This window comes from Hippocampus bargibanti, linkage group LG14 (assembly GCF_051943395.1).
Source record: "Hippocampus bargibanti isolate YZ-2025 linkage group LG14, ASM5194339v1, whole genome shotgun sequence".
In the NCBI taxonomy this organism is placed as follows: Eukaryota; Metazoa; Chordata; class Actinopteri; order Syngnathiformes; family Syngnathidae; genus Hippocampus; species Hippocampus bargibanti.
Genome location: NC_142747.1, coordinates 19,222,333 through 19,283,280, shown reverse-complemented (window position 1 = coordinate 19,283,280; position 60,948 = coordinate 19,222,333). Strand labels below are relative to the sequence as shown.

At 41.6% G+C, this 60,948-nt stretch overlaps 7 protein-coding genes across 11 annotated transcripts in view; 6 read left to right on the top strand and 1 right to left on the bottom strand.

Annotated features, from left to right (window-relative positions):
- Nucleotides 1-230: 230 nt before the first annotated feature.
- On the bottom strand, nucleotides 231-4,052 carry LOC148888706 (nucleotidyltransferase MB21D2). Its single transcript, XM_089013096.1, has 3 exons — nucleotides 3,800-4,052; nucleotides 2,413-2,795; nucleotides 231-1,349 (listed from the first exon to the last, which is right to left on the bottom strand). The coding sequence occupies exons 1-3, from the start codon at nucleotides 4,050-4,052 to the stop codon at nucleotides 468-470; spliced, it is 1,518 nt and encodes a 505-aa protein (XP_088869222.1). The 3' UTR covers nucleotides 231-467.
- A 1,061-nt stretch (nucleotides 4,053-5,113) lies between these two features.
- On the top strand, nucleotides 5,114-10,638 carry LOC148888705 (presenilin-associated rhomboid-like protein, mitochondrial; the record flags this gene model as incomplete). Its single annotated transcript, XM_089014329.1, has 11 exons — nucleotides 5,114-5,249; nucleotides 6,026-6,159; nucleotides 6,230-6,278; nucleotides 7,040-7,135; nucleotides 7,224-7,373; nucleotides 8,160-8,230; nucleotides 8,332-8,433; nucleotides 8,534-8,631; nucleotides 8,809-8,909; nucleotides 8,981-9,037; nucleotides 10,506-10,638. Coding segments are annotated over 11 exons (1,110 nt in total), but the record flags the coding sequence as incomplete, so codon positions are not given.
- Nucleotides 10,639-11,787: 1,149 nt separating this feature from the next.
- Nucleotides 11,788-15,310, top strand: LOC148888704 (claudin-7-like). The gene is made up of 5 exons (XM_089013107.1): nucleotides 11,788-12,004; nucleotides 12,747-12,911; nucleotides 12,986-13,067; nucleotides 13,947-14,069; nucleotides 15,034-15,310. Exons 1-5 carry the CDS (start codon nucleotides 11,788-11,790, stop codon nucleotides 15,137-15,139), a joined length of 693 nt encoding a protein of 230 aa, XP_088869233.1. The 3' UTR covers nucleotides 15,140-15,310.
- A 695-nt stretch (nucleotides 15,311-16,005) lies between these two features.
- Nucleotides 16,006-39,718, top strand: LOC148888703 (exocyst complex component 3-like protein 2). 2 transcript variants are annotated; one of them, XM_089013093.1, is made up of 15 exons: nucleotides 16,006-17,026; nucleotides 24,611-25,081; nucleotides 26,313-26,551; nucleotides 29,350-29,618; nucleotides 30,216-30,467; nucleotides 31,034-31,152; nucleotides 31,232-31,346; nucleotides 31,494-31,604; nucleotides 32,208-32,308; nucleotides 32,881-32,997; nucleotides 33,676-33,817; nucleotides 34,221-34,343; nucleotides 35,052-35,207; nucleotides 36,529-36,650; nucleotides 38,119-39,718. In XM_089013093.1, exons 2-15 carry the CDS (start codon nucleotides 24,636-24,638, stop codon nucleotides 38,444-38,446), a joined length of 2,640 nt encoding a protein of 879 aa, XP_088869219.1. In that variant the 5' UTR covers nucleotides 16,006-17,026; nucleotides 24,611-24,635; the 3' UTR covers nucleotides 38,447-39,718. The 2 variants fall into 2 exon arrangements, with proteins under 2 accessions (XP_088869219.1, XP_088869218.1); XM_089013092.1 differs by lacking the exon at nucleotides 16,006-17,026 and adding an exon at nucleotides 17,615-18,244.
- Nucleotides 39,719-40,501: 783 nt separating this feature from the next.
- LOC148888702 (uncharacterized) lies at nucleotides 40,502-45,569 on the top strand. 2 transcript variants are annotated; one of them, XM_089013095.1, is made up of 7 exons: nucleotides 40,502-40,809; nucleotides 41,365-41,548; nucleotides 41,963-42,249; nucleotides 42,430-42,499; nucleotides 43,176-43,357; nucleotides 44,013-44,596; nucleotides 44,751-45,569. In XM_089013095.1, exons 1-7 carry the CDS (start codon nucleotides 40,654-40,656, stop codon nucleotides 45,559-45,561), a joined length of 2,274 nt encoding a protein of 757 aa, XP_088869221.1. In that variant the 5' UTR covers nucleotides 40,502-40,653; the 3' UTR covers nucleotides 45,562-45,569. The 2 variants fall into 2 exon arrangements, with proteins under 2 accessions (XP_088869221.1, XP_088869220.1); XM_089013094.1 differs by having other exon boundaries at nucleotides 41,960-42,249.
- A 9-nt stretch (nucleotides 45,570-45,578) lies between these two features.
- Nucleotides 45,579-54,092, top strand: rnf168 (ring finger protein 168). 3 transcript variants are annotated; one of them, XM_089013100.1, is made up of 9 exons: nucleotides 45,579-46,000; nucleotides 47,140-47,291; nucleotides 48,371-48,577; nucleotides 49,308-49,509; nucleotides 49,665-49,729; nucleotides 50,873-51,028; nucleotides 51,385-51,473; nucleotides 52,204-52,276; nucleotides 53,207-54,092. In XM_089013100.1, exons 3-9 carry the CDS (start codon nucleotides 48,398-48,400, stop codon nucleotides 53,762-53,764), a joined length of 1,323 nt encoding a protein of 440 aa, XP_088869226.1. In that variant the 5' UTR covers nucleotides 45,579-46,000; nucleotides 47,140-47,291; nucleotides 48,371-48,397; the 3' UTR covers nucleotides 53,765-54,092. The 3 variants fall into 3 exon arrangements, with proteins under 3 accessions (XP_088869226.1, XP_088869223.1, XP_088869225.1); XM_089013099.1 differs by lacking the exon at nucleotides 45,579-46,000 and adding an exon at nucleotides 46,999-47,040; XM_089013097.1 differs by lacking the exon at nucleotides 45,579-46,000 and having other exon boundaries at nucleotides 46,980-47,291.
- Nucleotides 54,093-55,613: 1,521 nt separating this feature from the next.
- The window catches only part of clns1a (chloride nucleotide-sensitive channel 1A), a 5,851-nt gene continuing 516 nt past the window's right edge, over nucleotides 55,614-60,948 (top strand). The window contains exons 1-7 of the mRNA XM_089013769.1: nucleotides 55,614-56,005; nucleotides 56,429-56,565; nucleotides 57,607-57,759; nucleotides 57,842-57,955; nucleotides 59,212-59,385; nucleotides 60,567-60,630; nucleotides 60,878-60,948. The exon at nucleotides 60,878-60,948 is cut by the window's right edge and continues 516 nt beyond it. Of these exons, the coding sequence (XP_088869895.1) occupies nucleotides 55,887-56,005; nucleotides 56,429-56,565; nucleotides 57,607-57,759; nucleotides 57,842-57,955; nucleotides 59,212-59,385; nucleotides 60,567-60,630; nucleotide 60,878 (762 nt within the window). The 5' untranslated portion in view covers nucleotides 55,614-55,886 and the 3' untranslated portion in view covers nucleotides 60,879-60,948. The remainder of the gene's footprint in view (nucleotides 56,006-56,428; nucleotides 56,566-57,606; nucleotides 57,760-57,841; nucleotides 57,956-59,211; nucleotides 59,386-60,566; nucleotides 60,631-60,877) is intronic.

Here is a 60,948-nt window from a genome sequence, read left to right as displayed (position 1 = left end):
TGGATTTCTTGGAGGATTCTTGAATGTGAATGTCCCCAGGCGAAGTTTTCAAGCTGGATTTCTATGTTTACTTGGGTCTACGTCAGCAGCTCGATGTCTACAATTGTGTCTCTCTGAGACCATGAAGTCTAGGTCAATTTCTACAGGTGAATGACGGCAGAATCTTTGACTCGGGTGGACAACTCCGAGCTGTTTTCTTTGGGTGGATGACTCCTGGACTATTTCTCCAGGTCAAAATATCCCGGTGGATTTCTTTCAGTGGATTTCACCAAGTACATTTGTGAATCTCAGCCTGAAAAGCAGTGCAGACATCCACATGGGAGTTCCTTGGGTGACTTTGTGGATATCATTCTGAAGGCCTCCAGCAGGTAAACATACAGCAAGTGAAGGGGAACTAAGACTAGAAAATAGGCAGATGACTTGATAGTGTGACACAGGAATATAAACAACACGGGGCAAAAATAACATTAGAAGAACTTGTCATCTATGCGGAAGTGTGGCCGCGTGACATCATCTGGATTAATGAACACCGAGATGGACTTCCCAGGGTTCTCCGTGACCAGTTGCTGGAGCTTCTTAGCCAAGCGGTCGTCCGGCTGGTTCTCTCCGCCGGCATCCGACTGCGGCGATGGTAGGTTGCCGGTGCTGCCACGCCACTGTAGCTCCACCGTCAGCCTGTTAGCGGCCTTGGCGTGTTCGATGGTGGTGCGCAGGTGCTCGGCCGGGTCGGAACGCACCGAGGAGAGCTTGCGGGCGTGGAGCACGGCAGTGTCATCTGATAGGTGCTCCAGCATGTTGCATTGCGGGATGAAGTAGTTGGGGCATGTCTTGTTGACCAAACAGTGCTGCAGGTCGTCGATCAGACCGAGCAGGAAGTGGGCGGAAAAGTCGTCCTGCGCCAGGTAGTTAGCGGGAAGCCGGTCGCAGGCCCATAGCATGACGCTTCGCAGGTGGTATGGGCTCACCGCCTTGGGACGTGACAGCAGTTTGACAATGATGGCCTTACACGCCTGGTAAGCCTGCATGAGGCCAGGCGAGATGCACTTCTTCAGTTGCACCTCGCTACGGGCGAACGACAGCCGCCACTCGTTCTCCCGTCTGCCCTTATGCGAGCAGGCTGGTACCAAGTAGAAGCCGCTGATAACCTCCTCCTCTGTGATCTTGCCATCCCAGAAGTGGTTCTCCATCAGCCAGCTCTGGGCCACGGCCGGCCAGCCTTTGAAGGACACCACGGGCACAACGTCGTAGAGCATCCGGCTGCTGCCAACACCGAGGATGACCGATACCACGGTGCCGTTACGCTCCACCTTTTCCACGCGAGGAACGCCCCTCTGAGGCTTCTTCTGTACCTGTATGGGCGGGAGCGTTTTAGGACAATTGGAAGGACAGCTCCAAGGTTAGTACGTGTTTTAGAAGCAATACTGTCAGTAAACAAGATTACATAATTGTTTGCCCCACTACAAAAGCAACATGTTTTCTTTCAAGCAGAAGTCATATTACAAGAAAAAGAGCAAAGCCGCATACTTATCACCATTGTTTTTAACATATAATTTAACTCGTTCACTGCCAATAGCAAAAATGTGTCCACTCCAGTGCCAGGGTTTTTGTCAGTTTCACTCAAATTCCAGGACCGACAGAATATTGAGGTTTAGGACTACATAAACATTCAACGCAGCGTAATAAACCTTGGATTATCTTCTTTCATCAGAAAAAATAGTTTATTCCTAAATTATATGGGTCTGGAGTTATATGATCTTGAAATGGGGGCGGCTGTACAAAATACAATGTTATACATCCATATTGATTAATATAGCGCTTTAAAAACAGCTTAAACTGTAACAAAGCGCCAACATGGACAAAAGGCAAATGCTGCCCTCTCGTGGAAGGGAAAAAACATTTCCAGAGGTCTGACCAGTGCTGTATCTGCACCCCCAGGAAGAAAAAAAAAAAACAGAACAAATACGGGAATGGCGCTCAACAAAACCAAAGGCAAATGCTGCCCCTTCACGGAAGGGAAAAACATTGCCAGAGGTCTGACCAGCGCTTTATCTGCACCCCCAGCAAGAAAAAAACTAAACCCAAACAAATTCGGGAATGGCGCTCCACGTCATATTTTCAATTCCCGAATAAATCCGGGTATGTCAGTGAATGAGTTAATAAATTCTGATATTTTTTTTTAAATACAAGAATAAACGCGCAAACCGTAAATTTGTTTTAGATTAAAGTCCCTCAACAGTTTCTGTTGCACTGTCTAGGTAAGAGAATATAGTATTACCGTATTTCCCAGTATATAAGGTCCACCCAACATCCTTGGTGTCATGTTCTGCTTTTGTTTCAAAGATGTATTTAGTTGTCAGTTACTACAAACTATGTCTCTTTATTTTATTATGTTACAATAAAACAACAACACACCTCCAGAAGCACCAGCGATACAGCCTGATAGAACCAGTCGGCCACCAACGTGGGCGAGAAGAAGTAGTTTGAAGCTCCGCTGATGTGCTCCACAACCGTACAGCAGTCCTTCCACTTGCTGATGGTGCCCTCGTCAAAGAGGCGGAGGCTGAGCCAGGAATGTCCCAACGCTGAGTGTCTCATGTCCAGCGTAACTGGCTGATTGCGGTCATGCAACTTGAGCGCCGGGACAAGTAAGGTGAAGTCCATGTCATAGTCGGCGCCGCGCGCATATACGCTCAGTTCATCCGGGTCCATGTCCACGACACCTTCGCGCACACCACCCGACAACAGCAGGTACTCGTTGGCCACAGGCAGCTTCTGGTCCAACTTTTGGACCATTCCTGAAGAACAAACAATTTAATAATAATAATAATAATAATAATAATCTCTTCTTCTTTTCCTTACGGCTTTTCCCTTCAAGTGGTCGCCACAGCAAATCAGTGTCCTCCTTCATTAGAGGTTTGATTCGCATGTTTGTTTTAGCCAAGCTTTTACGTCGGATGCCCTTCCTGACACAACCCTCTGTATTTATCCGGGCTTGGGACCAGCACAAGAAGACTTATGTCCCTTTGTGGCTATAGAACAAGCAACTCGTTCGGGAAAAGGCTCCCAAACACAAAATGGTCATCGGCACAACAACATTAAAAAAAGCAAAAAATTGTTAGCTGGCTAGCTGTTGGCTATCTGGCTATCTATTCACTATTTATTTATTATCCATTAGCTAGCTAGCTAGCTATTAGCTGACTCGCTGTAAACTATCTAGCTGGCTAGCTGTTGGTTATCTGGCTATCTATTTGCTCTCCATTAGCTAGCTAGCTAGCTTTCTATCTATTTGAGTTACTTCGGGGTTGAGTGAAGGCTAGCACGTGTGGCTGCCGCTGCTCACCCACAGAAAAACTTTATCCTGTTACTGTAAAGTGACCTTGAGAGTTTTGAAAGGCGCTTATAAATGAAATGTATTCAAACAAACAATACGAAAGATTTAAGAAAGGATACACTACAAAAGTGGCATGCCTTCAATGCATACAAAGGATTCTGTGCAGGGATAAACACTATCAGAAGCACAGATCTACATTTACAACTGAATTAAAGTGGTAATCAATTTTTTTAACAATCGTTTTCATTCCGCAGTGTGTGTCTTGGCCAACGGGGTTATTTTTTTTCCAGTCAGGTTTCAGTTGCCATGGACATATTTCATCCAATGCCTTTAGGACCTCTTGCAGGACGTGTATTAAAATGTGTCCGCGTTTATGTTTCTCGTATCTGCGTCTATTTATGTTTGTTTTAAATTTGTGTTAACGTGTTTATGTATGAATACATTTCAACATGTGTGTAGGCTCCTCACCCAGCATGGAGAAGATGAAGTCCTTGGCTGTGTGTATCTCCAGAGCCCGTTGATCGTCGTACTCACGCTGGTCGTGCTTGCTGAACTCCTGGATGAGCCGGTTCAGATCCTCCATGCGGGATGCTGACCTAAAGTCCAACTCGGGGCCGACGCCGCTGCTGCCGTGGGGCAGTCTGCCGGCGGCAGCCATGGTGGGGCTGTTCCCGAGGCTTCCAGCCGAGCCGGCACGACTGGAGAGAGCAGGTGCGGCCATGATTCCTCCTCCACAGCGGTTTCAGTGATGTTTCACACTTTACTGCTGCCCGGGATGGTGAGCCGAAATAGGCGTAAAGGAACAGAATCAACGCCAGCGGAACGCATCAAAAATCACATCCACATCAGCTTAAACAACAACCGGAAATAAGATCTGTACTTCCGCTACTGGGCCTTCACAATTTAGCTGCGTTTTCATCGCGTATCCACTTTGTGAAAACAGTTTAACATGAATTAAAAGACGAAATTGAACCACCTGTCGATATAACGTCACAGTCCAAACACTTTCATTGAGCAGATAAAAAAAATAGGTATATTTTATTGTGAAGGTTTTGTCAGAAGTGGCGAAAAAACTCGCTAAAGTAAAGTCTTTTACTGTACTTAAATTAAAATTATCTCAAATGTAATTACTTAAAAAAATATATATTATTTCAACAATTAATTGTATAGATTTATCCTATGGAACCGGCCTGTTTTGATATAGTAGAAGCTAAAATGTCCAAATAATAGTAATCGGTAAAATAAATACGTAAGTAGAGTAAAGACACGTGTAAAATCTACCAAAGCAAAGCAATAAAATAATATCCTATTTATTGTTTTGTTCTTCCGACTTATTTATTATTGTCCTCTTGGCTTATTCAACCAACCGCCTCCACTTGCTCTTGACAGCGCTCGCCAACCCGGAAGTGAACAGTTGCTCCAACATGGCGGCATGGAGGGGCTTCGGCGTTTTACTTTGTCGGACCAGTGAGGACGTTCTCCGGAGCACGAGGGGAGGCAGGTGGGAGACTTAGCTGCAGGAAGAGCACAAGTGAACCCCCGCTGCTCTTAGTTAGCAATGTCCTGGAATATTCTGTTTGGAAAGGCTTTGAAGAAACCATTCATCGACTCTAACCTGTATTTCGACAACCAACTTCATCATCAAAAATTAAAACACAACAGTCATAAATTAAATCTTGTCATTCCCTTTATGTATAACAGGTGGACTCACAACTTGCAGCAGCGTTCCGGCTTCCGCAAAGTCGCCAAAAAACCCGACAGCAAAAAAATTGAGGATGAACTTGGACACTTGGACTCAGCAGAAGTGGCGTCCCACCGGCGCACGTCCAGTCCTCAGTGGGAATCGCCTCCTCCTTCGTCACCGAGCTCGCCACGTGCATTTGGCCGGCTGGTGCGCCCGTTGCTTTTCACCGTGGGGGTAGGTGGTGTCATAGATACAATAATGGTAGATCGATGAGAAGGTTTCTTCAGGCGTCATCTGAACGTGTCGGTCGTTTCGCTTCTTATCCAAGAGGCTTCGTCAGTGAACTAAAATCTTTTGCTGGTGGTTTTGGCCCTATATATATCCCTACTGTCCAGATGTCATAAAACAGCAAAACCCTTCACTAAATCGCCATGGTGGGGTGAGGTTCAATTTTGATCGTTCCTACAACCGACTTTTTAGGCAACATAGGCTTAGTTATACCGATGAGGTGATACCAGATCAAATGGGGCAATCAGGCCAGTCGTAGGCCCCATACTCCGGCAGGACAATAGAAGTAATCAGTGTAGCCGCAGGGAGTAGTCCTCTGCTCCCCCCAACCTGAGAGCAGGAACCAATCATAGCAGAGTCTTGTACCGCCACGTCTGGACGGTAGGGATATATATATATATATATAGGGCCAAAACTACCAGCAAACGATTTTAGTTTGCTGACGAAGCCTCTTGGATAAGAAGAGGAACGTCCGACACCTTCAAAGAAGTACAGATGACGGCTGAAGAAACCTTGTCATCGATGGACCACTCTTGTACGACTGAGAACTTACACAGACATATAATGGTAGATAATTTTTGGGGGGTTATATGAGCTTCAAAACAAAAGAAAAGAAATGTTGCAAAACAAAGCCATTTAAAAAAATAGCTATTAGCATTAGAGCTAAACATAACATACATTCTTCCACGCAACACATGTGCTGACTTCCTGTCAGTTTACAGGCTGCTCCTTCGGTTCGGCGGCCATCTGGCAGTACGAATCGCTCAAGTCTCGCGTGCAAAGCTACTTTGACGAGCTACGAACCGATTGGCTGGAGAAGGTACGGCCGCAGAAGCGAGGGGACGTCCGCAAGGAGGTTTGTAGATTGATTGACATCTGTTCCCCGCTCGCACATGCTTGGCTCTGATTGGTTGGTTGTATTTCAGGTTAATCAATGGTGGAACAGCTTGAGTGAGGGACAGAGGACGGTCACAGGTGAGGGGATGTCCATTCATTTATCTGTCTCCCCATTCATTTGTGTGCGCCGGACTATAAGGCGCACCTTCAATGAACGACATTGTTTTTTTTCTTGCTTGTGTGTCAATAAAGCGCTGGACAGACCTCTAGCAATGTTTTTTGCATTTCCCTTTTTTGGGGGGTAACCTTGAGAGTTTGGAAAGGCGCTTATAAATGAAATGTATTATTATTATTATTATTATTATTATTATTATTATTATTATCAAATAGATAGAAAGCTAGCTAGCTAGCTAATAAATAGGTAATGGCCAGATAGCCAACAGCTTACAGCCAGCAAACTAGACAGCTAATAGCTAGCCAACTAGCTAATGGATAACTTGAGTGAATGCTGGCGCGTGTGCCTGCCGCTGCTCACCCACAGAAAAACTGATCTTCTGACTGTAAAGCGACCTTGAAAGCTTTGAAAGACGCTAAGAAATGAAATGGATTATTATTATTATTAGCCAATATGTATGTACTGCATTGTATTTTGGACAGCCACCCTCATTTCAAGCTCATATAACTCCAGACTCGTATACCTTAGCCATTAACTTTTTTTTCTGATGAAAGTAGAGTGTCTCAGGTTTCTTACGCTGCATTGAATGTTTATGGTAGTCCTAAAACTCCATTTGTAAAGTGACGTGGAGAGTTTTGAAAGGCGCTTAGAAATGAAATGGATTATTATTATTATTATTATCCTTTGATGTCTTTTTTTTTAAGTTGTCCCTTCTGTTTCTCAGCCATCATAGCCGCCAACGTGGTTGTTTTCTGCTGCTGGCGAGTCCCGCGGTTTCAGCGCTCCATGTTCAAGTACTTCACCGCAGACCCCGTTTCCAGTCAGACAAACATCCTTTTTTGGGCACTTTTATAACGGCAATCAAATTCTTATTTATATTAATATATTGTGCATGTGTTTGACTCCAGAGACGTTGTGTTCCCCGATGCTGCTGTCCACCTTCAGCCACGTGTCCTTCTTCCATATGGCCGCCAACATGTATGTCCTCTGGAGCTTCTCCACCAGCGCCGTCTCCATGTTGGGAAGGGAACAATTTTTGGCTGTCTACATGTCGGCTGGTAAGAATACAACATGCACACACACCTGTGCAAGTCATAAAGTTACATCATTCTTGCATATATTTAACTCATTCACTGGCAGACGATGTGCAATGTCCACTCCAGTGCCAGGGTTTTTGTCATTTTTACTCAAAAACCACAAAATATTGAGTTTTAGGACTACATAAACATTCAATTCAGTGTAAAAAAACATTTGAGTCTCTTCTTTCACCAGAAAAAAAAGTTAATTCCTAAATTATATGGTTCTGGAGTTATCTGAGCCTGAAATGAGTGCGGCTGTACAAAATACAATACATACATATTGAGTCATATCGCGTTTTAACAACAGCTGACGCTGGAACAAAGCGCTAGCATGGAAAAAAAAACGGAAATGCTGCTCCCTCGTGGAAGGGCAAAAAAAAAACCATTGCCAGAGGTCTGACCAATGCTTTATTGGCACCCAAGCAAGACTTTTTCTTTCATCAGAAAAGAAAAGTTTATATCAAGCTCACTTGGGTGTAGCGTTACCTGCATTGAAAGTGGGTGCAGGGTAAATGCTACCCCCTGGTGGGGAGGGAAAGACATTGCCAGAGGTCTGACCGAAGCTTGAAACGCACCCCTAACCCCGCAAGAAAAAACAAAAACCGGCTAAATTCGGGAATGGCGCTCCACGTCATGGTTTTCAATTCCCAAATAAATTCTGGAATAGCAGTGAATTAGTTAAAATAAAAGCTATGGTTAACACAAACTAAAATAAATGATTTAAAAAGTGTGTGTGTGCTCGTGTGTGTATGTCTGCTCGCTCAGGCGTGATTTCCACCTTCTTCAGCTACGTGTGCAAAATGGCCACCGGGAGATTTGGTCCTTCTCTGGGAGCGGTAAGCCATTTGCTGCGTCATGATGCGTCACCATTACATAATCCATCCAACGTTGTGGTACTGTACAATATATGTTGAATATAAAATGTGTGTGTTTTAAGTCGGGAGCCATCATGACCATCCTGGCTGCCGTTTGCACCAAAATGCCTGAAGCCAAACTGGCCATCATCTTCCTCCCGATGTTCACTTTTAGTGCGGCCAACGTAAGCCTGTACATTCACTCAACACTCTATCCATCCGTTGAGAAAATTCCACCCTTCTATTTCTGCATTCACTCGTCTCTGTCTCTTCGTCTCCACGCAGGCACTGAAGGCGATTGTTGCCATGGATACAGCAGGTCTGGTGCTGGGATGGCGCTTTTTCGACCACGCAGCTCATCTGGGTGGCGCCATGTTTGGCATGTAAGTCCTGAATGGTCGTTCGTAAGGTGAATTTGTTCTTAAGTTGCTTCAGTGCTATATTTTGTATGGGATGTATCTTTAAGGCTTATAATTGTCTGTAATTTGTTTGGCAGATGGTCAGTTAAAATATAAAAGTGTTGGAATGCATTGAATTTGTATTCTGGTTCCTTCCCGCAGTTGGTACATCCTCTTTGGACACGAGCTGATTTGGAAGAACCGTGAGCCATTTGTCAAGTTTTGGCATGAGCTACGGACTGGTCGGGGTGGCGGAAATGGGGGTGAGCGAGGAGGATCCACGTAGGACATTTGAACGGACTTGTTGTAAAATTGATAAATAATATCTGTACAGATCAGCCATTTGGCGTACTTCACCTGAAGAGCAACAAACGTTTTTCTTACTTTATTAGTAAGTAGTCTTGACAAATATGTTTCATCATGTGATTCATAAATGTTGATATACTACAACAAAGTAAAAGTTGCTAAGACAAGATGCAAAGCTGATTCAATTTTGGTGGAAATCGACCTTGACTCAATCAATCACAAAGTCAGAAATGTAAAACCACTTCAAGTCACATTACGAATTGAACCTCATAATGAGCAATGTCATTTGTTATTTTGATCATACACTCTTAAAAATAAGACAATGATCCCCCATTTTTTTATTTAAACCTTACTAATTAGAACTTATTAAACTAACAGGTCAATACAAAATCATATTTAGTGATATGGCCTCTCATTTTGCCCACTTTCACATTCGAGGTAATGTCAACAACCTGTTGCTTTTATGATGTTTTATGTATTTATGTGACACCAATAAAGGCGCTATCTAAAATCACCAGCAGGGAAGCATTTGGATTGAAATCGCAATAAACCACATCAAGAGCTGTTAAACCAATAAATCCTAAAGTGGCGGAGTTCTGGAATTAGGTTAGCATCATATTGGCATACCTGTCAACCGGACGCATTTTGGCGTATTCTGTACGATTTTTAGATGTGCACGGCATACAAGAAAGTTTGTACTGGAAACGCAAAAATTGTTCAATATAATTTTTAGATATTTTTGATTCCGTTTTTATCGTTCAATAATAGCAGTAGTGTTATTTAAAACAAACATTTTTACTCGTAAAAAGTGAAGTCGAGCACCGAGCAAACAAGTCCGTGTGAAACGTCTCGAGAAGACAAGTTCCGGTCAAGTGGAATTTTATTTTGAAATCATGAAAACGTTTTACCGTGTTTATTTTCGCCTTAATATTATTATTATTATTATTTATAAACATTATACATCGTAAGAACACAATGTCATTTTTTTTTCAAATTCAATTTGTTCTAAGCAAAAAAGCCACAATGCTCTACAACAAAGAACATACTTGATTATTAGTAGAAATACGTTGTAATGTGTTAAAAGTATTAATGTTTACGTGTGAAATTTTGTTAATAAAATTGCGCAATGAACTATTACACACGCGTAGGTTTTTTTTTCTCAGTAAGTAAAGAAATATTGAGCCGTTAGTAATGTGGCAGCTATGTATTAGGTCAAAAATATTTCCAGGAAAAAAAACGTTTTTTTTTCACGTGACAAATTAGCATTAAATCGGTTACAATGTCCAGGAGGGATTTTATTTTTATTTGTTTTTGATTTTGTTATTTTTTTTAGATGTGATTTTGGATGAGTCCACTTTGACAGACAGCAGATGTCCTGCAAACAAGACCTGTTTGACAGTCTGAAGTCCACAAACTGGCTCTCACATACACAAAGTGCACTTTTAAATGAAAAGTCAACTTCACTCATGAGCTTGAATCAAGTTCCTCGATCGCAATTAATTGTTTTTCCCCTCAAGTAAATGTCACTGTTGTTTGTTTGAGCTTCTTTTAAGGTGAAACTACCATTTTGATGAGGACACACCGACAAGTGTTTTGGAGCATCGGCTTTTTAAAGAGTTCATTGACCCGAAACGCGGTTCAGAGCTTTCACATCACAAAAGTGACCTGAAAGCACGACTCTGGACAATAAAGCACAACTTCTCATTGCCCTCTTTCCACAGTTTTGAGCAGACGGTAAGAACCTGAATATTTGGATTACTGTTTTTTCCAAATATGGCTTCTTCAGACTCTTTTTTTAAATTTTATGCTATGTATTTTTTAGTTTGTATAATTGAGGCTGTTCTAACATTAGTCAAAACACTTTAACCACCATGTTTTCGCCTCACTAAATGACAAAAAGTGAATTTATTGAACATATTTGTTTCATTCAACAGTTTGGTGTAAATGTTACAAATTGGGTTGCTATTGAACAAAATACCTGTTTGTTTTTAAATATCCAAAATGACCATAAAGTGGCGTCTTCCAACTGAAATGTCAGACCTCCAATGAGATGTAAGGTATGCTTTTATGAATCTTATTTTTGTGGGTCTATTCAACACAGACAAGTTGACCAAATTTTATGTTGCAAAGTCAAACTGTCTCCGGGGTTTACGTTTTCAAAACATCTGAAGGACCCTTGCTTGTGAGCAAAAACAATTGTGAAATGGCGGATTCAAAACAAAATGGCTGACTTTTTAATGTGTTTTCATGTTCATCTTCTTGACTTTTTTGTGGGTCAATAATAATAAATTTGATTTATAAGCACCTTTCAAAACTCTCAAGGTCACTTTACAGTCGCAGGATAAGTTTGTCTGCGGATGAGCAGCGGTAGCCACACACGCCAGCGTTCACTCAACCCGGAAGTAACTCAAATAGATAGCAAACTAGCTATCTAGCGAATAGATAGCTAACAGCTAGCAAATAGATAGCTAATAGCAAATTAAATCAACGAGGCTTTTCCATTCATCCAATTCAAACTGAATTGCTCTCAAGTCAGGATGGACAAACGGACTGGTCGCCCATAAAAGTAGGACTTTTTGAGATTAACGGCGTCTTTTACGAAAGGTCAAAAAAAATTGTTGATATGACGAATGAGTGCCATGTGGAAGCCATCTTTTTTTCCGTTTCTTTTCAACAAAACACAAAAAAATATAATACCGGAACAATAATGTCTAATATGGCTAAATAAATGTATGATTTTTTTTTAAACTAAATTTAACAGCTACACACCCCCTAGTTCCACTTTCCAAAGTTAAACTGACCTTTTTTTTTCCATGCTTGTGAGTGCAGCGCATCATGTCCACGGGCCTGCAGATTTGCGGCTTAGTTGCGGGCGTGCTTTCATGGTGTCTTCAATCCAGCTGCACATCGTCGCAACTGTGGAAGGTTCGCAGTCAGGCGGAGTCACTGAGTAGCAGCCAGTGGCAGTTTGAAGGCCTCTGGATGAGCTGCGCTGCCACCTCGCTGGGAACGCTGCAGTGTCACAAGTTCAAAACTCTGCTCGGCCTACCAGGTCAGTCGGACGGCGTTCGGTCAGCGTTCATTTGAACTCATTCGGAAGAATTATCGGAGTTTTTCTTTCTCACCGTTGATTGAAAGAGTTGTACATATAGCTATGTAGCTGGCTAGCTATCTATTGGCTAGCTATCTAGCTAGTTATCTACTGGCTAGCTATCTAGCTAGTTATCTATTGGCTAGGTGTCTAGCTAGTTACCAATTGCTAACTATCTCGCTAGTTATCTACTGGCTAGCTATCTAGCTAGTTATCTGCTAGCTAGTTATCCTAAAGCTCAATATTTTGTGGGTCCTGGAATTCGATTGACAATGACAAAAACACTGGCACTGGAGTTAACACGTTTTTGCACATTTCTGGCAGTGAATGAGTTAAAAGGAACTCACAATAGTTCACGTTTTCCGCAATATAAGGCTAATTTTCTCAAAAGCTGACATTTTGTAATCCAAAGCGCCTTATATATATGGACCAGTTTTCTGACTTGCATGGACTTGGATGTCACATTTTAAATGCATAGCAATGAAGCTGTATTGTATTGTATTCCGTTGAGTGCAACTCCAGCCACTACAACAGTTTCAGTGTGATTTGAAATACAGTTTTAAACACACTGGTTAATTTTTCCACACATACATTCAACATTCTAGTTTGTCCACATGTATATCTAACACTACAACTTGTTTACATGTTTATAAAATGTACATCAGACAAAACAATATACCCACGCGTGTATGTATTTGGTCAGTGCATGTGCAGGTGTGTCGCGCTCTGATGATGTCATCTCTGGTGGTGGGCCTGGCCGCAATCATCGTGTCCATTTTAGGACTGAAGTGCAGTAAAGTGGGCGGAGGCTCCGATCAAGTTAAAAGACAATTTATCCTGAGTGGAGGAATTATGCTCATCCTATCAGGTGCAGGGACACAAATTCGGGCATGCAATTGACCCCCAAAAAATGCTAATCTGTCTGTCTGTCTGTCTGTCCAGGGCTGTCCACCATTATCGCGGTGTCTTGGTATGCTGGCAAAGTGATCCATGAATTCTACAATCCTCTATACAATGGAGTCAGGTGACCGTTTTAATTATGATGATGACGACCGTCATTGATGTAATATGATGGTAAAAAGAATCAGAATTATTGTGATGATGACACGATGATCATCAGAATGATCATGACAGGTTTCTTCAGCCGTCATCTGTACTTCTTTGTAGGTGTCAAGATGTTTCGCTTCTCATCCAAGAGGCTTCGTCAGCGAACTATTTTTTTTTGCTGGTAGTTTTGACCCTATATATATATATATATATATATCCCTATATAGCCAGACTCTGCTATGATTGGTCCTTGCGCTCAAGTTTGGGGGAGAAGAGGACTACTCCCTGCGGCTACACTGATTACTTCTATTGTCCTGCCTGAGTATGGCAGGCCTGATTGCCCCATTTGCTCTGGTATCACATCATCAGCATACCTAAGCCTATCTTGCCTAAGAAGTCGGTTGTAGGAATGAGCCAAATTGAACCTCACCCCACCATGGTGATTTAGTGAAGGGTTTTGCTGTTTTATGAAAATCGCTTCTTTTACTCCCCTTTCAAACCATCTATTTTCTTTCGCTGAGATTTTAACCTCACTGTCAAACTTTAGTTCGCTGACGAAGCCTTTTGGATAAGAAGCGAAACGTCCGACATCTTCAAAGAAGTACAGATGACGGCTGAAGAAACCTTTTCACCGATGGACCGCTCCTGTACGTCGATGATAACATAGACGATGACAATCATCATTTTGACTAAGACTGACTCCATAAAGCAAGTGATGACAAGGACACACTGACAGTCATGATAAAGATGGGCAATCATTAAAATGATGACAACGATAGTCAATATAAAGCTGATGACAACATCAGTGATGATGATGATGATGATGATTATGATGAAGAAGACGCATGCATTGCAGGTTCGAGCTGGGCACTGGGCTGTATCTAGGTTGGGCAGCTTCTGGTCTGGCCTTGTTGGGAGGTGCAATGTTGTGTTGCTCCAAAAGAGGAAGTGCTTCCTCTTCATCCTTCCCACCTGCACGGTATGCGTAAATGAAATTCCATCCTGCAGTACACCCGTTTACACTCACAGGGGGCAGCGTCAGGCCGCTCATGACATTTTCCTTCTTTTTTTTTCTTTCTTTTTGTCTTTCAACATTTTTTTAACTCATTCACTGCCAGACGTGCAAAAATGTGTCCACTCCAGTGCCAGAGTTTTTGTCATTGTCACTTGAATACCAGGACCCACAGAATATTAAGTTTTAGGACTACATAAACATTCAATGCAGCGTAAGAAACCTTAGTCTCTCTTCAGAAAAAAAAAGAGTTAATTCCTAAATAATATGGGTCTGGAGTTATATGAGCTTGAAATGAGGGCGGCTGTCCAAAATACAATGCAATACATACATATTGCTTTATATAATAATAATAATAATAATACATTTCATTTATAAGTGCCTTTCAAACTCTCAAGGTCACTTTACAGTCACAGGATAAGTTTTTCTGTGGGTGAGCAGCGGCAACCACATGCGCCAGTGTTCACTCAACCCGGAATAACTGAAATAGATAGAAAGCTAACTAGCTATCTAATAGCTAGCCAATAGATAGATAGATAGCTAGCTAGATAGCCAGATAGCTAATAGACAGCAAATAGATAGCAAGCTAGGTAGCCAGCTAGATAGCCAGCTTGATGGCTTTGTCAACATCAGATACTCACATCGACTCAATAAATACATATTGTTTTATATAGCGCTTTACCAACAGCTGAAGCTGGAACAAAGCGCTAACATGTAAAAACGGGGAAAAGCTGCCCCCTTTGCGGAAGGGAAAAAAATTATCAGAGGTCTGACCAGCGCTTTATCGGCACATGAAAAAACTAAACCCGAACTAATTGGGAAATGGCGCTCGATGTCATATTTTCAATTCCTGAATAAATTCATGAATGGCGGTGAATCAGTTCAAGTCCATTCATTTTTTTTTAATATTTATATTTGTATCATCCCACAGACATTTTTCATACAACTACTCCAAAAGCGGTCAAGGTCAGAACATGAACATCTACAGAGCAGCCCACGTTTCAGACGGCGCTGGCAGCGGAAAAGCTTACGTGTGAGTCGCTCCCTGGACGGATCATCACAATTCCACGTCGAATCATCATAATTGATATTTTTATGTATTTGTAACCATTTTACGATCTGAGTTCTGTATCGCATTAAATCGTGAATTAGGAGAAGATCAACCGTTTTTTTTCGGTGAAAATAAAAATCTTTAAGTGACTTCTACAGAGCGGATTTGACAAAGATTCCACCGCATATAGCTCTATTTTACCTTTTAAGACTTGCGCTGAATATTCATGAAGTCTTGTTTTCGAGTTGATGACGATGCCCAATGTGACGTCACAGAGGGAACGCCCCTGACTGAGAAAGTGACACACAATGCATTTTGGGTACTTTTTTACGTCTGAAAACACCGTGTTGATCGCGAAATTAGAATGAAAACTACATAAATAACGCGATGGTGAATCGTTGTGTATCTCAGCCAATTGCGGTAACGCGCATAAAGAAGGTGTAAATTGACACAAATTCCCAGCGGACAAATCAGCCCATTTCCAACGGAGCTTGTGCGCCATCTTGTGTATTTTCATTGGAGTCCAGATGGCTCGAATTGAGACAGAAGGACTTCTTTAATCTAATGCAAACATTTATGTTTTCCTCTTCAGAACTAGTTGAATCATATTTATAACTGGATGAGTAACAAGATAGGATCTTCTCCGAATCTGAAGCCATTGTTTTGATTCTGGAGCAAGGCAGTTTGTGAAGGAGTATCCTGGCGTAACGTCACGAACAAGGGGGCGAGACTTTCTGAATCTGCCTAGTTCCAAGCTCGTTTTGTGGCAGTTTTGGGACACTTTAAGTCATTTTTATTGGTGCTTTGCATTTGACTAAAAATATCAGCCTGCGTGTTTTGGGTATTTTAGATGCTATAAAACGTTTTTTTCTGATGTCAGTTAGGAAACAAAAAAAATGGTGTGGGTTGTCCTTTAAGACAATGTTAAGGTTTCAAATGATGATTTCTTTGTGATGTCATATTATGTTATTTTGTTTTTTTTTTTGACTTCAAGATGGCGCAACGAGAGTGGCTGCTTTTCCAGCAGGTCCTATATGTTGTTTTTCTACTTCTTCCTTTCCTCTTACTTTCATCATATTGCCTCTGTAAAATATAAAACTAACTAACTAATAGATAGCCAGCCAGACAGCTACCTAGCCGGCCAGTTTGCTAATAGATAGAAAATAGAAAGCTAATTGATCACCAATTGATAGCCATCTAGACAGACAACTAGCTATATAACTAATAGCCAGCCAGATAGCTAACTAACCGACCAGTTAGCTTATAGATAGCCAGCTAGACAACTAGCTATATAACTAAAACAAGCAGCCAGATAATAGCTAGCTAGCCAGCCAGTTCGCTAATAGATAGCAAATTGAAAGCTAACAGAAAGCCAAGAGATAGCCAGCTAGACAACTAGCTATATAACTAATATATAGCCAGCCAGATAGCTAGCTAGCCGGCCAGTTACCTAATAAGTAGCAAATATATATATATATTGTAGCAACCCCCCCAGGGATGCTCCATTCATGAGATGACATCATTGTTTTGTCTATTTCCAGCTCACTCCTGACTGTATATGCATCACGTTTATTTATAGAGCCCCTTGTGAGTGTTCGAGTGTGTGTATGTGTCACTGTGTGTGTCAACAAGGGAGGAAGAGGAAAGGATGACCATTTCCTGTTGAAGCTAGAAAATAAAGCAAACAGGAAATGAATAGCACAACTTTCCGAGAGCCCAACCGGGAAACCAGCGGAGAACGTGGACCACCAGAACCAGAACCCTCATTCCTAGACCAGATCCTACACACAAACAGACACACACTCTTGGAAGAGTCATGAGGAAACATCTTGGAATGTTCCTCTAAACATCACAATAGAAGAAGAGAAGAGAGGTAAGAAGTTCCTTCTTGTCATTGATTGGTTGATGAATGAATGACTGAGTTCTGACTGGCTGGTTCTGGATCGGATTTGAGAATAATTTATTAGCATGATGAATACTTAGCATGTTTTAAATAGCATCAAGTAGGGTTTTGAATCTGAAGGTTGACGTTTTGAGAGTAGAAGTCTCAAAACAATGCTCTGTGTGTGTGTGTGTGTGTGTGTGTGTGTGTGTGTGTGTGTGTGTGTGTGGTACCTGTATATATATATATATGATATGCGTCATCATCATCACCTATGATGGACAGCTAGAAGAGATATATATATGATATGTGTGTATCTGTATATATATATATATATATAATACTAAATAATAATATATTAATATAGACAAACAATAGAAAATAAAAGAATAATACAAAATATATCGTAAAAAATGGTAAATATATAAAATAAAAGAATAAATAAAAAACAGTCAAAAAGATAGTAAATATAATCAAATCTGACAAAACAATAAATAATAAATAAATAAATAAATATAGTAAAAATATAGATATATGTATACACACCTGCACTCGCACAAATATACACACACACACACACGTGTACCTACAGTATGTACATGTGTTTATAGGACGTATCTGCATTCATATCTGTGTGTGTATTGTATTTGCATATGTTTTGAAAAGATACACCGCAAAATCAATATGATATGAATTTTGTTCACAGTTGTCTGTTCTTTTCTGTCCGGTGGTCATTTCATCTTAGTGTGTGTGTTTGTGTGCGTGTGCGTGCGTGCGTGCGTGTTCAATTATGTGCACAGTGAAGTGTTGAAAGTCCAAGTATATTATGTGATGTGTGTGCCTGTCAGTCATCACTTTCTCATACACGTGCACGCGCGCGCGCGCACACACATGAGACTTTTCCTGCCGATATAGTAGGCGCGGTCCATTTAGAGGACGTGCATGTGCATGTGACCTCTAGAGGGCGGAAGTAGAGTTGTCATTCAGCGTCACCCAATTTAATTTGAACATTTCCGAGTAGCTGTGAACGCAGCACGGCGCACTCATTCCCAGTTGAGTTTTTTAAAGTCTCTTTCCAGTTTATGCTCCTTTTCCTCGTGGGGAACCGAGTGGAACCTTCGTTTTCCACGAGAAACCCACTCAATTACTTACTCCTTCTTCTTTCCCTGGACGTTTTCAATCACCGAGCAGCAGAAATGGCTTGCAGCGGTGAGTGAGCGTGCTCGAACCCAAACTTTCACCTTCGTTCAATTCAATTAAAATAGTTTAAAAAAAACCAGGTTCGGGGAGGATGTAAAGCATCGTGCATGTTTTGACGAGCTTCTCTTTAAGCATTTATCACCATATAACGTTTTATATTTACAATTTGGGGACGAATTATAGTGATGAGTTAAAGTCAATGTTATTTGCACCTTAATTATTAGTGGTCGGTGAACGCAACGTTTCAAGTTATTTTTTTTTTAAGAATGGAACGGTGAGCTTGTTTTGATATACGTATTATGTTTGAATCGTGTGATTAGTTGATTTTTGTCAATAAATATGATTATTCTTACTTGCATAGTACTAATATTTATATTGGGTTTGAAATGTACGACTTTATAATCACCGAGGTCGTTCAAGATCGAAGAACACGTGTCTTGTATACTAATTAAGTTGATCATTGACAGCCATGGTTACGCTTTTTATTTGACGTTTATCAAAACACAATGTCATGTTATTATTGCTATTATTATTATTATTGTTGTTGTTGTTACTGTTATTGTTATATTATTAGACAATACATCTTGATTTATATAGTGCTTTCACAACAGCTGAAGCCGTAATATGGACAACTATCATATACAAGAAAATAAAGCAGTCACAAAGATAGTAGAAAGCACCATGAAGGTGTATTTTCCTTCAACTGCTCAATTCAACAATTATTTACTGGATTATTCAAAGTGTTTAACAGACTACGGGTTGACCATTGTGATAAATGATTGACTGTGATAAACAATGGTGCTTGTTTGCATGTGGGATGATTCAGGCTCAACATTCTCAAGAATTTTCGCACTTGTCAAGGAAAGAAAATGTGTGTGTGTGAGCGTGTGTGTTGATAATAACAATAATAATACATTTTTTTAAATGTCATTCAATGACACGTTCATGCTGATATTTTTTGTATACCCCACTGCATTTGCTGGTATTTTTTTGTACTCTCCACTGCATTTGCTGGCACATGAAACAAAACAGTTGAAAGTTGGCATCCATGTTTTTCCCATCGCACCATTTCCTGCCTTTTTGTCCAGCAATGAATGAATGAATGAATGATTAAATAAATGAAAGCCCAGTAGCTCTTTTGAAAAATGTGTTTTTGTTTTGTTTTCCTTTTAAAAAAAAAAGTCCCGGGGGGGTTTTGTCTTTGCTGACATTTGCATCTTTCACTTCCTGGTGAAAATCAAAGAACTTTCCATTGAACTCTTGTGACCCTTGTTGGCAAAGCACTCACTGTTGACCTCTGTGGTAGTAGCTAGCTGCTAATATCTGCTTTATGCCAGGCCGTTAATTATAATAATAATAAGAATAATAATAATAACACATTTGATTTATAAGCACCTTTCAAAACTCTCAAGGACATTTTACAGTCACAGGATTAGTTTTTCATCTTTTTCAGATTATTTTTGACCGGCTAGCTCATAGAAAGCAAGCCGGCTAGCTCATAGAAAGATAGCTAGGTAGCTCATAGAAAGCTAGGTAGGTCATAGAAAGCTAGCTAGCTCATAGAAAGCTAGCTATCTCATATCCAGCTAGCTCATAGAAAGCTATCCAGCTATCTCATAGAAAGCTATCCAGCTAGCGCATAGAAAGCTAGCCAGCTAGCGCATAGAAAGCGAGGTAGCTAGCTCCCTGGAAGCTAGCTAGATAGCTCATAGAAAGCTAGATAGCTAGCTCACAGAACGCTAGCTAGCTCATAGAAAGCTAGTGCATTAGATAGATAACTAGCTAGATAGCTAGTTCATAGATAACTAGCTAGATAGCTATCCCATAGATAACTAGCTAGATAGCTCTCTAGTTAGCTAACACATAGCCAGTTAGATCGCAAATAGATAGCTTATCATTCTGCATTATTTAGACATGTTTCCACTATAATTATTTTTTTGTTTATCCATTTTTTTCAGCATCCTTTGAATTACCAATAAGAAACACACAAAAAGTAAAAGTAGTTTGAAATAATATCATTGTCATTAGTTTTTTACCAGAAGTGAATTAAACTAAAAAAATCCTATTTTTAGACCAGATCACCCAGTCCGAACTCCGTGTGGACTTTGAGCTGTAATAAACACCGACACGCCCGACTGTAAACACAAAGATGAATTTCAAGGTGCATAATTGTTGCCTTTGACGCAAACACTGATTTAGCATTAATATAAAAAGTCTATGAGAAGGTTTCTTCAGCCGTCATCTGTACTTCTTTGAAGGTGTCGCTTCTTATCCAAGAGGCTTCGTCAGCGAACTAAAATTTGCTGGTAGTTTTGGCCCTATATATATCCCTACTGTCGAGACGTGGCGGTGCCGGACTCTGCTATGATTGGTCCCTGCTCTTCGGTGGGGGGGGGGGAGCAGAGGACTAATCCCTGCGCCTCCACTGATTGCTTCTATTGTCCTGACTGACGACTGGCCTAATTGCCCAATTTTCCCTGGTATCACCTCATCAGCATAACCAAGCCTATGTTGCCTAAGCATTCTCTTGTACGAACGATCCAAATTGAACCTCACCCCACCTTTACGGTTAAGGGAAGGATTAGAAACCCCTGCACTGTAAGGTACTGCTACTCCTCTCCTTTTAGTATCTTCAGAATATTTGGTTTCATTCCCTATTCTTTCTTTCTGACATTTGTTAAAAGACCACTGAGGGTAAGCACAGTTTTTGAGTGCTCTGCTGACATGTTTTGACTCCTTTTCTTTACCTTCGACGCTTGTTGGTATTAGTTTTAGCCCTATGCTAGCGGGTTCTGATAACTCCTAGTTTGTGTTGTAGAGTCTATGTTCAAATTTCAAATTTTCTGATGTGAAAAAAAAAAATCACGTCAATTTATTTCTACTTGAATACGATCTACAATCTGTGACATCACAGAGACTCAACTTGACAGACTTTCTGAATGTAGCCGTCATTCCGGTCATGTGATTTATGGGATTGGTCGCCAGATGTTTTTTGTTCACGTTTTGATTACTGAGCAGATATTTTTCTTTGGCTAAAGTCACCAAAGATCCCAAAGAATGACGCATTGATCCGTTTGGAATGTAAGCCTGCAGGCTCCATTCATCATGTGGTGCACTGCTTTCCTGGGATTATTATGGTATTTTTCATTTGAGAGTAGAAATTTGCATCAATCGGCACGTTTCTTACCTGATTCAGCCATTTTAATTACAGTGATACCTCGATTTACGAACCCTTTGGTTTATGAACTTTTCGGTTTACGAACGTTAAATTTATGAAAATGTAACCTTGGCATACAAACTATTTTTCTGGATACACACGGAGCTGCCACACTATTGTTTTTGTCCTCTATTCCCCGCCCCCAGTCTTCGGTTAAAGCCAACGTGATTGGTCAAGAACGCAGCAGTGAGGGGAGGTGGTTTAAACATGAAAGAGACAGGCAGAGAGAGAGAGAGTGACAAAATGGATAGATAACGGTGAAATTTGGACTCATTTCAACTTTGATAGTTCAAAAGCAGAGTATAGACTGCAAGGTTAAAATATCCCATCAATCAGGCTCCACAAATAACCCGCACAAGCCATCTGTATACTTGATGCAAAAAGCTATCAACCCAGCTAAACAGAACACAATTGATGAGGAACTAGGTAAAATTATTGCAGAGAAAGCACCTACAAGGGATTATTCCTCAAGATGGTGAAAGAAGAAGGCTATGTTCCTCATCAAGTGTTTAATGCTGAGGCCATCAAGCCATCAACGACCATCACAAAGGTAAATACAATAACTTTATTATATAGTACAGTTTATTTCTTTAATTAATATACCATAGCACATTTATTATACACAAAATAAGGTATATTTTGTGTAGTTTTAAGGTTTACAAAATCAGAAAGGAGAAAATTGTTTTATTGGGACCTGTGAACGGATTATTCTCATTTTAATGGTTTCCCATGGGAAATTAATTTTTGAGATACACACTTTTCACTTTACACACTCTGTCTGGGAACCAATTAAGTTCGTAAGCTAAGGTATCACTGTATCCCTTGAATTAAAAAGTCGCTTTTACAAGTCACATAACATGCGACAATGTTATAAAAAAGGAGCACTGAACAGGAAGTGATGATGGAGTTTACAGGAAGTGCTTATCACTTATTTGTGCCTGTTGTATATTCCCGTCTGCTTCCTTTAACATCGGCGGCTTATCTGCACTGTCATTAGTCATAGACACACACACACATACCTGCACATTGAGCAGGTCAAGGCTGAGGTGTGGGCTGCCGTCTGATTGGCTATCTTCTTCTCTTGCTTGTTTCCTATTTCTGTGTTGTCACCTTGGAAGATGCCGAGCCCCAAAAACCAAATTCATCAAAAATGGATTGGATTAGCCTTTATTAGTCTCACAGTGGAGAAATTTACATTTAACAAGAGCAAAGTGATGAAAGGGAAAGGAAAGGAGGAAGTAGAAAAACAAAATACAGGAGCTGCTGTAAAGGCAGCCACTCTTGCGGCGCCATCTTGAAGTCTTATTATTATTATGTATTATTATTATTATTATTAGCTGTCTATTAGCTAGCTAGCTAGCCCAACCTGACTAGTTATGAGGTTACCACAACATTGTTTTATATAAAATGACCACTAAGTGCTAGCTAGCTTAGCTAGCTACCTGGCTGGCTATCTATTTGCTATCGATTTGCTATCTAGCTAGCTATTTGCTATCTATTAGCTATCTACCCAGCTGGCTATGTACCTGGCTATTTATTAGCTATATGGGTAGCTAGCTAATTAGCTAACTGTCTAGCTGGCTATCTGTTAGCTATCTATTGGCTAGCCAGCTAGCTTTCTATCTATTTGATTTACCTCCGGGTTGAGTGAACTCTGGTGCGTGTGGCTGCCGCTGCTCACCCACAGAAAAACATATCCTGTCATGTAAGGTGACCTTGAGAGTTTTGAAAGGTGGTTATCAATGAGATGTATTATTATTATTTATTGTCAAACGTGCAAGTAAACACCCTACCACCACCATCCCTGGCCGTTTGCCACTGGCGGCTACCCGTAATGTCTCAGTGGCGCCCCCTTCCCTCCACCCCGCCGTCTGTTCACGTCCTTCACACTATCGCTGTCCTTTCCGCTTCATTGTTTGTGTCGGCACGCTTCCGCGATGCCCTGCGACCCTCTTGAAGAAAACAGCGCGGTAGCTCGCCATGTTTCCTGGCCTGCCGCCGGGGCTGTTGGGTATTTATGGAAGGCATGCCTCGCAATCGTTTCCCGCTCTACATTGACACATCTGCATGTGTGTGTGTGTGTGTGTGTGTGTGTGTGTGTGTGTGTGTGTATGCGCGGATGTTGTTGTCATGTAGTCAGTTTCCAGTCTCACCAGCCCAGGACACACTGCTACTGCCAGAAATAGACACACACACACACAAATTACAATTTTATATAATAATAATACATTTCATTAATAAGCACCTTTCAAAACTCTCAAGGTCACTTTACAGTCACAGGATAAGTTTTTTAGTGGCCAGCGTTCACTCAACAAGGAAGTAACTCAAATACAGTAAAGTCTCGTTATATCGATATTCAAGGGAGTCCGAAAAAATATCGATATAACCGGGACTATCGATATATCTGACCCTGTTTGCATGTAATTTTCTCCGTGCGTGCACAGAAATAGTATCGATATAACCGGGACTATCGATATATCCGATATCGATATAACGAGATTTTACTGTAGATAGTAAGCTAGCTAGCTAGCTAGCCAATAGATGGATCATAGATAGCCAGCCAGTTAGATAGCCGGCCAGCTAGATAGTCGAATACACGATTGAAGCACAGACAACCTGGGGTCAATCTGAGGTCATCTTCATCTAGGAGATCTGGCCTTGGATAGAATTTAGGACTTGGGGAAACTCCTTTATCACAGGAGCAATTTACGACTTGAAACTCCTTCCCAGGAAGAGCTCATTAGCCAGGCTACAAATTTATCAGTTCATGGAAAAGACAATGTTTTATTGCTTAAAGCTGTTTGTGCTTAGAACTCAAGAGGTGTGGTATTCTAATCAAGAAAACTATGTTTTACTAATGTATCACTTTAATTTGCATATACACACAATAAATAGCTTGGCAGAGGGCTGCAGAATTCAGACGTCTGTCATGAATGGCTACGTCTCCTACCGGCAGTAAAAGACAATGTTTCTTGGTTCGAGTCTTTGTCCACAGTGTCCGGTCGAACATCTTTGACAAATTACAAGCATCCATTGACGAAAAGAGATTGTCTCACATCTCCCGCCCCACGTAAATCCGCTTCAATTCCAATCCGGGACAGTTCCACAGACGCATGGCCAAATGCATACACTTATCTACCACTTTCCCCTTGTTTCAGTTTCCTCCCCACCTCCAAGTCCACCATGCCCATTCTCAAGAATCTTCCGGTGCGCCTGAAGGGCGGAGGTCCCACGTTGGACAACGCCTTGTTCATTCGGAGAATGAGCCTCAACATCAACCCCCGCCACCACAACCCCTTCGGCCACGATGATGACGACGACGGTCGCGGCGACCGATCCTGGTCCCCGGCCGGATCGTTCCTCGATGGGAACGTTCCCGGTGACCGCAATCCCTTTGAAGATGAAGAGGATGAGAACGAGGCCAATGAGGGCAAGAAAGTCAAAGGGCGAGGAGGCGGTTCGGGGAAGGGGTCCTTCATCAAGTCGCCCATTAAGAGTTTGGGGAAGCTAGGGAAGAATTTGAGGTTGTCCGGGCGAGGGAAGGACAGCACGCCATCACCGCAGGGGACACCGTCGCCAGCAGACAAGAAGAAGAGAGGTCGCAGGAGCTCAGAAGGAAGTCTACTCAGGTAAACAAACACTCACGGATCCTAACTCAAATGCAGTGTCACAAATTTCAGACTTTTATTGGCTCAGAAGCAGGAAAAAATCTCACATCTCCTATTCCATGTAAATCTGCTTCATTTCCAAGCCACGACAGTTCCAACAGCACCTACTTTTCCGCTGAACAAAGCGGAGCTGTGAAAATGCTGCCCATTATAGGCGCAAAAAAAAGCACACTCACTTGTAGAACTGGGCAATAATGACAAATGTCAAATGGCACCGACATTCCTCCGAAATCAAAAACAGTGCTGGCATATTTTTGTGTTCATTTTTCCTTAAATATACAGTAAAGTCTCGTTATATCGATATCGGATTTATCGATAGTCCCGGTTATATCGATACTATTTCTATGCACGCACAGAGAAAATTACATGCAAACAGGGTCGGATATATCGATAGTCCCGGTTATATCGATATTTTTTCGGACTCCCTTGAATATCGATATAACGAGACTTTACTGTATAATAATACAATACAATACAATACAATGAGCCACTTATTTTTCAAAAAAATAATTCCATGGCACAATACCATGGTATTTAATTTGAATTAGAATGTTATTTTGAATGATGAAATAAGTCGCCAGTGATAGAAAAGGCGTGACAACTTCAACCGGACAATATATAGAATACAATACAATACAAACTAATTTAGATCGAGCATTCACCTCAGCTGGAGCCGTAACAAAGCGCTTCACATCATAGTCAACACAAAGCAAAATAATAAACACAACAGGAACATACAAACATGGACAGTTGTGCAAACGGTCGTCCGCGTGGCGCCCGCTACTTGTATTTTTCCATCACAGTTTGATGCTCAAAGCTATCTATTTGCTATATAGCTATCTAGCTAGTTAGCTGGTTATCTGTTAGCAATATAGCTGGCTAGCTAGTTAGCTGGCTATCTATTAGCTAGATATAGCTATCTAGCTAGTTAGCTGGATGTTAGCTATCTAGCTAGTGCGCTGTCTATCTATTAGGTAGCTAGCAAGCTAGCTTTCTATCTATTTATGTACTTCCGGGTTGAGTGAACACTGGCGCCTGTGGCTGCCGCTGCTCGCCCACAAAAAAATTTATCCTGTGACTGTAAAATGACCTTGAGAGTTTTGAAAGGCGCTTGCGAATGAAATATATTATTATTATTATTATTATTAAAAAGTCTCAAGAATCCGTCAATCCCACTTTGACTCCTGTGCAGGTTTGCCGGCAAATATCGTGACACCCTAAGCTTCCGCAAAGAGACTTTAGCCAACGGCGACACGAATTGTTCTGAGAGTGAGTGCGACTCATCCAGCCGTCGGCTGTCCTTCATGAAGATGGTCGGTCTGGGCAAGACCAAGCGAGAACCTGGGGCCGACCTCTCCTTGCAGGGACCCGAGGACCAGTCGGTACACAAAGAACATGAGGTTGAAATCAAACCCAGGGAGCCACTGTCAGGTAACATAGACACATTAAGGTGGTTCTACTACGTGTTTGTCTGAATTTTTTCCTGCTTTGAGTGTTTTTTTGTTTTTTTTTGCGCCTGAAGTACTTGAAAATGAATAGTCCTGTGGAGACCCCCAGTCTTCGATTAAAGCCACGTGATTGGTCAAGCACGCAGCATTAAACATTAAGGAGTTTAAACATTAAAGAGACAGGCAGACAACAGAGACAGTTTCAACTTTCATAGTTCAAAGGCAGAGTATAGACTGCAAGGTTAAAATATCCCAGCATTCAGGCTCCACATATAAACCGCACAAGGCATCTGTACACTTGATGCAAAAAGCTGTCAACCCAGCTAAACAGAACACAATTGATGAGGAACAAGGTAAAATTATCGCAGAGAAAGTACCTCCAAGGGATAATTCCTCAAGTTGGTGAAAGAAGAAGGCTACGTTCTTCATCAAGTGTTTAATGCTGATGAAGAAATGTATTATTATTATTATTACGTATTATTATTACGTATTATATAGCACTTTAACAACAACTGAAGCTGGAACAAAGCGTTAACATGGAAAAAACATTGCCTGAGGCCATGGCCAGCACTTAATGGACACCCAAACAAGAAAAAACAAAAACCCGAACAAATTCGGGAATGGCGCACTACGTCATATTTTCAATTCCCGAATAAATTAATGAATGGGGGTGAATAATAATACATTTATTTATAAGCACCTTTCAAAACTCTCAAGGTCACTTTACAGTCACCGGATGAGTTTTTCTGTGGGTGAGCAGCGGCAGCCACACGCGCCAGCGTTCACTCAACCCGGAAGTAACTCAAATACAGTAAAGTCTCGTTATATCGATATTCAAGGGAGTCCGAAAAAATATCGATATAACCAGACTATCGATATATCCGACCCTGTTTGCATGTAATTTTCTCCGTGCGAGCATAGAAATAGTATCGATATAACCGGGACTATCGATATATCCGATATCGATATAACGAGACTTTACTGTAGATGGAAATCTAGCTAGCTAAGAGATAGCTAATAATATTATTAATGTCCTTCAGGCTTTCCTACTTTTGGGTCCTGACTAGAATTTCCTTTAAATGTTTATTTCTACCAGGCATCTTTTGCATGTACTAGATGTCCAGGTCATTGTGCGAACTGGGAATGTAGATTAGTATCCGTGTTCAAGTCTGGGCTTGTTGTCATCAGATACGCTGACGTGTGTTGGTGTGTGATTTCCAAACACAATCCTGTTTTCACCTTCATCTGGGTTGTGTACCGTTGACACACTGACAAGACCAGGGACGCGCCCATGGCCACTTTCTACCTTTTCACTTCATCTCCACGTTGAAATAAATATGTCCTTCTCAGGACCTTTCGAAGCTGACAAGAACCAACAAGATTTTTTTTTTGTGTGTGCTGGTTGTGGTTATGGACGTTAGTGTGAAGAATGCAACGAAGAACAAGAAATAGACCAAATAGAGAGATGAAGTTCTCCGTAGGCTTCTGATGGTCACGCTAAGATAACAAGGCAAAAACTGCACAGCAGCGCAAATTCAAACTCTACCCACGGTTTTATTCATTGGGACACCTCATGCTCACTCAAAATTTTTAAGCCAAACCAGCAGCCCAGATTCACCTCAACTCAAGTTTTCATCTCCTGAAACATTCATGGAATTGTAAAACAGATGTTAACCCGCCAATAAAACCTGAAAAGTCGTTCAAAACTGGTAGCTTTAAAACTCCATTTCCACTGAATCATTGTGGTGTTCTATTTGGATCCCAGTTGCATAACGTTTCGCTGACGGAGAAGACGATCACATTCCATCTGTTGAAGACTGGTCAATGATTAGCATGTCCTTTGCTACCTTGGTGCAGATCAACGACACCTTAAAACTTTCCGTGAATCACTTCTAACACACTTCAGAGTACAGAAAGGCGGCATCGTCCAAAGTCCAGTAGTACCTCTACTTGGGAATGTCTGTACGAAATTTTCAAGTTACAAAAATAATAATACTAAGACATTTCATTTATAAGTGCCTATCAAAACTCTCAAGGCCACAGGATTAATTTTTCTGTGGTGAGCAGCGGCAGCCACACACGCCAGCATTCTTTCAACCCGGAAGTAACTCGGATAGAAAGCTAGCTAGCTAATAGATAGCTAACATATAGCTAGCTAGGCCTTCACTCAACCCTGAAGTAACTCAGATAGAATGCTAGGTATCCAATAGACAGCTAATAGATAGCTAAGTAACTCGGATAGAAAGATTGATAGCTAACTGATTGCTAGCTAGGCCTTCACTCAACCCGGAAGTAACTGAGATAGAATGCTAGGTAGCCAATAGACAGGTAATAGATAGTTAAGTAACTCGGATAGAAAGCTAGATAGCTAACCGATTGCTAGCTAGGCCTTCACTCAACACGGAAGTAACTGAGATAGAATGCTAGGTAGCCAATAGACAGGTAATAGATAGTTAAGTAACTCAGATAGTAAGCTAGCTAGCTAATAGACCGCTAAAAAACAAAAAAAATATTGCCTCGTGCTACGAAATAAACGTCAAGATAAAAAAGGTAAAAATACAGTTTGGCGGGCTACTCGAGCTCTGCCATTGGCTGTGACTGAGCATCATCCTTGCCTCTCATTGGCTCAGGGTGACTTCTACCATTAGTGTCTTTGCGTGTAGATAGAGAGACATGTCCTCATCCTCTTTGAATCTATATCTCATGCCAACATCTGTTACTTGTCCCTTTGTGACCTTATTTCCTGGTTTCCTGATCTCCTCGTCTACCTGCATCCTTCAGTACTGGAGATCCTTCAGCTAGTCAAGAAACGTGACCTCCTCCTGGCCGACACGCACATCCTGGAGCTGGAGCAGGAGTGCAACGGACCTGAAGGTGGCCCGTCCCTGGACGATGCGGGCAGCCCGGCCGTGGGCGTGAAGGACGGCGGGCGACGAAAGGCTAAAGATGTGGAGCTGCTGTACGAAGAGCTGCAGAAAGAGCTGTGGGCGGTGGTCCGGGAGTCGCTGCGCTCACCCACTGCTGGACCTAACCTAGGCCTGGTGGTTCAGGTGAGGTTTCCAAAGCAAAGCACTACACGCCAGTTCTCAGCCACTCATTTGTTGTGACCAGTGGCGGACCGCCAAGGTCTGGAAAGCCTTCTCTGCTGGCCTAAAAATATCTGAATCACGGACTGATTTTCTCCATGAATTCTTATTAAATAATTCCAAATTGTCTTCTAGCTTCTTATCATTACTTTTCCCTTGTTGTGTTTTTGTATTTAAGCATTTAACCAATCACATTTCAGCCATCATTTGTTACCAGGGTCAGAAATCTACCTGCAGGCCTTCACAATCTGTCCTGCAGGCCCTGTTGCATCAAATGTGTCGATCAAACTGTTGCCAATCAAATTTCGAGTTGACAATCCAAAAGCGCTACCAACGCCTTCTTGAAGGCACTGATCAACGTCAGAGTTTTCGCAAACTATGATTGGCTAGTCACTAGCCCTCTAGTGGACTTGTAGTCAATCACACCACACTTTTTTCAATCTGGATTCATTCAGACATAGCACTACTGAAGGCCTAGCAATGAAATCCACAGCCCGCCACTGGTTATGACCGACTAAAGTTATGACTGGACTGAACTCAACGCCCGGGGATCTTATACAGGTGCTGCAACAAGAAGAGCTAGTAGATGTGAACTGGTCGTCGCCGGGCGGGCCCAGACCGCGGCAGTTGAAGCGCCGTTGGAGGGAAGCGGTGGAGGACGCGGCAGATGGATCGCTGCCTCAGAAAGTCGAGTTCATGGATGGAGACTTGGATGGCTTCCTGGACCGCATCCGGACTCGCGTGGTGGATGACCTGGTTGCCGCCAAGGGGAATGTGGTCAACATCTATCCCGAGGAGTACCAGGCCCTACAGGTGGGAAGGAAAACTAACCATTCTATCCTGCACGCCTGCTATTGACAGACTACACAATACAATACAATACACATATAGCATAGGTTTGTCACTATTTTATAACTGTCTGTATTACTAGTTTAAACCAAAGGTATTGTAGGTGAACTTTGATAGTACAAAACTATTAGAGGGTCTAGTCGGCATTCCACCTGTCATCCGGAATAGGTTCCATAACCTGTCCAGGAGAGGATGGATGATTCATTTAATAATAAGCAAGCAAATATTTAACTCATTTGTTGCCAGACACTCCAGTGCCAGGGTTTTTGTCATTGTCACACGAATTCCAGGACCCACAGAATATTGAGTTTTAGGACTACATAAACATTCATTGCAGCGTAAGAAATCTTAGACTCTGTTCTTTCATCAGGAAAAAAAGACTTTATTCCTAAATGATATGGGTCTGGAGTTATGTGAGCTTGAAATGAGGGCAGCCAGCTAAACAGCTAATAGATAGCTATCAAATAGCCATTAGATAGCTAGCCAAATAGCTAATAGATAGCAGTGATGTTCCACAAAAATGCTTCCAGGTGTACATGAAAAGTTACCACCAGGCGGTTTCGAGGCGACTTCAGGACATCACCAAGCAACAGCTGCAGATCACCGACATTTACTCGCTGCTCGACTGGTTACACAACATATACAACAGGTACACACACACACACACACACTCGCACACGGAATCTAGTGTAGAGGTTAGGGGTTCAATTCCTGTGTGCGTGTTTTAGGGATGTCTTGGCGAAAGTATGTGTGTCGGACCCTTTGAGAGGCTCTCAGCTGGGTCCTCTGCTTCCACCAGATGTTGTGGACAGGCTGGAACAAGACTGCCTCAATTGCGTCCGGGTAAGACACTCGTGACGATAACCATGGAACAGGAGAATGACAGTATCCCCTTAACATTGACATTTTTGAGAAGTGTATTTACTGAGTATTTTAAAACACACCAAAAAAAACCTCCTTAAATCACTTCAACATAGTTCCCGCCTGCAGGCTAAAGTGACCACTGAGTTGAGTCAAGTACTGGACGAAGAGGAGAGGAGGTGGATGGAGATGCTGCACGTGGAGGAGTACCACATCCCTCTGGCAAAAACCATCATACAGGTAGAACCTGTCTCTCTCTCTGTCTCTCTCTCTCTCTGTGTCTCTCTCTGTCCCTCTGTCTCTCTCTGTCCCTCTGTCTCTCTTTCTCTCTCTGTCTCTCTTTCTCTCTGTGTCTCTCTCCGTCTCTGTGTCTGTCTTTCCTGAGCAGGTAGCAGACATCGCCTCCCAGTGGCCACAGGAAGTTTAGAACAAACACAACTAATTAGCTAAATAGTTAGCCAACTAGCTAACTAGTTCGCTAACGAGTTAAATAGCTAAATAGCTAAATAAATAAATAGCTAAATAGCGAAATAAAAACATAAATAACCAACTAAACAAATACATAAATAAATAAAATACACAAATCGATAAATAACTGGGGAACATTTTCAATTGTCTTTGGATTTTCCTAAATTAACATTTTTTTGAATAACACGTTTATTGATTGATTACTATTGCGTTAGTTATCAGAATCGTAGATGTTACGCAATAAACGTATTATTCAAAAAAAATGTTAATTGAGGAGAATCCAAAGCCAATTGAAAATGTCCCCCAGTTATTTATTTATTTATTTATTTATTTATTTATTTATTTATTTATTCATTCATTTATTTATTTGAACAGAGACTACAAGTTGATCTGGAACGTTCCGCCTCTATTAACAGAAGTTTGGGCTCAAGAGTGGCTCAGTGCAGCCTCAATGGCCTGGCCGACGTCCTCTACAGGTACACACACACACACACACACACACACACACACACACACACACAAACGTGCACACACACGTTCCTGTTTCAATGGTTTTGTGAGGTCTGGATAACTCCAGATAAGGAGTGAGGACCACCGTTGCTGATAATTTTAGAGAACTAGTGTTACATTTGAAGACTAAATGTCACGCCATTTCCCACTTTAACTTCTTTAAAAACAAAGAAATAAAAAGTGGACTTGTAACTGAAATAGCTGCAGGAGTGAGGTTTCTGAATGGCTACATTCAAATTCCTCACCCCTATAGTGAATTTGGTTAAAATATGGTTTTGCTTTTTGTGGTATGAACTTTTTCCTCTCATTAACCACGCACACACACATAAACACACACACACAGTGAATGGAAATACACACCAAAAAAACATTTTGGGTGAATTTGTGAGGACCTCTCTGAAACTTTAACAGATGCATATATAGACCCTCTAGAAGCCTTTAGAATGAAAAACTTGTGACCTCACTTGTCAAAAATGTCCTCACTTCGTATGGTATAAACACACACACACACACAGTGTCATTGATGTTGTCCTCTCAGTTTCCAGCGTAAAGTGGAGATGTTTCACGAGGGAATGCAAATTGGAATGTTTGGACAGCATGAGGACGGCTATGTGTCCAAAACGGTGGCGCTAGTCAACTGCTGCCCGCCTTTCAGGTTTTTACTTTTGACTTTTTCCTCACACAACAAAAACGAAAAAAAGAGTTAATTCCTAAATTATATGGGTCTGTAGTTATCTGAGCTTGAAATGAGGGCGGCTGTGGTTTATATAACACTTGAACAACAGCTAAAGCTGGAACAAAGTGCTAACATGGACAAACGGCAAATCCTGCCCACTTGTGAAAGGGAAAAATCATTGCCAGAGGTCTGACCAACGCTTTATCTGCACCCAAGCATGGAAATCACAAACAAACAAATTCGGGAATCGCGCTCTACATCATACAGGTAACATCCGACTTGCGACCGAGTTCCGTTCCGACCAAACGGCCGTAAGTCAAAATGGTCGTAAGTTGAAATCCATTCAAAATGTTTAATAGAGACTCGGAGGCTCAATGACTCACAAACTCCTCCCATCTGGTGCCATCACGCGGTCGATTGCTGCGCGAGAGTGAAATGCTGGATGGCTGGCCAAAATTGTCGTACACGTTGCCGGCCTGCTAGCGCGTTGCGGTGCCAGGCGTAGAATTAAAATGTAAAAAATAGGGTCGTGGTCGTAAGTACAGGTGGTCGTAAGTCGAGCTGGTCGTAAGTCGGATGTTAGCTGTATTTTCAATTCCCAAATAAGTTCGTAAATACCAGTGAATAAGTTTAACAAGTGTGTTTTCGGGCGCGCAGAGCATTCCTTCAGCGTTGTGTTCCACGCGAGACAATGACAACGGCCAGCGATGATTCGCTGCGACGAGCCAACAGAGCGCTTGACCACATCGTCCAGCAGGGAGTGCGAATACTATCCGAGCGCCTCTTCCTTCACATCAGGGTAAGACACACACACACACACACACACACATTTCTGTTTCAATGGTTTTGTGAGGTCCCGATAACTCCAGATAAGGAGTGACGACCACAGTTGATGATAAATTTAGAGAAGAACTAGTATTACATTTGAACACTAAATGTCACCCGTTTCCCACTTCAACTTCTATAAAAACAAAGAAATAAAAAGTGGACTTGAAACTGAAATAACAGCAGGAGTGAGGTTTCTGAATGGGTACATTCAAAGTCCTCACCCCTCTAGTGAATTTGGTTCAAATATCATTTTACTTTTTGTGGTATGAACTTTTTCCTCTCGTTAACCACACACACACACACACACACACACACACACGCTTGTATGTTTATTGCTGTTTACCATTTTTAAATGCTGATTGTGTGTATAACAGCCATTTTTCGAGCGGCTGGTGAAGCGAAAATGGCTGACCAACACGGAGGCATACGAACAAATCGAAGCAGCCATTAAGGAACATTTTAAAAAATATCGCAGGATGGATGACCCGCCCTACCAGGTACACACACACAAAGCCCCTTTTAATGCCATTTTCGCAGCTTAACGTGTCTTTTAACACCTTCACTGCCAGAAAATGTGCAAAATATCTATCTAGCTATCTATTAGCTCTCTATCTAGCTATCTATCTCGCTAGGTATCTATTAACTGGTTATATCTATCTAGCTAGCTATCTGCCGAGCTAGCTATTTGCTATTTAGCTAGCTACTCAGTTAGCTAGCTATTTACTGTATATTATCTCTAGCTGGCTATATATTAGCTTGCTATTAGCTATCTATCTGGCTAGCTATCTAGCTGGCTAGCTATTAGCTAGCTTTCTATCTATTTGAGTGACTTCCTGGTTGAATGAACGCTGGTGCGTGTGGCTGCCGCTGCTCACCCACAGAAAAACTGATCCTGTGACTGAAAAGTGACTTTGAGAGTTTTGAAAGGCGCTTAGAAATGAAATGTATTATTATTATTATTAGTAGTAGTAGTAGTAGTAGTATTAGCTATTGTCTAGCTAGCTAGCTTTCTATCTATTTGAGTGACTTCCTGGTTGAGTGAACGCTGGTGCGTGTGGCTGCCGCTGCTCACCCACAGAAAAACTGATCCTGTGACTGAAAAGTGACTTTGAGAGTTTTGAAAGGCGCTTATAAATGAAATGTATTATTATAGCAATATACAGTATGTATGTTCGTAGTGTGACTGATTGTTGCATTTACTGTAGATCCTGGTGGCAGAAGTTCACCGGCGCGTCCTGATGGAGTACCTTCGTTCTGTGATGCGAGGGCGAATCATCTGCTCGTCGCTAAAGATGAGGAAGCGGATGGCCGGACGCCTCCGAGATGAAGGACGGCAGATCAAAGTGCTCTTCAAAGACCTGGTCAGTGCTTCGCTCTGTCATTATAATGCTCATTATTCTGACTGTCTGATCTTCATAGTGGAGATGTGCGTGTGAATGAACGAATAAATTTGATCGATGAGAAGGTTTCTTCAGCTGTCATCTGTACTTCTTGTGGTGGTGTCGGACGTTTCGCTCCTCATCCGAGAAGCTGAAACGTCCGACACCTTTAAAGAAGTACAGATAACGGCTGAAGAAACCTTTTCACCGATGTACCACTCCTGTACGACTGAGAGCTTACACAGATGACATAAATTTGAAAAAAAAAAAAAATTAAGGCGGACTTTACAAAAAAAAAGGGTGGGCATCTGAATCACGGACTGGTGTAAATTATATTTTCTCCATGAATGATTTTTAAATAATTCCAAATTGTCTTCTAGCTACGTATTACTTTTACCCTGTTGTGTTTTTGTATTTAACCATTTAACCAATCACATTTCAGCCATCATTTGCTCACAACTTTATTATATAATACAGTTTATTTCTTTAATTATAATACCATAGCACATTTATTATACATAAAATACAGTAAAAAAGTAGAAAATTATGTTTTAAGGGGACCTGGGAACGGATTATTGTCATTTTAATGGTGTCCTATGGGAAATTAATTTTTGGGATACACACTTTTCGCCTTACACACTCTGTCTGGGAACCAATTAAGTTCATAAGCCAAGGTATCACTGTATTGGATTAGCCTTTATTCTTCTCATTAGAGAAATTTACATTTCACAGCAACAAAGTGATGACAGGAAAGGAAGAAGTAGAAATAAAATACAGAAGCTGCTGTAAAGGCAGCCACTCTCGCGGCGCCATCTTGAAGTTAAAAAAAAAAACCATACAACTAAAATAATGTGACACGTCACAAAAGACCCAGACAGTCAGTCATTCAATCTTAAGCACTTTCTGCACCTTCTTTGTTATATGAAGCAGTTCTAGATGAAAAAGGAGAGGATCAAAGCATCTTTTTCACCAGTGGATCAGGGACATAACGGTGGAATGTCCACGTCTGCTACAAGCTCAATGTTGAAAGCAAACACGTAGCAGTAGCGTCCATTGACGAAAAGAGATTGTCTCACATCTCCTGCCCCACTTAAATCCGCTTCAATTCCAAGCGGCGGCAGTTCTATATTTGCATCGGCGCTCTGCGCTGATCCTTCTTTCTTGTCATCGCGGGATCCTCAAACCATGGAACTACTTTCTCCTTGTATTAACATCATAGCTAGCTGCTAATAGATGTCATCAGTTATTTGACATATTTATAAAATCAATACATTTATTGTTTTTGAATGCGCGTGTGTTTCAGGAGTCTCCGTCAAGCTGGTTGGACGGAGCTTTGTCTCACATCTCGGAGCTCATCCAATTAGAGGACGTTCCCTCTATCCAGATGGAGGTTGGCGTTCTGGTCCAAGAATTTCCCGACGTCAGGTCAGTCCATTCGTTGTTTGTCATCATTTGGCCTGACATTGAATCTCAACTAGTGAATTATTTGTACAGTGATACCTCGGTTTACGAACGCTTTAGCGAACGAACTTTTCGCCTTACGAACATTACATTCGCGAGAATGTAATCTTGGCATACAAACTAGTTTTTGGGAAACACACGCAGCGCCACAATGGCTGGCTGGCGGACTAGTTTTCGGCGGAATAACACCAAACCACATGGCCGAACAGTGCCACGGTGGCTTCCCGACTACTTTTCCACACCACCTTGCTTTGAGTGCAGACGTGGTTTGCTATCGAGTGGAGTACTTTTGCTATTATGGGACCAAAAAAAGACCCCACCACAGGCTAGTGTTCAGCGGAAGAGGACACCAAACAAAATTACGGTCGCGCAAAAGAAGGAGATCATCGAAAAACACGAACAAGATGTACGTTTGTGTGACTTAGCGTCCCAATACCAGTATGCTAATAATAATAATAATACATTTCATTTCTAAGCGCCTTTCTAAACTCTCAAGGTCACTTTACAGTCATAGGATAAGTCAACCATTGCTACGTGTGGCTAAGGGTGTTTTTGTGTTGTCTAAGCAATTGTCTCAGGCAATAGAAGAGGTTAAAAAAACTTCTGTTTGGATTAACGAAAAGCAGCTAGCAGGGGTCATTGTGACTGAAGGTATTATCGCAGAGAAAGCACGGCAACTTCACTTGGATATCATCAAGAGGCAACTACATTAAAACGACTATAATAAAGTCATTTTATTTAAATAAAATGACTTAATTATAATGTACGGTTTATTTATGTAATTACAATACAATAGCACATTTGTTATACATAAAATAATGTATATTTTGTGTAGTTTCAAGGCTTATTTGGTAGAATATTATATTTTATGGAGACCTGGAAACGGATTATTCTCATTTTAATGGTTTCCTATGGGAAATGAATGTTTGGAAGACACACTTTTTGCCTTACACACGTTCTGGGAACCAATTAAGTTCGTAAACTGAGGTATCACTGTTTATAAAACAGGTTTCGAGCATATTTAAGGAATCTTTTTCAATCTTTTTAAACATGCATTTGTTGTTAGTGTAAGCAAAACTGTTTAAAAACTGCAAGTTATATATTACCGGTCCGTAGTCTTTTGTTAATTCCACACGGGCAGATATCAAATGTTTATCGCCATTTAAAAGATGTAAATCTAATCTCAAAACATCTTAATTGCATACGTTTGTCGCTTATTTAGTAGAACATTATGTTTTATGAAGACCTGGAAACGGATTATTCTCATTTTAATGGTTTCCTATGGGAAATTAATGTTTGGAAGACACACTTTTCACCTTACACACACTTTCTGGGAACAAATTAAGTTCTTAAGCTGAAGTACCACTGTATCTATATCCCCGAACATTGTCTGCCGCCAGCCACTCAGCTGTTATAAACGCATCCTTTCCAGGAAGAAGCACGTGTCGGCCATTCTGAACATCCGCGGCATGACTCGGCAACGTGAGCGACAGGAAATCCTCAACATCGTCAAGGACATAGAAAGCGGCGCTGGGGCGAATGATGGCACCATGGGGACAGCGGGCGGCGCTGCAGGCCCGCCCCGCATCACCCGGGACCGCGCCCTCTTTTCCGACGTCCCCGTGACTTCCGAGGTTCACTGCCTGAACGTAGGCCTGAGCCGTGTTGCCCTCACCGCCTCCTCCTGCTACGCCGCATTGCGACCCCGAGGGCGAAAAGCTCGGACGTCGATGCACGACAATCCGGATGACGTCCTCTGAAGGATCGCTTGAAAATCTCTTGGAGATTTCAAATAACGATTTTTAACATACTCTATTGGGTTTGATGGCATTTTCTTCGCTTTTGAAATCGAATGTTTCTTCTATAATTTCTAAACCTTGTGTTTCTACTCAGACCCCCTGAATGCTAAACGAAGCGTAGCTAAATTAAGTTCTGATACGTTTACCCATTCCAAATGTTTTTAAAACACTCTGCACAGCCTCCCAAAAAGCAAATGTATGAGGTTTATAAATGGATGGGTGAATGGATGGATGAGTGAATGAATAATAGGTCGATGTGTGATTATCATATGAAAGAATGTCATTCAATCTTAAAAGACAACCGACGTCACTTTTTTGTTTCTTAACTGACTGTGAGGAATTAATCAGCCCGTTTCCACAGGCTGATAAATTCCTCCCATGGAGCTTGGTCGCCCTCTTCTGGCGGCTTTTTGGTGCAACATGAGGTTTTCAGACCAAACAAGTACAGCAAAATACATTGACGTGGTGGAAGGACTGCTACAATGTGTCTTTTTTTCGGTCAGGGGCGTTCCTTCAGTGACGTCAACTCAAAAACAAGACTTCCTGAATATTCAGAGCGAGTCTTAAAACGTAAAATATAGCTATATGCGGTGGAATCTTTGTAAAATACGCTCAGTAGAAGTCATTTGAAGCCATTTTACAAATTATGGACACAACTTGTCCGGAGACGTCGGTTGTCCTTCAATAGAGGATTTTTATTTTATTTGACAGAATTTTTGAGGAATTCATCTTTTAACCCACATTCCCAATTTACCTGAGAGAATTTTAGTCTTTTTCTTCTTTCTGTTCTCACTTGTATTGTGTCACATGTAAAAAAATGCATAGAAATATGAATCATGGTACTAGATGACATTATACTGATTGTATTAAAAACAAAGAGGGAAAGAAATGTGGAACAAAATGATATTTTATGGTGATTGTGATCATTGGGATGTAGTGCAAAAAAGACAAAATCAAACTGACATACTAATGACCTTTTAATGTACATTCAGATTTGTTTTGAATGAATTCAAAGAGCAACGGTGAGAAATAAAACTCTCGCATAATTTATTAGTAGTGAACAACGCTGATTGAAAAATTGCTGAAAAAATACTAGCTATCCTCCCAACATTTGACAACTTTTTTCAGGATAAAAGACAAATGAAAGTTTACCGACTACTCTTCTGTTGACTTTGTATATGTGGATCTATATGCATTGATGAATGACAATAAACACAGATTCGATATATCAAATTGTTTCCTTAAGTTAATGGAATGTCCATCTATAACAGATAGGCGCTTATAAATGAAATGTATTATTAGTATAGTATAATTCGTATTATCATTTGCTATTTGCTATCTATTAGATCTGGCTGGCTAGCTGGCTAACTATCTAGCTAGCTATCTATTCACTATCAAGATAGCTGGCTATCTAGCTAGGTATTTGTTGGCTAATGTTCGCCTAGCTAGCAAGCTTTCTATTTGAGTTACTTCCGGGTTGAGTGAACGCTGGCACGTGTGGCTGCCGCTGCTCACCTGCAGAAAAACTTATCCTGTGACCTTGGGAGATTTGAAAGGCGCTTATAAATGAAATGGATTATTATTATTATTATTATTATTATTATTATTATTATTATTATTAATGACTCAGAACACACTTTTTAGTGAATTTTGAAGGGGAAGAATTCAGTTGTATTCACCTTTTTTAGCTAATTTCGATTTAGTAGTGTCGTTTTCAGTAAAATATATGGGTTACGTATTATCACTATCACCGTTTTTTATTTGTACATATACACCCATCAATAAAGATTTTATGTCGTTAGTTTATTTTCTATATTAATAACTGCAAATCCACCAGATTATGCTTTTATTACGTTTTTAAATGAGCTAATTATTTGACTCATTCCAACATCGTCGAGATTATTAAAATCGGTGTAGGAAATATGGCATGAATGACTGAATTTTTCAAGCGAACTTTCGTCAGTGCTTTCTCGTAAATGACTCAAGAATGACCCGGATGTAAACATCGCAGCCATATTGGACGTCCTGAATGCAGATTACCATCTCGAATGAGTCACTCTATTTTTGTTCAAGACGACATCAGCATTCAGCTGTGATTTAGTTAGTTAGTATTTATCGTAAGTTTTTTTTAACTTTACGTTTGTTCTGGTGATCTGTCTTAATTCTGGATGGAGCGACCGAGCGACTACGAGGCGACAATCGCCGCAACTTTCCGCTCGCAGGCGGCGTTCATCATGGAAGTGGCAGTGGAGGCAGCCGTGGCAGGTTTACACAAAAGCTTGCTCGGCGATCAGATGGAGGCTACCGGTGCCACTGATCTTAAGGTTATCAGCTTTTTTTACTCTAAATCACCACATGAAGACGAATGGAGCAGATGCTGGAAGTTTATTTGAAAAGAGTCAAGAGAGCCAGATGCTAATCCTGTTGTCACTTCCCTTTTCGCTGAAGCGAACAACTCAACGCCGCCATATCATTTATGTTTTAGTTACGTTAATTTTATCCCGTTTTATATCAGGACAATGTATTTATTCGCATTTAATTAAATCAACTGTTTTTTTAACAATCGAACTGGTGTCACAGCTCAAATAAACACAATTTGCGTTCAATACGGAAGAGGGCGCAATTTTGCTGTAGGTATTCCAGCCGCAAATCAAATAGAAGTCAAATCAGCCGCCATAGCGATTGTTAGAAAGCAAGTGAAAGCAAATAAAGATCTATCTGACATACTGTAGAGTGCGATATAGGTGTTCACTTACTGTTCAAAAAACAAAACAAAATGTAAAACATACATGAGAGTTCCCAATTAGTAGAGTAAAATTGAGTTTTGACATTAAACATAGACAGGTACTTAAGGATCATCTCATCCTCTCCCTCCACAGCGTCAGCTTACAGCCATCTTTAGTGTGGCAGCGAAGGAGGCCGTCCGACAAATCTGCAGCGTGTTTGAACAGCTCTTGGCAAGCTTGGCCAAGGAGAATAACACCTTGCGAGACAAAATGGAGCAACTTGGGGTCGAGCTGAGTTCAAGAGACAAGCAAATGCCTCCGACAAAGAAAACAAAAAGTAAGAAACAAGGACGCTTAATCGCATGTTGCGGTTCAACTTTGACCTGGGCCAAAAATCTCTTCACATGAATTGCCATTGTCAAATTAGCGTTCACTCAACCCGGAAGTAACTCAAATAGATAGAAAGTTAGCTAGCTAGCTAATAGTCAGCTAGCAATTGAGGTATCTAGCTAGACAGAGAATAGATAGCGAGCTAGATAGCCACCTAGATAGATATTGAATAGATATCAAATACATAACAACAACAATAATAAATGTTTTTGGTTGTTTTTTTTTTTTTTAATGTGGGAAGAGAGTCTTGTTTTTCAAAAAAAATCACAACTAGGTCAAAAAAAGGTATAATTTGACCAAAACAGGACATAGTGATTAATTTAATATAGTACTTACTATTATTTTTTTTATCCCTTAGCAGCATATGTCACTCAACAAGTCGCCGCCCCCTTGAGCCTCGCCATGTCCATCATCAACACAGCCAAAGCATCTTCTAGCAAAGACAATGGCGGCCAGGTTCCTCTCGTCATCATCAGCTCGCCGCCTCAATCTGCAATCAATGTCCCAAGCAGCCCCTTGGTAAAGGACAAACGTGAAGATCATTCCCAGGATGAAACCTCTGGCAGGAAGTCACTTCCTGTGGTGGATGAGCAGTTGGAATGTGAAGAGATAGCGGCCACCATCGAGGAGACAGCGCTTCATAAAACGGTTGGACATATTTTATTGACCATTTCAAAACGTTTGTCAATGATATTGCAATGGATTATTGTAGGGAGTAGATAGTGATTCACTACTACTCACCTGAAGTTTATTTATTTTTTTGCAATATGTTAATTTTTGTCACACTAATGAGATGCTGGATATATTTTTGTTGTTGTTGTTGTACAGGAAGCACAGAAGACGGGAGAACCGGTTGATGTAAAACCAGAAAAAGAGATGTCAGTCATCGCTCAGTCAGGTCATTCATTGCTCCCGTGAGATAATTAACTCATTCACTGCCATTCCTGAATTTGTTAGATTTTTTTTGTGTGCATTTTTTTATTTTCCACAAGGGGGCAGGATTTCCATTTTTTTCCATGTTGGCACGTTGTTCCATCTTCAGCTGTTGTTAAAGTGCTATATAAACCAATATGTATGTATTGCATTGTATTTTGGACAGTCACCCTCATTTCGAGCTCACATAACTCCAGAACCATATAATATAGGAATTAACTCTTTTTTTTTTCTGATGAAAGAAGAGAGTCTCAGGTTTCTAACGCTGTATTGAATGTTGATGTAGTCCTAAAACTCAATATTCGTGGGTCAATGACAAAAATCCTGGCACTGGAGTGGACACATTTTTGCACATGTCTGGCAGTGAATGAGTTAATCATCGATCATGTGTGTCGCAGCCAATTGCAGCCAATTTTGATTCTTCCTATTATGATGCGATATTGATTTAAATGCTCCGATATCCATTTGGTAAAAGTGACTATACAGAAATCCAAAAGTAAACCTGGATTTCAAACTGTCCGACTCAGTGGCATTGGCCTTCGCTAATTCTGTGTATGACATCACCTTAAGAAAATGTCTTAAAAAATAATAGTAATAATACATTTCATTAATAAGCGCCTTTCAAAACTCTTATCATGCAGCTGCGAGTGAAGAAGATCAAAAGGAGCAGGAGAATAAACGCCGGCGCGAGCTGTACAAGCACAAACGCTTCTTCTGCGAGCAGTGCAACAAAGGCTTCCACCAACAGCACCAGCTGAGGAAACACGTGTTGCGTCACGTCAAGCCATTCCCATGCAAACTGTGCGACAAAGGCTTCTACCAGGTATGGTGGGGAGGAAAAACAAAGTATTTGTTCTGATAGTCAGTCCCTCAACTTTGATAGTTCAAAAGCAGAGTGTAGACTGCAAGGTTAAAATATCCCATCAAAGGCTCCACAAATAACCCGCACAAGCCATCTGTACACTTGAGGCAAAAAGCTATCAACCCAGCTAAACAGAACACAATTGATGAGGAACTAGATAAAATTATGGCAGAGAAAGCACCTCCAAGGGATCATTCCTCAAGATGGTGAAAGAAGAAGGCTACGTTCCTCATCAAGTGTTTAATGCTGATGCTCCATTCCATCAAGCCATCAACGACCATCACAAAGGTCAATAAAATGACTTTATTATACAGTAGAGTTTATTTCTTTAATTATTATACCATAGCACATTTATTATACATAAAATAAGGTATATTTTGTGTAGTTTTAAGGCTTAAAAAATTAGAAAGTAGAAAATTCTGTTTTATGGGGACCTGGGAATGGATTATTCTCATTTTAATGGTTTCCTATGGGAAATTAATTTTTGGGATACACACTTTTCGCCTTCCACACTCTGTCTGGGAACCAATTAAGTTTGTAAACCACGGCATCACTGTATTATGTCAGATATCACGTCAGTAAGTGACGCTTGTGGATTCGTTTCCCCACAATACAGGCCAAGACGCTGCACAAACACCAGCAGGCTCACCGGTTACGCGAGGCCCAGGAGCAAGACCCCGACAAGATGCTGGCGTGCGAACAGTGCGATCGTAAATTCCACCTGGCCCGACAGTTACGCGCCCACCAAGCGTCGCACCGGTTGGAAAAAACACCCCTTCGCTGCGCCACCTGCGGGCGCACCTTCACCTCTGCGGCGGTTCTTCGCTACCACGAGATCTCGCACTCTGACGTCAAGCCCTTCATGTGCGACGTCTGCGGCAAAGGTTTCTTAAGAAAGAAAAGTCTACGCGAGCACCAGACGGTCCACACAGGAGCACGGCCGTACCTCTGCCAGACGTGCGGCAAACGCTTTTCCACCACCGGAAATCTGCGCGTGCACAAGCGCTCGCATTCGGACGAGCGACCTTTCAAGTGCGGCGAGTGCAACAAGGCCTTCAAGTGCCGCATGGGACTGTTGCAGCATCGAGTGGTCCATACGGGGGAGAAGCCTTTTGTTTGTCAGACGTGTGGACTGAGTTTTGGACTCAAGTACAACTTCCAGAGACATCTTCGCCTCCACAGCGGAGAAAAGCCCTTCAAGTAAGATTTTTGTCTTCTCTCAAATTCCTAATTGTGTATCAGCCTGCGCGTTTTGGGTATTTTAGATGCTATAAAACGTTTTTCTGGTGTCAGTTAGCAAACAAAAAAAATGGTGTGGGTTGTCCTTTAAATAACAAATGTTCTCGTACGGCAGGTGCAACAAATGCAGCGAAGGCTTCTCAGGGACGTGGGCCCTGAAAACGCACATGCTGGTACACGGTGTCGAGAAACCCTTCATGTGCGACCTGTGCGGCAAAACCTTCTTCTACAATTGCCAACTCCAAAAACACCTGCTCGTGGTCCACGGGAACAAGGAGCACGCCAAATCGGGCGGCGTGACCGCCGACAACAGAACCCGTCGGCGCCCATCGGTAGGCATGAAGGCCTTCACCTGCAAAAACTGCGGCAAAAGCTTCAGCAGCGTTAGCACGCTACGCACCCACGAGAAAAGCCACGCAGAGCACAAGGAATTCGTTTGCGAGACATGCGGCAAGTCTTTCCACCTCCGCCATCTTTACATCTACCACATGCGGCAGCACAACGGCGACCGCCCGCACGTTTGCGCCGTTTGCCAGAAGGCCTTCCTGCTTCAGTCGCAACTACGCCAGCACGAGCTTTTGCACACCGGCGTCAAGCCGCATCAGTGCCAGCAGTGCGGTAAGGCCTTCAGGACGCCGCAGAACTACCACCGACACTTACTGGTCCACACGGGCGAAAAACCCTACCAATGTGTCACGTGTGGTCGTAAATTCCGCCAGTCCAACCAGCTCAAGTCGCATATGCAGATCCACACGGGCGTAAAGTTGTACTCGTGCCAGAGTTGCGGACGCGGTTTTTCCGACTCCAGGCAGCTCAAGAAGCACCGTTGCGGCGACCAGTTGAAGAGCTCACACGAGTCTGGCAGCAAACGCAAGAAAGAGAAGAGTGCGGTTTTCCCTTGGAGTGATGCTATTGTCAATGAGTGATGCATCGGAGAAAAGGAAATGTCACCATTTACTCCTCCAGAGTGAATAAGTGCTTGGATAAAGATTCTGAGAATCGGAAAAGTGTGGAATGGGACAGCGACTCGCCTTACAACCACCTGTACTTGCGACCATGACCGCCAGACCCTATTTTAAAAAAATTTATTCTACGCCTGGCAACGCGACGCGCTAGCAGGCAGGCAACGCGTGCGGCAATTTTGGTCAGCCAGCCAGCATCTCACTCTCGCACAGCAATTGACCGTGTGATGGCACCACAGGGGGGAGTTTGCGAGTCATTTAGCCTCTGAGTCTATTCAACAATATGAATGGATTTTGACTTACGACCATTTCGACTTACGACCGTTTGGTCGGAACGGAACTCGGTCGTAAGTCAGATGTTACCTGTATTGAGTTGGAGGACTACATCAACAGTCAATGCAGCGTAAGAAACCTTAGACTCTCTTATTTCATCAGGAAAAAAAAGTTATTTCCTAAATTATATGGGTCTGGAGTTATATGAGCTTGAAATGTCCCAATTACAATGCAATACATACATATTAGTTTATACTGTATAGGTCTTTAACAACAGCTGATGTTGGAACAATGCGCTAACATGGAAAAAAGGGAAATTCTGCCCTCTTGTGGAAGACAAAAACATTGCCAGTGGCCATGGCCAGCGCTTTATCGGCACCCCAGAATGAATGAATGAGTTAAGAATGAAAATGTATCACAATGAAGACATCACATGTACTTTCCCAGAATCTGACTCCTGTGGGAGAAAACAATTTGTGCCCAGGAATGGACTGTACACTTTTAGTATGTGACATTTTCTGTAGTTTAATAATAGACGAAAAACAAATGCCAGCATCAAGAAAACCCAAAAATAAAAGGACTATGTTTGTTTGTATTTTGCACCGAACAACAGCATTCCACAATACATACACTTGGTTTGTTTTCACAACCAGGATTAAATGAAAACAACCCCCCCGCCCCCTGCCAACAAAGAGGCATTCAAAGCCTTTTCTGCTGGCCTAAAATTATCAGAATCAACTGATTTTAATTATATTTGGTCCATAAATTGTTTAATGACAGTATTTCTTTCTTCACACGTTATTTCCTGGTTAACTGTGCCCTCTAGTACAGTACAGGACTTATAGTAAATCACACCACACTTTTTTTTTACAGTGGCAGCTGTGGATTGATTCAGACCTAGCACGACTGAAGGCCTAGGAGTAACATGCATGGCCGACCACTGGTCACTACAGTAATGGCATGTTTAGGCACATAACATGGCATCATTATGTATGAATCTGTTTAAAACTAATATGTAAATTAAGAACACTGAAAACTGTTGTCGTCGTCCTTCCCCCCCAACTGTTGTCGTCATCTTTTTTTCCCTATCATTCGTCATATTTTACGTTTCCAATCTGATGCCGTCTGCGCATGCGCAGATGCGCAGGCGGCACCAGCGGGATTCGGCGGGTGATGGCTCCAACTTTCCCCTCACATTAATCAAATAAATGGGCTTTGTCAAACTTTTGGTGTGAGGAAACAACTTATGTAATTTTCTCCTTTTTATAGGAGCACTTTGGTGTTCATTGAACGGGGTCTGAGTCCGGACCGTAAATCGTCGTAGCTTGAGAGCTAACGGCTAACTGGACTTGTTTGGGACAACCAGGAGGAAATTTAAGGTTCGTTTAATAAAGCTACCGAAAGGATATTACTCACCAACGGTAAGTTGCTCTTCTGTAAAGGTGTCCGTGTTTATAGTTTCTCGCTCGTAAATTTGTGACTCGTAATGGCCATCCGAGATTACTTTCTTTCAATGCAGTGTTTTGCTAATGGTAACAGTTAAGCGTTGACATGTTTGTGTTGTAGTACTTCAACTAACTTTCAACATTGACTCCTTCTTTTAAATAATGTGTGTACTGTATGTCATATTGTATTGGGAACACTCGAAGATTAAAGTAAACCTAGGAAATATTATGTTCAGTCAACCCCCAGCGTTCGCGGATGTTAGGCGACAAGACCGCCTGCAAAAATCAGATTTTCGCGAATATAATATTATTAGTCGTAGTAGTACAGTTCATATCTCCAAATGGAGATGTACCCCAAATTTTGCGTTTTGATGAAACACATGGTGAGTGAAATACTAACACATTAACCCCTTCCCCAACATATTTTTTGTGTGTGAAAAACGTTCCTTTATCAGACTTATTTTTTTAAATTTTAATCATAATAACAATACATTTCATTTCCAAGCGCCTTTCAAAACTCTCAAGGTCACTTTACAGTCACAGGATAAGTTTTTTCTGTGGGTGATCTGCAGCAGCCACACGCACCAGCGTTCACTGAACCCCGAAGTAACTCAAATAGATAGCAAGCTAGCGAATAAATAGATAGTTATTAGATAGCAAATAGATGTCTAATATGTTCTATATTCTATTGTTGATGGCTGGCTATTAAAACAGTTTGTAAATCCTGCCCATTTTGTTCAGGAAAACAATTAGTCTCTACCAATACAGAGTCAATAATCATTTTTTTATCATTAAAAACACTGAATAATTCAAATGGACTTAGTTCTAATGGGTTTTCATCAATCGTTATTCCAGGATTTCCTGTGATAGGATATGCTCCTTTGACAAGGAGCATATTGTTTCTTCCGGGGAAGGGGTTAAACACTTTATCCATCGTGATATAATGCTACAATGCGACATACTTGTGCTACTCCTTCTGGTGTGCCCACCTTGGCATAATCCTGTTTCATTTTTGTGATTGATTCCTCGCTCCAATGCCTCCACTGGCCGCATAGGAACAAGAAGGAAGGGGGGGGGGGGAGATGGTGTTGCCAGATCCGGACGCTGAGGTGGCGGCCCCCTCTTCGTCGAGCTCTAAAGGAAAAGGGAAAAGCAAAGGGAAGAGAGAGGAACCACTTTCCCTTGATGACTGTCTTTGTCCGGTGTGCTTGGATTTATTTCTGGAGCCAGTGACGTTGCCCTGCTCGCACACTTTCTGTAAGGTGAGTACTCGCACATGCATTAAGGAACGGAGATTGTCGCTTGGTAGGATATGGCTGTTCTTGCATATCAATCGTGCTTAAAGGACAACCGAAACCTCTGGACAAGTTGCGTCCATAATTTGTAAAATCACTTCAAATGACTTCTACTGAGCGCATTTTACAAAGATTCCACCGCATATAACTCTATTTTACGTTTTAAGACTCGCGCTGAATATTCAGGAAGTTTACACAAATTCCCAGGCGACAAATCAGTCCATTTCCAACGGCGCTCGTGCGCCATCTTGTGCATTTTCTGGCCGCTACATTGAAGTCCAGACGGCTCGAATTGATACGGAAGGACTTCCTTAATCAAATGCAAACATTTATGCTTTCCGCTTCAGAACTATTTGAATCATATTCATAACTGGATGAGTAACAAGAAAGCATCTTCTCCGAATATGAACTCTCTGAAGCCATTGTTTTGATTCTGGAGCAAGGCAGTGTGTGACCAATAGTGACGTCACGAACAAGGGGGCGGGACTTTCTAAATCTGCCCAGTTCCGAGCTCATTTTTTGGCAGTTTTGGACACTTTCCGTCATTTTTATTGGTGTTCTGCATTTGACTAAAAATATCAGCCTGCGTGTTTTGGTGCTAGATGCTATAAAACGTTTTTCTGATGTCAGTTAGGAAACAAAAAAATGGTGTCGGTTGTCCTTTAACGTCCAACGCACTAATTTTTTTTGCGGTCAGGGCTGCTTCCTGGAATCGGTGGACAAAAGCACGCTGTGCTGTCCCATGTGCAGGAAGCGCGTGTCCACTTGGGCGCGGCAAAATAACAGGAACAAGACTCTGGTCAACCAGCAGCTGTGGACGCAGATCCAGGTTAACTTCCCACAACACTGCCAGCGACGCCTCGGCGGACAGGATGCCATCAACAAAGACGATCTGACGGGTACCTGAAGTATCTTCACCCTATGTTACCGCTCCTATATTTTTTGTTCTTTTACTTTCTTCCTTTTATAACTTTGCTGCTGTAAATTTGGAATGTCTCCATTGTAAGACGAATAAATATTTTCTTATTTTTATTCGTATGTGTGTCCGTGTTAGCCGTTTTCCCCAGGATGAGTCAGCCTGGTGAGGTGAGACAAGAATATCAGGAGCAGATCAGCAAAGTAAGTTTGGCATCCATGGAAAACACAACCTCTGTTGAATCCTGTGAAGAACACATCAGTGGATAATACTGTTGCCTTAAATCACTGTTAACTCAGTCACCGCCATTCACAAATTTATTTAGGAATTGAAAATATAACGTAGAGCGCCATTTTTTTCCCCTGCTTGGGTGCCGATAAATCGCTGGCCATTGCCTCTGGCAATTTGTTTTTCTTTTCCACTAGGGGCAGCATTTCCCCTTTTTCCATGTTAGCACTTTGTTCCGGCTTTTTAAAGCATTATATAAACCAATATGTATGTATGGCATTGTATTTTGGACAGCCACCCTCATTTCAATCTCATATAACTCCTGACCCATATAATTTTGGAATTAACTTTTTTTCTAATGAAAGAAATTTGGGAATTAAATATTTTTGTCTGAAAAAAAAAGAGCCTCTAACGTTTCTTACGCTCCATTGAATGTTTGTAGAGTGATACCTCAGCTCACAAACTTAATTGCTTCCCAGAAAGTGTGTGTAAGGCGAAAAGTGTGTCTTCCAAACATTAATTTCCCATTGGAAACCATTAAAAATAAGAATAATCCGTTTCCACGTCCCCATAAAACAAAATTTTCTACTAAATAAGCCTTAAAACGGCACAAAATATACCTTATTTTATGTATAATAAATATGCTATTGTATTGTAATGAAAGAAATAAACTGTACTGTATAATAAAGTCGTTTTATTTACCTTTGTGGTGGTCGTTGATGTAGTTGCCTCTTGATGATATCCGAGTGAAGTTGCCGTGCTTTCTGGGCGATAATACCCTCACTTACACTGTCCCCTGCTAGCTGATTTTCGTTAATCCAAATCAACAGAAGTTTTTCAAACTCTTTTGCCTGAGACCTTTGCTTAAACAACACAGAAACACCCATAGCCACACGTAGCAATGGTCGACTTAGCATCCTGGTACTGGGACGCTAAGTCACTTAAACGCACACCTCTTTCGTGGTTTTCGATGATCATCTTCTGCTTGACGGTAATTTTCTTTTGTGTGCTATTCGGCTTAACGCTAGCCTGTGGAGGGGTCTTTTTCGGTCCCATAATAGCAAGAGTACTCCACTTGACAACAAACCATGTCGCATCTTACCTTGTGTTGTTGTCAGCTGTCTGAGGAGAAACGAGAGCTGGACGAGGAGGCGCAACGGGCCAGTGAGGAGTACATCCAAAGACTCCTAGTCGAGGAGGAGAAGATGTTGCTGGAAGAGCGGAAGAGGAGCGAGGAGGATGAGAGGCTGGCCTGGATGATCAGCAAAGAACTGGTCAGTCGCCGCGTGGAGACTCTTTCACTACTACAGATTTTCAACTGTGAGGAGGAGGACGAATATGTCCGCCCTCCTCATATTCGACGGGTTCACTCAAAATGGCGTCCAACTTCTAATTAATAATAATAATCCATTTGATTTCTAAGCGCCTTTCAAAACTCTCAAGGTCACTTTACAGTCACAGGATAAGTTTTTCTGTGGGTGAGCAGCGGCAGCTACACGCGCCAGCGTTCACTCAACCCGGAAGTAACTTTAATAGATAGCGAGCTAGCTAGCCAATCGATAGCCAACAGATAGCCAGCCAGCTAGTAATTAAGATACTGTTTCATTGCGACTCATTTCTCTTGTTGTAGAACGCGTCTCCCGTATCCCCGGACAACCGGCATCCTGCTCACATCACTCCAACCAGGAAGAAAGTGATCACGACTGGGCATATTGAAAAGTCAGTGACTTAACTTCCATTATTTTTTTTTTTTTTTTTTTTCTTGAGTGCCGATAAAGCGCTGGTCAGACCTCTGGCAATGTTTTCTCCCTTCAAAAAGGGGGCAGCATTTGCTTTTTGTCCATGTTAGTGCTTTGTTACAGCTTCGGCTGTTGTGAAAGCGCTATATAAACCAATATGTATATACAGGTAATATCCGACTTACGACCGAGTTCCGTTCCGACCAAACGGTCGTAAGTCATAATGGTCGTAAGTCAAAATACATTCAAAATGTTGTAATAGAGACTCGGAGGCTAAATGACTCACCAACCCCCTGGAGGTCGTGGTCGTAAGTACGACTGGTCGTAAGTCGAGCTAGTCGTAAATCGGATGTTACCTATATTGTATTTTTTTTATAGCCGCCCCATTTCAAGCTCAGATAACTAGACTCATATAACTTAGGAATTAACTCTTTTTTTCTGATGAAAATAGAGACTTCTTACGCTGCATTCAATGTTTATGTAGTCCTAATACTCAATATTATGTGGCTGCTGGAATTCGAGTGACAATGACAAAAACCCTGTCACTGGATTGGGCACATTTTGCACATGGTCTGGCAGTGAATGAGTTAATAAGCATTTTTGGTGGGTCAAAAACACATTCATCCACTTGTTTAATGATATGAAAGGAAACACGACGGTCGTAAGCAACGTTTTTATTCTCCCCGTGCGTGTTTTGTGTGTGTTTGCAGGTTCTTTTGTCGACTTCCATCAAAGTTGAGTCCATCAGAATGCAGCTCAACATCCACTTTGATTTCTAACAAGGTCTGTCGAAAAATATCCAAATAAGAACATTTTTTGTCATTGTTAATGGTAGAATAAATTAGAAGAAGCGTTTTAAAATCTGTGAATTCATATTTAGATTTCAAAGTCAATCATCAGAACAGAAAGGTCCAAAGTAGCAAACAAAACCATGAGTAAAATGAATGTGTCTTCGTGTTATCATATTATTTGTTATTTATTTTTTTGTTTCATTTCCTCTCTTTCCTTTCCTCTTCCTTTCATAACTTTGTTGCTGTGTTACTTCTGGGTAGAGTGAACCCTGGTGCGAATGGCTGCCGCTGCTCACCCGCACAAAAAAATCACATGACTGTAAAGTGTCCTTGAGAGTTTTGAAAGGCGCTTAGATATTATTATTATTATTAATAATAATATTAAAATATTGTGCTTAGACTATTTCGAGGAACATGCATCATTATATGCAGCGATTATTAGGGGCCGGGGGGAAATTATCGTATTTTCTAGAATATAAGGCGCACCTTCAACGAATGACATATTTAAAAACCTTTTCCATACATAAGGTGCACCGCATTATAAGGGACACCTTCAATGAATGACATTTTAAAGCGTTTCCCATACATAAGGCAATGAATTATGAGGCGCATGGTCAGCTTTTGAAAAAAAAATCTTTTAGGTGCGCCTTATAGTGCAGGTAACATCCGACTTACGACCGAGTTCCGTTCCGACCAAACGGTCGTAAATCAAAATGGTCGTAAGTCGAAATCCATTCAAAATGTTGAATAGAGACTCGGAGGCTAAATGACTCGCAAACTCCCCCTCTTAAAATGTTAAAAATAGGGTCTGGAGGTCGTGGTTGTAAGTACGGGTGGTCGTAAGTCGAGCAGGTCGTAAGTCGGATGTTACCTGTAATTAATGAATCACTGGATTTCCCTCTGACTGGTTGACATTTTCCAGGAGAATATCCTCTCTCCTGGGCATCCCCACCCTCTGGCGGACCTCTACGGCAGTCACCACTCTCGCTCCTGTCCAGCCTCGCCGTTGGAGGCGCGTCCCCGCAGAAGCTGTCATGCCGATGAAGGAACGTCGAAGAGGAAAAGCTCTGAACATACCAACGAAGAAGAAGCAAAGCGAGGATGCCACCGGTCGCCGTCTTCTTCATCATTGTCACTGGAGGGCGCTTTGGTGTTACAGGTGGAACTGGAGGCCAAGCTGGAGAGGCGCCGTCACCAGGAGGAGGCTGACAGGCAAATGGCGCTCCTTTTGCAAGAAGAGCTCGACCAGGAGGAGAGACTGCAACAAGCGGACCGTCGAAAAGGCTCCGTGGATGCATACCCCCTTAGACGCGGGACCCCCAATCCCCACAGGAGAAACTCCAGGACTACCACAGCCTCCCCCACATCGCAGTCATCTTCATCACCTTACTCTTCTCCGGAAGCATCTACTTCTTCCTCACAAAATGGAAGTGGCCAACAGTCCACCCTCACTGACATGTTTTCTGACCTGGGCAGCTGAAAGCCCCCCCCCCTCCCTGTTTCTTCACCCTACAAGAGAGTATAAAAGCTGCTTCTAAGAGACAACAAAAACAGACCAATGTGAGCCTTAATACTGTGAGCCCACGTATATTTGCAGTTCAGAGTTCAGAAGTTCACCTATTTTCAAATTTTAGGTGGAACCTCATATTCATGATTCGGTATTTGCACATTTTTCTAGCGGAGGTCTAACGAAAGTTAATTCAATGTTGTTTCCTGTAAAATTTTCTGTGCGTGTTTGGTGGGATGGATGGATGGCGGGTTGGGATGGATGGCGGGTTTGGATGGATGGCGGGTTAGGGTGGATGGCGGGTTAGGATGGACGGCGGGTTTGGATGGATGGCGGGTCTGGATGGATGGCGGGTCTGGATGGTTGGCGGGTCTGGATTGATGGCGGGTTTGGATGGATGGCGGGTTGGGATGGATGGCGGGTTTGGATGGATGGCGGGTTAGGGTGGATGGCGGGTTAGGGTGGATGGCGGGTTAGGGTGGATGGCGGGTTAGGATGGACGGCGGGTTAGGATGGACGGCGGGTTAGGATGGACGGCGGGTTAGGATGGACGGCGGGTTTGGATGGATGGCGGGTCTGGATGGATGGCGGGTTTGGATGGATGGCGGGTCTGGATGGATGGCGGGTCTGGATGGTTGGCGGGTCTGGATGGATGGCGCGTTAGGATGGATGGTTTTGTGTTCAGGACAAAAACTAATAGAAAATGAATGCTTTCCGCCCCGGTTGTGGTATATTCAGTGAACCCCTGCATATTCACCGTTATGTGTTTTCAAATTCATTTATTAGTAGGGGGCAGAGTCTATAATTAAGTATTCATTGGTTTATACACTGATTTTTTTTTTGTTAGTACTCGATTTGTCAAAACATATATCTTTGCTCTAATTTTGCTCAAGGCAAAATAATAGCGACATTGCATAATCGCTATTCAGCAGTATCTTGAGGTTGAGGAGGAATGTTGAATTGATTCGAAACAGACAGTCATTAATTTTAAAAATATGTAATTTAAACATCAATGCAAAGCACTTGGCATGGCACTGATGTCGAAATTTATTAAATCCTGCTATGTCGCCTTACACACATGCTGTTGGTCCTAAACTCACAAAAGTGAGATGTCCCTGTTGAGGTTTGTCAAATAATCCCATCTATGTTGTTCTCACAAAGATGCGTTTCTTGTTGAATTTTGGGTTCAGTACTTTGTTTTACTTTTTTTTTTTTTTTGGGGGGGGGGGGGGAGATGTTGGAGCATATTATGCCAATTCCTGAATGGTTGCTTGTGGCATTACCTGGTTGTTGGCTGCTCCTACTTTATTTTTCTAAGAAATAAAATAGTTATTGAAAATCCTGTGTTCTTTTTTTAATCAGACTAAAATAATAATAATAATAATACATTTTATTTATTAAAAGTGCCTTTCAAAACTCTCAAGGTCACTTCACAGTAACAGGATCAGTTTTTCTGTGGGTGAGCAGCAGCAGCCACATGCACCAGCGTTCACTAAACCCTGAAGTAACTGAAATAGATAGAAAGTTAGCTCGATAGCTAATAGATAATTATTTTCACAATAAAATATATTTCAAAAAATAAATATAAAATAATTAATAATCATATATTATAATTATAATATATATTATTGTCAACTATTTTATATTTATTTTCTAAATATATTTTATTGGGAAAATAAAAATACTATAATTTATATATATCATTTAAACTTATTTTTAAGTCTAACCTCGACGCCGGAAAACTTTCGTCTGTGGTTTCCGGTTATCACGCACGACTTGACGACGCCAGACCACGTGTGTGCCGAACTATTCTCGCGAGATTTCACGCGTTCATTTAAACGTCACATTCGGAACAACTCCAAGAGTGGACGTTTCAAATCGATCGAATTTCTTCTTATTTTTGGAGCACTTTAGACGCAACGAGATTGCTTCCCTAATCACGGGAAGCCCATGATCACCACGGTAGTGTTCCCCGTGGGTTAAATAAATACACGCTCGTGATTTGTGCTGCTCCACACACACATTTGCTAAGCTAAGTTTTAGCAACACGCCCAGGAGAACCTTTTCGATTGTTTTCGGTTGTTGAAAACGGGCCATGGTTTTGTTGAAGAACCTCCGACCTCCGACTGAAGGAGTTAAGCTCCAACAGTCTGACACGTCGGCCGTCCTTGACGGACAGAAGCTGGGCAACGGGACGCTTTATGTTGCCGAAACGTAAGTTGGTGGAACATTCGGAGTGTTGTTGCTTAATATACTTTTTTTTTTTTACCATTAATTTATAGTTTTCACAGTGTTTCAAATGCAAAAGGTAAATGCGTGTATCAGTGTTGGTTGTGTTTAATCTGATTTATATTTTGGACCCTGGCGTTAGCTTTACGCGCACGCTTTGAAACATCCGGATAAAGCTAGACTCGGAAACTTGTTAAAGTATTAGCAGGGAAAAAATCCAACTCATTTTACGTTATTTTGAATTCGGACATTATCGATTTATTTTTAATTGAATTGGTAAAATGATCGCAGAGAAAGCACCTACAAGGGATCATTCCTCAAGATGGTGAAAAAAATTGTTTCCACAATTTTATGAGCCAAAACCTTGTCTTCAAGCATTAAGTTGATACATTGTTTAATATTTTGCAGGCGTCTGTCGTGGTTTGATGGCGCGGGATTGGGGTTCAGTCTGGAGTACCCGACCATCGGCTTGCACGCCATTTCCAGAGATGTCAGCGCGTACCCCCAAGAACATCTCTACGTCATGGTCAATGGAAAACTCAGCGGTCAGGACTCTACATACTCTCTTAATTGCCATCTTTTAAAGCCACTCGCATTCAAAGTCACATTCAATACAGTGAATTTTCTGACTTGTGAGGACACATACATTGATACCTTGGCTTACGAACTTAATTGGTTACCAGAGTGGAAAAGTGTCTATCCCAAAAATTTATTTCCCATAGGAAACCATTAAAATGAGAATAATCCGTTCCCAGGGCGCCATAAAACATAATTTTCTGCTTTGTAATTTTCTAACCCTTAAAACTACACTAAATATACCTTATTTTATGTATAATGAATGTGGTATGGTATTATAATTAAAGAAGTAAACTGTAATGTATAATAAAGTCGTTTTATTTACCTTTGTGATGGCCGTTGATGGCTTGATGGAATAGAGTGGCTGGTTTCATCAGCATTAAACACTTGATGATGAACGTAACCTTCTTCTTTCACCATCTTGAGGAATGATCCCATGGAGGTGCTTTCTCTGCGATAATTTTATCTAGTTCCTCATCAATTGTGTTCTGTTTAGCTGGGTTGATAGCTTTTTGCATCAAGTGTACAGATGGCTTGTGCGGGTTATTTGTGGAGCCTGATTGATGGGATATTTTAACCTTGCAGGCTACATTCCAACTTTCACTGTTTTCTATCCATTTTATCACTCTCTCTTTGTCGTCTGCCTGTCTCTTTAATGTTTAACCCCCCCTCTCTGCTGCGTTCTTGACCAATCACGTGGCTTTAACCGAAGACTGGGGGCGGGGAATAGAGGTCAAAAAAAAGGTCAGTTGCCATTTTCTTGTTAGGAGAACGGGCTCGTTCGCCAACGACACATCGCTCATTGTGGTAGCGCCGTGTGTATCCCGAAAAATAGTTTGTATGCCAAGGTAAAATTTTCATAAATGTAACGTTTGTAAACCGAAAAGTTCGTAAGCCAAGGGGTTCGTAAACCGAGGTATCACTGTACAGCATTCGCAGATGGACCTTAAACTCATCAATAATTTTGAATAAATGCCCAAAGAGCTTTTTATATGGAACTGTCCTTTCAGAGGAGAATGAGACAGAAATGACGGAGAAGCCGGCGGATGAGGAAGATGACGGAGTGGGTAGTGAGGAAGATGATGATGATGTTGATGGTGGAGGAGATGAAGAAGAAGGAGGTATCACTGAGATTCGATTTGTGCCCGGTGACAAAACAGCATGTGAGTCTTTCCTTCATTTATTTGATTTGAAAATCATATAACATAATGTTAAATTTTATTCAACGCACCTTTATGTCTCCAGTGGAGTCAATGTTTGCGGCGATGTGCGAATGTCAGGCGCTTCATCCCGACCCCGAAGATGAGGATGACTCCGACAACGACTTTGAGGGAGAAGAATATGATGTCGAAGAGGCCGGTAAGACTACACTCCTCACTACCAACAGTCCGTACTACTTCCCAACTATAACTACCGTAAATTACGGACTACGGAGCCTCACCCAGGACATTTTTAAAGGAAAAAACATACCTCAGCTTACGAACTTAATTGGTTCCCCGAAAGTGTGTGTAAGGCGAAAAGTTCGTATGCCAAATATTTATTTCCCATAAGAAACCATTAAAATGAGAATAATCCGTTCCCAGGTCCCCATAAAACATAATTTTCTACTAAATCAGCCTTAAAACTACACAAAATAGACCTTATTTTATGTATAATAAATGTGCTATTGTATTGTAGTTAAATAAACAAACTGTACTGTAAAAATAAAGTCGTTTTATTTACCTTTGTGATGGTCGTTAATGTAGTTGCCTCTTGATGATATGCGAGTGAAGTTGCCATGCTTTCTCAACAATAATACTCACTGTCCCCTGCTAGCTGCTTTTCATTAATCCAAATCAACAGAAGTTTTTCAATGTCTTCTATTTCCTGAGACAATTGCTTAGACAACACAGAAACACCCTTAGCCACATGTAGCAATGGTCGGTTTAGTGTACTGGTATTGGAACGCTAAGTCACACAAACGCACACCTCGTTTGTGGTTTTTGATTAACATTAACATTAGCCTGTGATGGGGTCTTTTTCGGTCCCATAATAGCAAAAATCCTCTACTTGATAACAAACCACGTCTGCACTCAAAGAAAGGTGGTGGCGAAAACTCGTCCGCCAGCCACCTTGGTGCTGTTCGACCGTGTGGTTTGGTGCCGAAAACTAGTTTGTATGCCAAAATTATATTCTCGCGAATTTAAAATATTAGTTTTTTTTTAAATATATTTTATTGTGAAAATAATTTTCTATTAGCTATCTAGCTAGCTTGCTATGTCTTTGAGTTACCTCCGAACCTGCTCACCCGCAGAAAAACAACATCATGTAACTGTAAAGTGTCCCTGACAATTTTTAAAGGCGCTAAATTAAATGTATTATTATTATTATTATTATTATTATTATTATTATTATTAAACTACTGCTTCTCACAGTAGCTAGTACAATATCTTTCAATAATGTGATAAAATGAATTGATTTACTTCGTGTGTGTGTGCGTGTGTGTGCGTGTATGTGTGTGTGTGTGTGTGTTTACAGAGGCCGGTAAGAACATTCATCACACTCCGACCTTGAGCCCGTCGTTTGCACGGCAACCGTCATCCATTTTAAATCTTGTCCATTAACGTTTGGATTAGAGCACGGCCACGCCGACATCCCAACTTTCTACACGTGCGACGAAGGTCTTTCTGCACTGACCCAGGAGGGCCAGGCCACACTTGAGAGACTGGAGGGCATGTTGGCACAGAGCGTGGCGCAGAGATATCACATGGGCGGCGTACGCAGCGAGCAGGGAGATGCGCGCTCCGAAGGTGAGATGAAAGTACAGTGATACCTTGGCTTATGAACTTAATTGGTTCCCTGACAGAGTGTGTAAGGCGAAAAGTGTGTATCCCAAAAATTCATTTCCCATAGGAAACCATTGAAATGAGAATAATCCCTTCCCAGGTCGCCATAAAACATCATTTTGTACTTTCTAATTTTCTAACTGACATCAGAAAAACGTTTTATAGCATCTAAAATACCCAAAACACGCAGTGTCATATTTTTAGTCAAATGCAAAACACCAATAAAAATGACTTAGTGTCGAAAATCTGCAAAAAAAAATGAACCCGGAATTGCCAGTTTCAGAAGGTCCCTCCCCCTTGTTCGTGGTGTCACCCCAAGACGTCTTGCCTTGCTGGAGAATCAAAACAATGGCTTCAGATTCGGAGAATATGCTTTCTTGTTACTCATCCAGTTATGAATATGATTCAAATAGTTCTGAAGAGGAAAGCATACATGTTTGCAATCGATTAAAGAATTTATTCCATGCCATTTTGAGGCAACATTGGGGAGAAACGATCACCAGAAAAGAGGCACAAAATGGCGACCTCCTGTGGCCACCTCCGTTTCCACAGGCTGATAAATTCCTTATATGGAGCTTGGACACCCTCTTCTGGCGGCTTTTGGGTGCAACACAAGGTTTTCAGACCAAACAATACAGCAAAATACATTGACGTGATGGAAGGACTGCCTCAATGTGTCCATTTTTCGGTCAGGGGCGTTCCTTCAGTGACGTAAACGTGAGGACTCGTCACCAACTCAAAAACAAGACTTCCGGAATATTCAGCGCGAGTCTTAAAACGTAAAATATAGCTATATGCGGTGGAATCTTTGTAAAATACGCTCAGTAGAAGTCATTTGAAGCCATTTTACAAATTATGGACACAACTTGTCCGGAGACGTTGGTTGTCCTTTAAAACTACACAAAATAAACCTTTTTTTAATGTATAATAAATGTGCTATGGTATTATAATTAAAGAAATAAACTGTACTGTATAATAAAGTGGTTTTATTTACCTTTGTGATGGTCGTTGATGGCTTGATGGAATGGAGTGGCCGGTTTCTTCAGCATTAAACACTTGATGAGGAACTTAACCTTCTTCTTTCACCAGCTTGAGTTAATCTTTTTGCAAATTTTTTTTCCGATGCCCCCCCACCCCCTCCCCAGATGGAATGGAGGTGGATGGAAACGCCGAGGCAGGGCAGTTTGAGGATGCAGACGTTGACCACTGGTCAGTCACACACACATACGCATATTACCACATACATAAACACACACATACTAGGTATATACTGATCCACACTGTATATAACTAATATACACAATATACACAGATAGAAGTGAAATGCATATGGGGAAATGCTCTTGATAAAACTACAAAACAACACTTATGCATATGTGTATATCAGTGTATATGACTTGTATACTGTCGCTGGATAAATATGTTAAATGGATTACGTGTTTGTGTGTACGTATAGATGGACCACAAGTGCCACGCCTGCTGCTCTTCATCATCCTGAGTACTTGGTGGTTATTCCAAGCACTTCGT

Excerpts from the sequence above, each read along its gene's own strand:
- rnf168 (XM_089013100.1), top strand. The coding sequence starts at position 48,398 with ATGGTGTTGCCAGATCCGGACGCTGAGGTGGCGGCCCCCTCTTCGTCG. Across the intron at positions 51,029-51,384 it reads GGATGATCAGCAAAGAACTG|AACGCGTCTCCCGTATCCCC; the intron begins GTCAGTCGCCGC and ends CTCTTGTTGTAG. Across the intron at positions 51,474-52,203 it reads ACGACTGGGCATATTGAAAA|GTTCTTTTGTCGACTTCCAT; the intron begins GTCAGTGACTTA and ends GTGTGTTTGCAG.
- LOC148888703 (XM_089013093.1), top strand. The coding sequence starts at position 24,636 with ATGCCCATTCTCAAGAATCTTCCGGTGCGCCTGAAGGGCGGAGGTCCC. Across the intron at positions 30,468-31,033 it reads AGGAGTACCAGGCCCTACAG|GTGTACATGAAAAGTTACCA; the intron begins GTGGGAAGGAAA and ends AAATGCTTCCAG. Across the intron at positions 36,651-38,118 it reads CAAGAATTTCCCGACGTCAG|GAAGAAGCACGTGTCGGCCA; the intron begins GTCAGTCCATTC and ends CATCCTTTCCAG.
- LOC148888706 (XM_089013096.1), bottom strand. The coding sequence starts at position 4,052 with ATGGCCGCACCTGCTCTCTCCAGTCGTGCCGGCTCGGCTGGAAGCCTC. Across the intron at positions 2,796-3,799 it reads CTTCATCTTCTCCATGCTGG|GAATGGTCCAAAAGTTGGAC; the intron begins GTGAGGAGCCTA and ends TTTGTTCTTCAG. Across the intron at positions 1,350-2,412 it reads TATCGCTGGTGCTTCTGGAG|GTACAGAAGAAGCCTCAGAG; the intron begins GTGTGTTGTTGT and ends CCGCCCATACAG.
- LOC148888702 (XM_089013094.1), top strand. The coding sequence starts at position 40,654 with ATGGAGCGACCGAGCGACTACGAGGCGACAATCGCCGCAACTTTCCGC. Across the intron at positions 43,358-44,012 it reads GCGACAAAGGCTTCTACCAG|GCCAAGACGCTGCACAAACA; the intron begins GTATGGTGGGGA and ends CCCACAATACAG. Across the intron at positions 44,597-44,750 it reads AGCGGAGAAAAGCCCTTCAA|GTGCAACAAATGCAGCGAAG; the intron begins GTAAGATTTTTG and ends CTCGTACGGCAG.
- LOC148888704 (XM_089013107.1), top strand. The coding sequence starts at position 11,788 with ATGTCCACGGGCCTGCAGATTTGCGGCTTAGTTGCGGGCGTGCTTTCA. Across the intron at positions 12,005-12,746 it reads AACTCTGCTCGGCCTACCAG|TGCATGTGCAGGTGTGTCGC; the intron begins GTCAGTCGGACG and ends GTATTTGGTCAG. Across the intron at positions 14,070-15,033 it reads TCATCCTTCCCACCTGCACG|ACATTTTTCATACAACTACT; the intron begins GTATGCGTAAAT and ends ATCATCCCACAG.